The 53066-nt window shown below is 40.1% G+C and overlaps 1 protein-coding gene across 2 annotated transcripts; it reads right to left on the reverse strand.

The window, feature by feature from the left end:
- Positions 1–373: 373 nt before the first annotated feature.
- lcorl (ligand dependent nuclear receptor corepressor-like) lies at positions 374–51702 on the reverse strand. Of its 2 annotated transcripts, none has more exons than XM_007889032.2 (7): positions 51590–51702; positions 30895–30960; positions 26193–26272; positions 24855–24981; positions 20116–20370; positions 13768–13864; positions 374–1895 (listed from the first exon to the last, which is right to left on the reverse strand). In XM_007889032.2, the coding sequence occupies exons 1-7, from the start codon at positions 51684–51686 to the stop codon at positions 845–847; spliced, it is 1773 nt and encodes a 590-aa protein (XP_007887223.1). In that variant the 5' UTR covers positions 51687–51702; the 3' UTR covers positions 374–844. The 2 variants fall into 2 exon arrangements, with proteins under 2 accessions (XP_007887223.1, XP_042196858.1); XM_042340924.1 differs by lacking the exon at positions 374–1895 and adding an exon at positions 10746–11045.
- Positions 51703–53066: the final 1364 nt, after the last annotated feature.

A 53066-nucleotide genomic window follows, 5' to 3' on the forward strand; every position in this document is an offset into this window, starting at 1 on the left:
AGATGACTCCTGATAGGTACTATATGGGTAGAGACTTGGAAACAGGTTGCATGCTATCACAGTACAACTGCTGCATGAGCTGGGGAGAAGAGAGGGAAAATATATCCCCCTTCACATATAAAATAAATAAATAAATAAATAAATATCCTGCTGATGGAAAATGATTAAGTGATTTCATACAGTATCTTTTAAAGCAACACCATGTATGTGTATCAGCCAATCCACTGTTGGCATTCCCTAAAATTTGCATTTTAAACTAGTAAACCAAGTTTACCAAATTATCCACAATTTGAGATGCATGTCAGAAATGTGTAATTAATACACAACAGTCAGAACATAGAAATTGCACATAAAGTGCTCTGAAAGTCTTGTTTTTAAAAAAAATTAACGTGTTTGACTCTAAATTTAGTACTCACTTCTTTATCTTAATATGTCAGAGGTTGATTTTTTTAATAATTAATTTTCCTTACCTACTTTAGGTAGTAACATTTGTCAAGTTCATTTTCATTCCTGACTTGGGCTCTGGGAGCCAATCCTATAAAATAATGGTGTGTGACTATTGTTTGCCTGTCTTACAACCCAATCATTGAAAACATTTATATTATAGTATTCTTCTTGCTAAACATTAACTTTTCTAATTCACAATCGACTCCTTCAATTCTACAAGAGCATTAAGATGAAAACTAACACATGCGACTGCACCAAGTATTTTCCTTTTACGTACAGCCAAATCCCTGCTTGAAACTATGCTTTGCCTGAAGGCCAAAGGGTGGTTTTACAATACTAGTTGAGTTAGCATTTACTGTATGGTTAAGCCCATTTGAGTCACAACCTTTTAAAAGGTCTACATGGACTTGTTGCTGCTTTTGGAGCTGCTCGTCCCTGAATTTGTCATATTGAACAGCCCAGTGTCCGATAATCTGAGCTTCTTCTTCGGTGGTGTCTTCAATGTCCCAGATCGTTCTTTTACTTTGTATTCTAAAGTGCTGTGAGGTACTCCATAAATTCCTTGTGCTTTAGAGACACTCATTTTCCCACTCATTACCATCCCAATAGCCTCTTCCAAAATGTCATGGTCATACTGCCGATAACGCCCACGCTTCTTTCTTGGTTGTTTACTGTCTTTCAGACTAATGCGGTCATGACCATCATTTTCAGATGTTACGTCAATGGTTCCATTATTTACGTTAAGACATAGTGGAGAAATGTCTCCATGCAGGAGGAAAGAATCAACACTAGAATGAGTCAAAGGTAAAGAACATTCAATTTTACTCTGCTTAGGCAGGATAGTTTTGAGTTTCTGTAGCGCTGATCCTTCCAGCAGCGAAGAGGTTTTTGATACCTGGTACATAACATCGAAAAGCCCACAGCTGTCAGGCTGGGGTTTGGGCACAGAGCTTGCTCGTACCTGAGGAATTTTTAACTGAACAGCAGGACTACTGACACTTTCAATATGAAGGTTGACATCTTTCTCTTTCAGCTGTGCAACCATCCTTTGCAGGGTTAACTGGTGGAGGTAACTGGAAGCAGTGGGAAACTTTAGCTCTGAAGGTCCCAACTGACTGAGTTTTCCCTGTTCATTACATTGGTTGGAACTTCGTTCTGCCTGAGCTCTTGCCCACAATGCAACTTTTTGCAGTAGAGCATGAGGTTCCCCAAAAGTCTTAGAAAAACAACTCTCAGTGGCATCTCGCATCTTGTTTTTCAATGGTGCTGCTCCTCCTGATAAGGCTTCCAAATTGAGAAGTAAAGTTTGGTGAGGTATTCCATATAGCATGGCTGCTTTGTTCATGTCCAATGCTCCTGACTGAATGTCTTTCAAGGCTTTTGAAAGCAAACCGTCTGCAAATTCAGCACTTCGTTTCACAAGCTCCTCAGTGTTTTTCTGTGGTCTCCTAGGATGGATGGAATGAAACGATGGTAAGCTGACGCATGAGACTGGCACACAGCTATGGAAGGGAAGGGTCCACTCCTTTATTACAGGCTTTGCTTGGGTAACATCACTGCTTCTCTCACTGCTTTAAGTCTCTGAGTTCTGGCTGTTATTGCTTAAAGTTGCAAAAGGTTACAGTTCTGGTAGGGCAGTGCAAATGTATGATTGCAATTTCGATAGCAGCCTTGATATGACATTTATGTTACAGATCAATATTTGTGTTATTATTTCTTGCAGTTGTTAATCCGTGATAGTTGCTTGTAAAAACAAAAATACAACTTTCACAGTTTTAGTGCTTCAATTATCCTTCCTTTTAATTTACTGCATTATAATGTTGTTCTACATCCTAAAGCAATTTGTTAGTAGAAACGTGACGTTACCGCTAAACAAGTAATAAAAGAGTTACCCCTCTTTTCCCAAATAGTGTACTACAATCACAACAAGCTAAAAGCAAATTCCAAAAACATTGCACAAACATAACAAACAGCCCACATCAATACTGCACAAGAAAATTCACAGTGACAAGCCTAAATATGTGACACATTTATCAATGTACTCAATTTTAAAAACAGCTGAGGTAACTTGAGATATCAGGAATATTTGTGGGGAGGTGGGGATAATCTGTTATTTTATACAGTTAACCTAAAATTACAATTTAAAAACAAAAGGAGCATTTGCAGAGTATACTATCCATTTTGGAATTTAAAAAATGTGCATCCTTTATGAGTCTCTGTTATAGTCCATAAAGAACTTCCAATGAATAAAATGATTATTAAAATGGACTTAATTTAAAAAAAACCTTGAAAGTGCCAGAAGTGTCAAGACAAGTTAAATCAATTTATCGATATTGTACTGGTTAGGGTACATATAACAAGAAACTTGTGAGCAACAAGGCCATATTTGTAAACTTAATTCTTTCAACCCAGAAAGATCCTTGACAATGATGATGGCCACTACTCTGGTATTATCAGCAGCTATTTTGTAAGAAAGTTTTAGTCCACTTTCTGCTGTATTTATTGTACTGATTTAACTCCAATTTTTCTTAATTGAGAACTGTAATTACACACATGTAGTCAAGGTTAGCCACTTTAAAATATTCTAACATCTACGTATAAAATGATGGGGTGGGGGGGGGGTGGGGTTATCTTTAGATTCACTGACCTTTGTCAGTACTAACTTTTGTTTAAATGAACACTTGAAGGTTATACCTACTAAAACTACACTTTTGTATTTATTTTAATTTTGATGATGCAATGCAACTAAAATATACGCTTGATTGGGCTATTTCTGAGGCTGAGTGTTAAGATGCAATGTTTTTGCACAGTGTCTACACCTCCAAGTAATCCCTCTTCTTTTCAATGAAAGTAACTGTGACTCACATATCTCCAAGTCAATGTAGTTCTTAAGAGCTGATATAATACGATAGTACAAACTTTTTTTTGCCACATTCTGGAGACTAGTCAACAAGAAAGCTACTCAAAGTATGTCCTCCATTTATGAGAAGGCTTTGGGTTTCTGCACAAGAAACCCCCAATCACGAGTTCTATACTTGAGGTATATTCAATAGACCAATCAAAATAGTTATCTGTGAGTCCTAAGACTATTGCCAAGGAAAAAAAATTTTCCTTGAATTTTAAGGGGATCACTGAAAGAGGTTCTCCCAGATTTCTGCTCCACCCGTACATCCAGTAAAATGAGCAGGTATGTCCCTACCCATCAATGTCCCAGTGGACAAACGACGTACAAAGTCACCAGGCTAAGAAGTTAGAGGGAACAGTAGGTTTTTTTCACCTCAAGACCCTCCTCTTCAACCGTGCTTTCGACCTCCCTGCTTCCCCCCTGCCCTTCCCCCTCCCCCAGCCCGACCTTCAGCTCGAGTCCGTAACTGTCTGTCCAGTGCTTTGGGACATCCTCCCGATGTGAAAGGCGCTATACAAATGTAATTTTGTTGTTGTTGTTGTTTCCCCCCACTTGTCACCCTGAGCATCTCATTTTATCGGAAAGGCATCAGTAACCATTAACTTGAATACATTTGAACTCTGTGATTACCATCAATGTACTTGTAGTCAAGTACTCCATAGGATGCCGGCGTCCATTGCGTCCATTGGTTTAAAAATGCTTAAGTAGCCATGTGTTGGATTTCTATGAAGATCACTGCAGCTAACAGCGTAATATACATCCAGGCATTGTTGCACTTGGGAGCCTACTTTCAAAGCCAAGCACAATGCATAGATCATTTTGAAGTGATCCACCATTAGAAAAACCACACCCGCTAAGGCGTGGAACTGACTTTCTACAAATCTGTGTGGTTTGAAGCTAGAACTTCTCCCAGTTGCTTAGTTCCAGGAATTTGAATACATACAATACAAATCTAAACTGCTTCTCCTAAGCACTCCATCAAGACACTTGGACAAATTAATTGACCAAGTAGATATTCATAGAGCTGTTCATGCCTTCGAGAGGCTGCTGCTACTTAAGAGCAACTTGTAAATACTGTTGGGCCTGAACATGAAATCATACAGACCTTGCACATTTAGCTCACATTGCCAAAGATGATACAAACGTTACTTCTTGCTGAATTCTGGATCCCTAAAGTGGAATCCCTCAAAATCAAATAAAGTTGGATGACTTGTTGGAGTGACCGTTCTGAGCTGCTTCTTCCACACAAAGGCATTCAGAATAGGTCAACGTAAGCCCCCCATCTCACTGTATGCTGCATTATAAAGCAGTGAAAATAAATCTGTTTTCCTGAGCTATCCAATAACCCCACTCAAAAGTAGTCTGCACACTTCCTTGCAGTCGAGAAGTGGAACCCACTCATCTTTCTTGATGATATTCTTTGTTTTATCCTTGTCCTCTTCTGAAAGATGAGAAAGTGCGAAGTCCATCTTGAAAGGAAAGGCGAAGTCTGATTCTTTGGCCAGAACCCTAATCCAAAGCGCTCCAGGACATTGCCCTGCGTGAAAGGCGCTATATCAAGGCAAACTGTTGTAATCCTCACTTTGAGTGGCCTTCAAGTCTCCCCATCATTGTCTGTTGCTAACATTCCATTGTGGAAGAAAATTGCGTGGGCCGTCAGTGAAGATATACGGATCGAGAAGAATTGCGGGTTCTTAGTGCAGAACATCACTAAATTTGAGAGAATTGAATAAAATAGTGGTGATGCACTTCCTAATTAATTCAAATAGGTCTCCTGTTCTGGGACGATTTAAAGTTGGACACTCTAAAGCCCAACAATTTCAACAGTTTTTATCAGGAGCTAATTTCCAAGCAAGTCTCACAAATACTGATACCATGAGTAGATGCAAGACACTAGAGATGGAAGTTGTGGGTATCTGATATCAGAATGCTTCTGTGGAACTAAAACACAGTTTAGGGCTAGATCCTGTAATAAACTAGCAGCTGAACCTTTGGATCTTCAGGAAACTCAAGCTAAATCTTAATCACAACTTGCATTTTTATAATACTTTTAACATAGGATGATGGATCAGAGTGCTTCAGTGACAGGATCAGATGCCAAGTAAGGGTCAAGGAGAGGTTATAACATAGGTTGAAGAGGTAGGTTTTAAGATGGGATTCAAATATAGATAAGAGGAGTGAGAGGAACTCCTAGAGGTTAGGGGGCATAATGACTGAAGAATCAGCCAACAGTGGTGGCGTGGAGATGGGAAAGGATGCTCAGTTAGCTAAGCGGAGCAGAGGAGGAATAGAAGATAACAGATAGGGAGGTGCTAGAGCATGAAGAGATGCATAGGTATCTTGAACTTGATCAAAAATGATCAACGATTTTAGCCAGTTTAAGTAAAAACAATCATTCCAATTTAATGTAGTGATTCAAATGATCTGTAATTCAAATCATTAAAAAAATCCTACGAAAATGCAACAACAAAAAAAATCACTGAAGCAACTTTGGAAGCTTTCGAAAAGAAGACAAATTAACCAGTATTTGGAATAGAATCCAGAATGTGCTCAGAATGAAGCGACTATTTAGCAGTTCACTTAATTTCAATTCTGAAAAACTGAAAGGAGTTTCCTGTGTGACTTCTCAGGAGAACATGGTATGTTTTGGGCAAATGGGAAGCAAGGTAGTTGTCTAGCTTTGGCTAAGCATTCAGCTCCTGCAAGCACATGAAGATTGCTAGCATTGAAAAAGACTTGATGAAAACCCTGTATTAACACTGCACAACATTGATAAAGTATTGACGACGCCTTGATCTCTAAGAATCAGTAGATGTGTTTGAGACCCACAGAATTGTCTTATTGTATGATTAATCAATGGGGGTGTCACAATCTTGAAGTTAAATAAAATGAATCAAGCTTTAAGGACCAGGATTAACATGAACTCTTCGCCCCAACCCAAAATATTTTGACACAAAGTAAAAGAACAAAAATTACATTTTCTTGGCCTGACAAAATCTTTTCTACACCACCTGCAAACACACACTCTAAACTCTGATAATGATCTTTTACTGACCCTTCCCCAATTACCTTAAGGAAACTACTTCTCTGAGTTGAGGGGCACACATCTATAAAATGAAAGGCACAGTCCTTTCCTATTGTATTATAAACCAAACATCCACACAATTAAAAATGATTCATTGCAAAAATCACTGTATTCAACTCTGCTCACCCCCACCCATAATGTATAATGGAATGTAAACTTTACCCTGGGTGTTTCTGAATAGATGTTATAGCCTCTTTTATTTCAAGAAACTAGTGTTCCCAAAGCAAGTGGAACTGCAGCTATGAATGACAGAAGGCAAAATTAATTGTGAACTGTCAAGTCAAATTGATTAAGTTAATGTACTTCCTGAGGAACGATTAACTATTCCTATAGATTAGCAATATATCTGAGATGACTATTAACACATTCTACTTGTGAAGATAAGAGACATGTTGTTATAGTTCCTCTGTGCTTTGTTAGAACAAAAAATAACTCCTAGAATATGCACTTCAATGCCTACTCTGCAGCTGGCTCAACACAAAACCTGAAAGAATGTGTAGGCATGTTTCGACCTCATTTTAACAGCAAATCGGTACAAATATTGATGTATCTAAATTTTAAACAGTACAGCTAGATTATCACAACAAAGCATATACAGTGAAAGTCGGTTAAGCTGGACACATCGGGACCAGCCATATTGTCCAGCTTAAACGGCATCTGAGTTTAACCAAAACACCATTACCTCTTCCCGCCCAGCAGAGGAGCAGCAATGGAGTCTCCTCCCTCCCATTGCCGTTCCATTGGATGGGAAGTCCTTAGAGGCGGCTGAGAGGTGATTGACAATCTTGAAACCGCTTGTGAATGTTTGAGCTCCACCCATTCACAAGCGACTTCAGCTTGTGAATTGATTCCTCCCATTCCATCCCTTGTTTCATCCCCATTCCTCCACCCCCCCTCACTAATTGAGTCAAAATGTCTTGCGAATGTCTGGAGTCCGCTATCAATCAATCGTAATTTGACTCCTCCCATCTCCACCGTGGCTGAATGCAGTCGCTCGAGACACAGTATGCGCGAATGAGTACATTCAGCGGTGACCAGTACAGCATTTTATCTGGATTAACCGGATTGTTTTACAAATTAAAACCGGTTTGTATACAAATGAACTGGGGCTGGGAGTTTGTCCAATTTACTCAGCGTCCAAGATTAACCAGCATCCAGTTAAAGCGGCTTCCACTGTATTCATAATTTTGAAATGATCAAGTCAAACAGTTCACTCCATTCCACTCATACGTCTTCAACAATGAGCAGTTTGGCGACCTTTAAAGATTTTATGTATACTCCTAGTAGTGAAAGGAAATGAATTGTTATTACCATCAATCGCGGCCCAGATGAAAAGCCTCGCTTCCTTTAAAACACTCACATGCACAGCCAAGCACTTCAAAAGTAACAACGCAGATGTTATTTTTGTTGCATACCATGCAGTGGGACATTTAGCATACAATGCTTGTTAAGCGAAGAATGTCACTAATCTCGCAAGCCTGATGCTCTCACATGAACATTTTGACCATCATCTAAAACAAAGATGAAATTAAAAACCCAGTGACAGAGATAAAGAATGTTGAAAGAGCTGGTGAGGTCTTGGTAAAAGTATAGTCAATACATTCATTGGCACTTTGCTTTTATTCATCCATATTCAACAAACAACCCTATTCCAGATATATTTAGATGAAAATTTAAAAATAGTCACATATTAAGCAGTTTTACAGTGTGCTTTAAATTGTTGACTGGGATATTAATTGCTCGAGATTTGTCAATTAATTTCAATGAAGTTTGGAACAGATTCCTGCCTTCTACTCTATTTTACATTAAAATTAACAAAAGAATACAAAATTAATAAGGGAGGCCAATTTAACAAAGGCTTCTAATTATTATTTCACACCCTAATTCCATCTTTCCAGCAGTCAAATATTAAGGGGCATGCATACACTTCACACTGGCTCTCATCCTGGCAGCACACGTACTCAAGTCACTGGCACCAGCTGCAACTCCAGACTGGAATACAATTATAGTTTTGCCTGTACCACCATCTTCTATTAGCTGAACTTCTCCCCCCTTCATCCGTGCCCCCACCCCCCATGCCCATTGAGATGAGCTATTCAACAAATACAGCCCTAGAATAGCTCCTTGCTAAGTAGTTTACACCCAACTGTTCCCTCATAGGAAACTATTGGTTGAAAATAAAACAACACTAGAATGAAGAAATTAGTGATCCCTAACTTTGGTTCCTTTACAAAAGGTCGGTCGGTCCACTTCCTTCCAGGGAGGTTCAAAAACACATTTTTCCAGTTTATTTTTGAGTCAGAAATGGGGGCAGTTGGTGAGCCCATCTCGGCATAGGTTTGTGGTGTAACAATCAAATGAATATAATTAGATAGTAGATATACCTTACATCTTATATATTTAAATTCTACAAGGATGTTCAAATCCCCGGAAGTCTCTTGCTCTCTTTTCCTCCTCCCAGCTATAGTACCCCATCAGTCTTATATCTAAAAACAACCCAATCTTCTTTCCTATTATACCGCTTTCTGCTCTTTTCCCATTCCTAGTTTACTTTCACTTGGATAAACTTCGTCCCTGTACACTTCATCATAGTTTGAAGGTTTTTAAGTATATTATATTGGGTCTTGTGATAAAATTATCTCAATGGTATGACCACCTGATTGTTAAAGATCTGTACGTATTATTTGTGAACTGGGAAATTGCCCCATCGGAGGTGAAACTCCCACTATAAATTGGATAATCAGTTCACGACTCCAATGCTGTACTCGAGGAAAGAGTTCCATTTTCAGATGCCTTATTTTGAATAAGATGTTACCCTTAGGCCCTGTTTGTCTGATCAAGTGAACATTCATTTATCGTATTCAAAATAAATTCTCAGTGTCCCTATCAACTCTCTTCTAAATTAAGTGGTCATTCATCTAATGCTTGTTGGACCTTACTGGTGTAAATTGATGTCATATTTGCCTATAAAACAGAAACTGTTCTTATATAATAATCCTTGCATTTGATATATCTTCTAGATGTCTCAAAGTGCTTCACAGATTATACTGTAAAGAGAATTGATTGTATATTTGTGGGTGAAACGCGGCAGCCAATTGTGTCCCACAAACGGTCTTGGATTGAGTGACCAAAGTATTATTTTTTTTCTTGAGGTATTATTTTTAGGCATGTGGAGTAAGGAAACTCGCCCAAGGTTTCGCCCTGGCAGGAAACAAACCCAGGCCTCTCGCTTGTGAGGCGAGCACTCTAACCACTGAGGTACAGGACTCCACAATTGACAGTTTAGTGTGAAATCCTTCAAGATGTTTTGATGAGGCAAGACACTATAAAAATGAAAGTTCATACTATGAATAGGAGCCATACCACAACACCAAACCCTCTTTTGTCCTAGTTCCCCTCATGACTATCCTTCGTTTTCTTCTTTTTAGCTAATCTAAATCTACACCTTTACTCTCAGTACCCAGTGGCATCAACCTGTGAAGGAGTCCCTCTTCCAGTACTTTGACAAAGGCCTTTTGGAAGTGTCAGTGCACTATTTCTTAAGACTTCTCTGTCAAATTGGGATGTTACATATTCAAAAGTCCATGAGGTTGGTCAAGCAAGATCTACCTCTCTGAAGCAGTGTTAATTTTCATTTTAGGTTATTTTCATGAAGGCAATTTTCTGTTTTGCTTTTCTAATTATTGATGCTAGCCTACTGGGTCTTTAGTTGCTGGGTATGGCCTGGTCACCTTAATTACAGGAGCACATTTGCTTATTTTCAGTCAATTGGAACTTCCCCATTGTTTTAAGACATCTTTAAAATGTCTGTCACTGTATCCAGTGGTACAATTTATCTATTCTAATATCAGAGTTAATTTTCTCTGACTGGAAAAAATATAGCACGGTTGCCAATTTGTTGAAAAGAGGCCTGAAAATTCTCAGGAATTTAGCCTCAAGTCTACATCCTTAAAATTTAAAACAGTGCAGAACAAAATTTTGGAAAATTCAATTTGAACGACAGTTCCTCAAATGAAGATCTTTCCAAAATTTTGCATGATCTTACATTTTAAGGCAAAGGTCTTGAGACTAAGAATTTGAGTATTTTCAGGCCTCAGGGTTCCAGCAGTATAGAAATGTCTATAACAAATTAAATAAAAAGTGATATTCTACTTAGCAGTTTCAGTGGCTGCACACCAACAAAAACATTTTAAACATTTGGAAGCCAAATAAGTTAGGTAAAATTCTGTTTTCTGAAGTATCTGTTTTTCCAGACAAGGGGATATTTAGTCTTGCTAAGAATAGGTAGTAAACTTTAGATCTGTGCGCAAAATGGTGCAGCTCTTGGCAGGGTCCTTTGAGAATTTAATGGCAGCAGCTAATCATTCCAAATCTTAGCTGCTTGAGAAGAATTCAATGGTTGTTACTGTGTTACTGTATGCAATTTTTGAGAACACCAAAATAAAAGCAAAGGCATTGTATTAATGACCTTTATTTGTTGAGATACGGTGCATACAACAGAACCATCTATATCAGCAATAATATGTTTTAAAAATCATGCTATGACAATTTTGATGAGCAACTCACTATACCCACCCTTCTATTGTTTATCATGTTCAGTATCTCCATCTGTAGATTACACCGATTAAAATAATTAGCATTTATTATAGTGCAATAATAATTCAATAAATAATTCAAGTTTAACAATTATTTTAGTGATGATGTTGTCCATGAGAGATGGTGATACATATGACGGCAGAGATATACATATTGCAGGTATGGGCAAACAAAGAAACACTGCCATACAGATCAGATTGCCTCACAAAGTGCATCTGTGGTGTAATGGGGAAATAGAGTTATTGTGATTAGACTATATTCATGAAAAACATCTTCTGCTTCAAATGGTTTCTTTATTTTGAAAGTCCCTATTTTCAGATGAATTCTGCTGGAGAAACAATAATCTATTCCTGGAGATGATTGGGATTTTGTCTATTATGAATGCATTCATTTACTTTATGTCCCCATTTGTCAAGTTATAAGTGTTATAAAAACAATTCTCTCTACAATAATTTTGCGCTGAAAGAAACACATGCAGCCCAGCCCAATTTCAGTGAATAAAATTCAACGTAAACAACTTTAAAATAATCAAATCACAGGCTATATTCAAACACAAAGCTTATAGTGCACAGTACAATATTAACTGGACAGTTATTGGATGCCAAACAAGCAGTAACCTCTCATCATGAGGAGCCTTGAACTTCTTAAAACATTACTACAGAATCTCTAGCATTTCACTATAAAAAACATCTGTTATGTGTTCCTTTCCTTTCATCATTCCTGTTTGGCAGTAAGAAGGGATGTGTGTGTTTGGGGCGGTGGGAGAAGGTTAGAGAGGGGTACCTGACAAACTAGGATGGGTATATAGAGTTATCACGGATAATGTGCCTGACATCCCACACCCCCTATATTCTCTATATGTATGAATTACTTTGTTTGCTTGCTCATCACAAGCCTCAACTTTATCCTGTAAAAAAACAAGGACAGCCATGGCAGTATTAGGCTATCAGGGAGGAAAAAAGCATTTTGTTTGTCAATTGAAATAATTTACCTCCAGGTTTAATTCAATTTAAGTGATGGGGGTAGAAGTGGAGACAAACATTTTCTCCACAAAAATCATAGATGGGTTTCACTGTTGCTAAAGAGTACAGCTATACTATCTTCAATAGCATTAAACAGTCGCTCATATTGTACAGGCAGTAGGGATGAGACAGACTGGTTGAAACAGAATTAATTCTGAACACACAAAAAAAACTAGAACTAGACAAAAACAAACTGGAATGAATAACAAACCTAGAAGATGAAGAGAAACAATATAAATAAATCAAACGTATAAGACATGAGTAGAGCAAGAAAGTTTTAAAAAAGTGAAAGATTGACAAAGAAAGTACTTCACACATTAGGTTGCAATGCTCAACAATGTACCTAAATCCTAGCAAAAACCTATAACCAGAAGATTTAACTCAAAACACTGTCTACAATCTCTGGAGCAAAGTTTTACAAAGTAATTTGATATGACACTTCTGGCACTTTAAATGAAAGAAATAGGAATTGCACAGCAAAATACATATTGGGAGTTCATTCATAAATATGAAAAAGCATAATACGACTTTTTTTTGCAAGTGAAAGCACCCACGTCTGGTGGAGTATTAATTGGAGCCAACATTTCACTGCCCTAGAACACTTATACAACAAATTAAAGATATGGGAGCATTTAAGTTTACTTGTCAGATAGAAACCTGCAGTGAAATAGACTGATCATAAAATAAAGTTAAAATAATCTTTTAAGTTATTAGCGGAGGTTTTCCCTTCAGCAATAATGAAGAAAATAGCTTTGATGCTAAATTGGATAATTAGCTTTTGAAAGGCTATGAGAACGAATGCAACTAATACCAATAAAATACAACCAAGAAGGAATGCTAAGGCAGGAAAATGAAGTGTGCCCACACGCTTTTAAAATTCATAGCACTCAGCATTACTAATCATTTGTCAGGATAGAAATTGCTCACAATCTAACATTTTAGGAAGCCTCAACCATGAAGCTGAAATATTCCACAAGACAAAGAAAGTTACAATGGCTAATGGGCATATTGCTTTTCTTGTTTAATTTAAATTCATTTCATGATTTATAATGAAATTCACATGTGTAAATACGTAAGATATGCATCACTATGCATATGCAGTAATTTAGAACAGTATTGGCTGTATGCTAATACTGACAGGCTACAAGCAATGCTTGGTTGTCCTGAATCACGACATTTCTTACTGACAAGTATACCCATAAACATTTAACTAGATGCAAGAACTTTCAGAAACCTAGATTAGCCAAGGCACAATTGAACAACTGCCACACACATTATTAGAACTGTTCCATTCTTTAGGAATACATCCTTCTTTCATAGGTGTAAAATATTATGTGAACTTTACAAGCTTTTATACAATTTGCTTCCTTAATGCACACTGTCCCAGACAGAATATACTGATAAGTTAACACCTTGCTACTTGACATTCTTACTTTCTGCAAATTGTTTAAAATATGCATACAATCCAGAGCTTTGTAAAATATAAGTACAGTAATGACAGTTTACCAAACTCATCCTGTATTAAGCCTTAACAGTTTTGTCAAGGTGCTTGAAAACTGAGGCTAATTAACGATCACAGAGTTAACAGTAATACAATTGTGAGACAGCGGTGTCAATCTACACATAAATGTCTGATGCATCCTTGGTAAACATGTTTGTTTAAAATATGTAAGAATGTAAAGAACCACATTACTGTCTTCAGTTATACTTACCCTGATAATTTTACAGTGGTTGGTGTAGGACTAGGTCCGGTTGATATTGTGGAAATTACACTATTCTTCTTTGTAGATAGATCAAGCACTCCATCTGCTAATACATAAAAATCTTGGGATTAATGATTTTGAAAATTTTTAAAGCAATTAAAATTCATGTAGATTAAATTGGCAAATTTATACCAGAGATACATTTTCACGTCAATAAATTATCAATAACTCAAATTTTGCCCACAAAATACACAAACCACTTTACAATACATCCTATGAAGTACTTTGAGGCATCTCAAAGATGTGATAAGGCATTATGTCAAATCCAAGGATTATTTAATATTCTTCAAAAGTTTTGTAAGTTATTTTCTCTCTACTGAGGTCTGTTTTTCACTTTAACTTTCTGTATTCTCTCCCCACCACCACCAATCCACTGCTCTCTCTTATGTATGTGGGTTGTGTAAGAACTCGACCATTGGTTAGATATTATACCAGAGTGAAGTTCCTGGGTCAGCTCTATACCTGTAGGGACTACAAATAGGCCTCTATGAACCTGCTTCTAGAAGTTTACCCATCATTAAATCTGGTGTGGGCAACTGTATCAGATGTTCCAGTTGTTAATATCTGCAATAAATCCATGCTTTTGTAACATGCTGGTTCCTGATCCTTCCTCTAATTCACTACTTGAGGTTGCCAGATCTCCAGAACGTTGCACTCCTACTCCTTCATTTCACCATCAATTTATCCACACTTTCACCACCTCAAGACTGGACTTCAATTCTCTCCTCACAAACTTTCCTATCTTGTAGGGAAATCCCTAGCTAAGTTGTAGCTCATACAACTTATGAGTCTGCAGCATATCCCTTTTCCAACTTCAGTCTCTGCGTCCATTATGATCACCCCCGCCAAACTCCACATGTTCTAGAGCAGGGTGGTCCAACTGATCGTTTACAAAGCTTAGAATACAGATGTTCTTAACCTGCATCTGCGATATAATCTTATTGCGCTCCAGGTGCAGATGTCCTGACTTTTTCTTTCACACCAGTCTTGGACACTGAGGTCAATTGGCTGTGCCCTGATTCACCATCAAACTACCGTAACTAATGCAGCACAAAGTATTAAAAATGTATCTTTCTGTGTCTCACTATCATAAGACACATTACATTTGCCCATGATTCTTAATTTTCATTATTTCTCTAGCATTATAAACTGTTCAAGTAAAATTTTCTAGCTTGCCTTGTTCTGCCTCAAATAAATTATGCTGTTGCAAACCAACAGACACAGAATTGTCACTAATGCTAAATCAAAAAAATGTGAACTATTTGTGGCTCCGATGGCTAATTAAAATCTCTAATTTCAGTTGCAAGATAATCTGGCATTCCTGAATTTAGGTTTAGGGCACAATATCTCAAGATCACAGGCCTGTTACAGCAGGATATAGTTACAACAGACTTGCATTTTATTTCTAGATTTAAAATTACTTGGTCTGTTCAAAATGTAAATTTGGTTGAATTGACCAAAACCCATTTCAGATCTATCTTCTAATCGACCAATAAAGAGATGAGGAATAACAGGAAATCATATGCTAACAGAACAAAGTTTACAATTTAAGCATTCTGTGTTAGTTTACAATTACAGGGCAACAGAATAACTTCCCAGCAAGCAGACCTATGCAATCTTTGACATTACTGTAGCAAAACAAGTCCACTGAACAGGAAGGGGTGTAGTGCTACTTTATGTCAACAAACTAAAAGGAAGTTTTAACTGAAAATATTAAACAATTTAATTAAATTGTGAAAGAGCACATTGTTATTATGTTCAACATTTTCTCTCATTCTGTTGTATGTAATTCTTAAGATAGTAATCGGTTTGATTGAACACAAGGTGGCAGTACATGCTTTTGCTAACTGCAGTATATAAGTGAACATACACCCCGAAGCCCTCACACCAGCTCCGATTTCTGCAACCTCCCTGGACTATCAAACTTACCAAACCTGTGTACAACCTGAGTCTGATTTGATCACCACTTTTCCTTTCTACCACACATTTAGTTCCTGACCAGGACTACTTTTCTCCACCTCTGCTGGACTGCCTCCAACACTCTCACCCCAAAGTCACTGAAACCCTCACCTTTGTCACCTCCTGCCTTGATTCCTCAAAAGCTGCTCTCGCCAGATCCACCTACTAAATTCCTTCGAAACTCCAAACTTGCCATTGTATACTTTTTTTTCTTTTGTTCAATAGTTTAATTTATTTGACCATAGATCACCAAAGTAAAACTTTTGCCTTTCTCGAGTACATACTAATCAAGTTTGAATAGATTTCACTCTTCTTACATCTTAGATAGATATTGTATTTTTGACCATCGCATGACAGGAAAAATATAAAAAGCAATAGGGAAAAAGACAAAAGTACATATGAAAGAAAGCAAAAAATTGAGAATAACATGCAAAAGGACAACAATTTACTTAATGTAAAATCTCCACCTGCTGTTCATAAAGAGTGACTTGCTGCTGTTATAGTTACTTGCCAGACTAATTCAGGACTATTTCAAGAACTGTAAAAGATTAGGAAGGACATGCATTAAGATTCTATATAAACCTAAAATGTTAATCAAAGGAATTCAAAAGAAAATTGGAGAGGTTCTTTTCATCAATGGTCATGGGATGGTTTTCATGTCATGCTTTTTTCCATTAAATTTAAATATTCCCCACTATATAGTCATATGCTAGAAATAGGTTTGCCATGCTTACAAAAGACTAATTCAAATTATTTACCAGTCATTTTCCTCAACTGTAGGTAAGGGAGGTAAATACAACCAGAGTATCACCATGCATTGCATAAGATACTTTCCTCAATCACATCCATCAAGCTGGAATGCAAATCATGTAGTGCATACTACATTTTAAAATCTGTTGAACCAAAGGAATCCTGCAGGACAATAAAAATCCTTATTCTTAAACTTATGACTGAAAATCATAATTTCTCCAAAAATTGAAACAGATTTTACTGATCTGTGGCTGCCAAACATAGGTGAAGATTTTTAAAGTATAGAAAATACAGAACCCTTAAGAGAAACCACAAGAAAGCTCAACCAAGTGGCTAGTGCCTTTCATGGATTATGATGTCTTGATAAAGGTTTTATAGAAGTTTTAATTTTAAAAGGCAATCTATCATATTAAATTTTTGAATAGGCTCTGTATAAATACAGCCTATAGATTTCTCCAGACTGAATATCTCATTTATGACGAGACCTGGTGGTGTAATGTGGATCATCATTCAAATCAGTTGTCCATACATCAATGAGAGAATTACACCACTTGGGTTAGGAAATTGCACATTATGTATAAAGACTGAAGAAGAACATTAAGAGTAATACCAAATAGTACAATAATGATTAGAGGATGGTTAAGGAAGAAGTGGGACTGCTGGGAGCTCAGGAAGGTAATGCGATAGCTGAGCATCAACAGCAGATAATTAAATATTTCGCCTTAGTGCTTATAGGAGGGTGGAAATAAATCAACCTCATTTGATGTCAAGATTTTTTTTGAATGAGATGTATCCAAGAAATCTGAGGGATGTCAATAAGTAAGAGATTGACAACATTTTTCAAATGTGTATACATATGGGAGCTGTCCTAGAGGATTGTCGTTTAAGGCAATAAACAATTGTTTAAGGAAAGGCGATGAGACTCTTGTTATTTATAAGGAAGCTAATTGCAGTCATAAGACTTCTTCGTGGAATAATTAGAAAAAATAGATCTGATAAGGAATACCAGTATGGATTTATAAAAGGAAGATCATGTTGGACTAATTTGAATTCTCTGAAAAAGTAAAGAATGTGGATAAGGGAGATTTGGATTTTAGGCAGGAGTTAGCTGAAGAAATGCAAGAGAAATTTCTGGAAAAATAAATCATATGAAATAGATGGAAAGGTGGCAAAGAAGATATCCATATAGTTGAATAACAGCTGGCAGTAAGTAGGAACGAAGGACCACCCCCCACCCCCAATTGGCAGAGAATCATTAGTGGTGTGCCACATTGGTGTTAGGACTCCTCAATATGAAGGGACCTTCTCCCGGTATCTGGCCAACTATTCCCCAAACAAAATGGGTCATTGCTCATCTTTATTGTGGAGTCCTGTAGCTCAGTGGTTAGAGCATTCGCCTCGCAAGCGAGAGACCTGGGTTCGATTCTCGGCAGGGCGAAATTTTGGGCACGTTTCCTTACTCCACATTCCTCTGTTTACCTAGCAGTAAGTAGGAACCCAGTTGTTAGTCGATCGGCGGATCGCTTTTCCGGGGATAATAATTTCTCCAAAAGAATAATAATAATAAATTGGTCATTTCAATCCATGACTGTTTGTGGGACATTACTGTGCACAATTCGCTGCCGTGTTTGGCCCAGTATATTCTGTGAAGCACTTTGAGACGTCTCGAAGACATGATAAAGTGCTATATCAAATGCAATTTTTATCTAATACAAGAACTACCACACATTTTACAGTAGGCTTGGGAAGGCACGGGAGTTTCAAAATATTAAGAATATCAATACTAGTGAAGCAAACTTAATTCCACTATGGTAACATGCGAAAAAGTTCAGAATTCCATGCAGCACAATTGTCAATGTCAATCTCTATAACTGGATTTCCCCGGTATAAATTGGGTACTGCATAGGTCACAAAAAGGCAGATTTCTTGGTCATTGGCTGGTCAAATAGAAAAGTGCGGCCGCAATATTCCCTCAGAATCAGCTAGAAACACCCCTCTCCGCTACAAACCTGTAGAAACGCAGTATGCTCGGTGCCCCAGGCCTCTGCACTCTACCGCTGTCTGTTTACACAATAACGCTACTGCGGGCAGGGCGGCTCTGGGCGAGCACGCACGGTGCAAGCGGGAAATGGGCTTTGCTCAGCCCGAGGCCCCACTGTTCAGATCATCTGTGTGTCTGCGAGTGTGTGCGTCTCTCCCCGTGTCTGTGAGTGTGTGCATCTCTCTCTCTCTGAGTGTGTGTGCATCCCTCTGTGTCGCTGTGCGGTTGCCGGCTCAGAGTAGGAGGTGGTGACCTCCTGGAGCCCTATAGTAGGTTGGCTGTAAAATGTACCTCTCAACAGCACAAACAAATTCCCTGCAATTTCCCACAAAATTTGTCAAATATTTCTGCAATTTTCTATTGGCCCTGGTCATTGGCATACAGTCGTCACCAACTGCATAATGCCCATAGACTGGTTTATACTCCACACAAGCCTCCATCCTTTCTATTCCACTCTACTATGTCCCTTTACAACAATAACAACAAATGTTCCTATCAGTAGGACATCCCAAGGTGCTGGACAGTCAGGGATTTGGACCGGAGCTAGGAGTTGGGATCAGGAGGGGTGGAGGGCAAGTAGGGTAGGGGTAGGAGGGTGACCAAAGGCGTGGTCGAAGAGGAGGGTCTTGAGATGGCCCTTCTCCTTCATGTATGCCCCTCTCCTATACCCCTCTATTCCCTTTTCCCTCGAGTATGCATCAAGTTTCAATGCATTGATCTTCTTTTGCTTCAAAACACAGCTTGCAGCATTAAGTTCTACATTCTCATCATCCTCTGTGTGAAGAAATTACTCCTAAACTTCCAGTAAATCTAGTATTAACCATCTTATTTATGTTCTCTTGTTTTGGACTCGACACCAAGTGGAAACAGCCCATCAACATCCAACTTATCGAATCCCTTGAAATCTTAAAACATCTCCATCAGGTTTCTTCTAATCGTCCCAGCTTTAGAGAGAAAAGCTCCAACTTTCCAATCTTTCTTGATAGTTGTATACTCTCATCACTGGTTACAACCTTGTACTATCTTCAATGCTGCAATATCAATCCTGTAATTTGGTGCCACAACTGTACACTGTTTTCCAAATATGTTATAACCAAAGTTTCAAATATAAATATTTATATAATTTATTAATTCCATACTTTTATATTCTATTCCTCTGGACATAAAGCCAAGGACTCTATGTTCATTATTTATGGCCTTGTCCACCTATGCTGCTACTTTGAGAGTCCTGTGAATTTGAATCTATAGATCCTTTTGTTCCTGTGCCCCTTAGGTTTATGCACATGCCAAACAATGGCTGACTTCCAAGTCATCAAATCCCAGTCAATATTTCTTACTGTATATTATGTACAGGATTCTTCCCATCCAAGTCAGCGATTTTTTTAAAACTCTTGGAAAGTTGACCAATTTATAAATAGGGCCTATTATGTGTTGTGTGTGAATGTTATTTTACCCAAACACCACAGAAGAGAACCCCATCATAAGGCACCCCATATATATTAAAAATACACAAATATGCGATAAAACAAGCAAATTTTAAAAGTTACCTTGTTGAACATTTTTCTGTTGATTTTTATTCACAGTGAGGTCTAATGGTCCATCCTGTTCCTGCTGAAAGGAGTTCTGGGTTTGGTTTGGAGGAGGATCATTCGGAACCAAAACTGGTGCAATGGATAATTCAGTCTGGTTTTCTTGAATGCGACTATTTCTTGATACATATTCAATTGCAAACTGGCGAATCATTCTTTTCATTATTTCCTGAGCAACTAGAGGAATGTTGCGATCACAGTTCTGAGGAAGGTCTGAAAATGGTTTTAAATTCAGAAATGTTTACAATTAAATTCGTAACACCAACTAATCCTGAATAAATTCTATTTTTACAGTTATAAGCCATGCAAATACATTAGTTTCATCTTTGCTTACATATCTATATTGAATTATGAGCCCATCATGCACCAATTACAAAAACAATAATACATTTGATTTAATCTAGCTATCCAATTTAATAATGAATTGCAAGCATGCTATAATATTGCTCAGCTTGTCCAGATGCTACAAAGACCAATGGTAGAGCACCAGCAATGATCAACTTCACGCAAATTTCAATAAGCTTAAATAACTTTTAAAGTCCAACAGTGTACAAATACAGCTGTGGAGTACAAGCATAAGAGAAAGGGTGGTTCAGAATAAATTCAGGAATTGTATGAGAAAATTGGAGGAGAGCAAAAGTAACCTCACCATTCAATAGAGGAAGTGTAGGCCTGTACTTGTAGTGAGTACAGTAGTCAGCCTGGCTAAGATAGTAGCACTCTCGTCTCAGAAGATTGTGGGTTCAAGTCCCATGTTGGGATATTGAACTCAATCCAGAATGGGAGCACACTGCATTGTTGGAAGGGCCGTCCTTCAAATGAGGCATTAAACCAAGATCTTATCTGTCCGTTCAGGTGGACATTATAGATCCAAGGCACTATTCAAAAAAAGAAGTCAGTCCTAGTGTCCTGACCAACAATTCCCCAAACAATAAATGGTCAATCGCTTTATGACTGCTTGTGGGGCACTGCTGTGCACAAATTGGCTGTTTCTGGCTATAAAAATAGTCACTGTACTTCACAGTGAAAAGCTTTGTGAAAAGAGCTATGCCAAAGGCGAGAATTATTATTAATAGTAAACATCAGTGGTGGACAAATTGCTGGAATCTATCATCAAGCACAGAAACACTGAACGTTTTTTGACAGCTGAGCGCCAGTCACATCTAGAACATCACCATGCTTAAGAATATAGGAACCAGACAGTTCTACGTGTACTCGCAACCTACATATGGACATTTCCTTGTATTTGGAGTGGAATGTGAACGTAGGAAGGACACACCCTGCTGACCTAATTCCGGAAAGTACGTCACAGGTTGTTGAGAGGAAACGCTTGTGGAACCGCAAAATATATAAGAACATAAGAATAAGAAGCAGGAATAGGCCATTCGGCCCCTCGAGCCTGTGCCCCGCCATTCGATAAGATCATGGCTGATCTTCAGACCTAACTCTAATTACCTGCCCTATCCCCATATCCCCTAATCCCTGTTTTTTAAAAATCTATCAGTCTCAGCCTTGAAGATGTTCAAGGACTGAGCATCTACAGCCTTCTGGGGTCGTGAATTCCATAAATTCACTACCCTCTGAGTGAAGAAATGTTTCCTCAACTCTGTTCTAAAAGACTGACCCTTAATTTTAAGACTGTGACCCCTGGTTATAGATTCTCCTACCAGGGGAAACAGACCCTCAGTGGCTGCTTTATCAGCCCTTTAAGAATCTTACATGTTTCAATAAGATCTCCCCTAATTCTTCTGTACTCTAGAGAATACAGCCCTAGTTTATTCAGCCTATCCTCATAGGTCAGTCCCCTCATCCCAGGAACTAACCGAGTGAATCTACGCTGCACCCCCTCTAGGGCAAGTATGTCCTTTTTTAAATAAGGACACCAAAACTGCACACAATACTCCAGGTGCGGTCTCACCAAAGCCCTATACAGTTGCAGTAAGACTTCCCTACTCTTGTACTCTAAACCTTTTGCAATGAACGCTAACATGCCGTTCGCCTTCTTAGTTGCTTGCTGCACCTGCAAACTAACTTTTTGAGACTGGTGTACAAGGACACCCAAATCCCTCTGAACACTAATACTATCTAATCTCTCCCCCTCTAGAAAATAACCTTTTTTTCTATTTTTTCTACCTAGGTGAATAACTTCACACTTCCCCACATTAAATTCCATCTGCCACCTACTCGCTTACTCCCCTAGCGTATCTATATCCCATTGCAATCTTTTTGCATCATCCTCAGAGCTTACTCTCCCACCTAGTTTAGTGTCATCTGCGAATTTAGATATGTTACATTCAATGTCCTCATCTAGATCATTGATATAAATTGTAAATAGCTGAGGCCCAAGCACTGATCTTTATGGCAATCCACTAGTCACATCCTGCCAATTCGAGAATGACCTGTTTATCCCTACTCTCTATTTTCTACCCGTTAGCCACTCTTCAATCCACGCTATGTTGGGGTACTACAACAATTTAATCAGCTAAAGCAGGATAGCTTGCCATTGTAAGCACTGTCTGGTCAATTGCCTATTGCTTATCTAGCTAGGACATTTTACTGAACATCTAGCTGGATAAAGATGCACAAATCGGGCAAAGTCAAGTACATGATGTCTCACAAATCCAGGTTCTTTGACAGACCAAACATAGTGGTTAAAAGCAGATTGGTGGATGTCTTTTATATTGATTACATTAGAAGATTAGCAGCTAAATTTTAGGCCCAAGGAGTTAAAGGCAATAGGTGGGAGGTTGGTGGTAGAACATTGGTGTAAAAGGGATGTTTTCTGATGCCAGTGATAAGTGGTGTCCCTCAGGGAATGGTTTTGCGGGTCTTAGTTTTTATCCTATTATTATATTATAATGACCTGGATACAAAAAAGAGGGGAATATTTCTAAGTTTGCAGATAATACTGAGGTATAAGTTTGTGAAGAGACTAGGCGAAAAATACAGAGACCTATTAAGCCACTGCATTCATTTTGGTTGTATTGGGAATGAGAAAGGGCTACAGCTCAAAAATGTTTTGGAGATGGAGGATGGCAGACTTGATCAGAGACGATATCAAAAATGTAAAGGAGCTGTAATAGGCAAGGGGCAAACAAAGAGCCAAAATTTAGTATTGGCCCTGTAAATTGAAGTAAGCAATGGGGGAGGTCAATATAGTAGGTGAAAATAGGTTCAGGTTTGTCAAAATTTAGTCAAAGAAAATTAAGGTTCATCCAGAACTTGATGTCTGCAAGGAGTCTGTCAGAACAACAATGGTCCTGGATTCAAGGATGGAAGCAGAAAGGTAGTTTGGCATTATCCACATACACCATATCTGCGGATGATGTACCTGAGTACATGGAGGAAAAGAAGGGCCAAATACAAAGCTGAGGACACCGACAGGGCAGAGAGAGGAGTCGTTTGTAAAATAATGCTAGGTAGGAGTGGAATCAACTCAGCAACATACCACATTGCACTCAGAAAGTAAACCAGTAACCCCCACCCCATTAAAGCCACTGCCCAATCATAAAACAAAGCCACATTAATGAAAAAAGGTGCTCATTATTCTTGTATAATCTTTCTTCTTGGCTGAAAATCAGAGCCTGCTAAAAGCCTGCTTCTGGCTCTTATGCTCCACCTTCACCGGCTTCTAGTATTACAGTTCCTCATCCTCATGCCCCATGAATTGCTTTGTTTTGCAAACCAGTGCACTATTATTTGTGCTGCCTTTATGAGGGTAGAGCAAGGCATCCCAAGAGGATTCTAAACATTGAAATCTTTGCTTAAATACATCAAACATTTTTTAATTTAAAAACTATGTGCTGATTGTAATAGATTTTAGAGCATATTCTGGGATGATTTAAGGAAAGGGAAGCTGGCATGAGCCAAGGAGCACTGCACACCTCATATCATCTATTACACATCCTTTCATCCCAATTCCCCATGATGGGCGAATCTTAATGTTAATATAATCATAGGACTGGGAAAGGCCTAACATAAACAAAGGGATTAAGTAATCCAAGTACATAAATTGCTAAAAAGCAAATTGTCAAATGCAAAAAGTATAGAAAACAATGAAAACTGCCCTATGCAGCTATCAAAAATGTGAAAACATAAGAAAGTGAAATCATTCTGCACTTGACCACTAGATGGAGATTTTGCACTGAACTTATTTTTAGAACTATAAATGAAAAATCACATTGAAGAGTATAAAGATTACTGAAATATGGCTAACAGTTTATGGAGTATACAAACAACCTTATAATTCACTTGCGCATTAAAAACCTCAGGTATTATCAGGCACATAATCCAACTTTACATTTTTTGTAATCCACTATTACTCAGTATATATCTTCTATATATAAAATATGCAATGCCAAAAATATTACTAAAACAATTAAAAGTAGTGGAACCATGTTATAATGTACTTCATTATAACCCAAGTTCGCTTATAGTGCGATTGGAATGTAGATCATGTACTTCACACAAGGAAGCAACATTGTCAGCAATGATGACCTGAACGCTGGCCATTTTGACTTCCCATGCACTGGCCAGTGTTATGAAGTGCCAATAGAGCCAGAGCTATATCATCATTGCACCACTTGTGATTTTCTGAACCCTAATTATCTTTGGATTTAAAATCTTAAAAGTATCTCAGTGAACACAAAAGATTCAAAAAGCTCTGATGAACAGAACATATAAGCATACAATCATACCTTTTTTGTGAAAGATAGCATTAAGAAACTTGTCTGCTTGGCATTCAAGTTGTTCAGTGTTGGACTGCCCCTGAGATGGAGATTCCTCAGTAGATGTCTGTGTTGCACTCATAGAAGAGACATGCTCCTAGTAATAGTACAATAGAGTATGTATATTAAAATGCTTTCAATAAAGCATTACAAAATAAGATCAAACTCACTTTGAAATAACAAGAGTACATATAAACATACAATCACTCCCCTCCTGATTAAAAGAATAGACCAACCCAGATCTTCTTTGCCTAGCTCTATCGTATTTTTAGCTCACACATTCTTTCAGGTTCATAATGTATATAAAAGTCTGCTCAAAACATGCTAACTGTTCCAATTCAGATATCATAAGTAGAAATATATTACACCTTTATATGCTATAAAAGTTCTATGATTCCACAGCTTTTCAAAGGAAATTTTTCAAATGTTTGATAAACCAGGGCAGTGGGACTAACATAGATAGCTCCTTCAGAAAGGTAGCACCGGCACAATGGCTTTCTGTGCTACATGTAAGCAGAAGCTCAAAAAAGGATTACCTACCTTGTAAGATCTTTATTTTTAGAATGCAAAGATCATCCACACTACTGTTAAGCACAGATCACTAACAGGAAGAATATTTTTGACATTGCCCATCAAGCCCCACCCCGCTAGGTATTTGCAGCTCCACATGTTCAGCACCTTTGGACATCCTCCTGAAGTGAAAGGCGCTATACAAATGTAATTTTTTTGTTGTTCGTAAAAATATTCAGCATCAGCAGAGATGCCATCCTTCACATTAGATGTTAAACAGAGCCCCATCTGGTTGTTTTGGTGGATGTTAATGATAAATTAGAAGGGATGAGAGAACATTTTTTTCCAGTGTTCTGGCCAAGACAAATTGGATATTCACTGCATGGCTGTTTGTGTGACCTTGCTTATGAGTAAATTGGTTGCCATGTTTGGCTACAAATAGTTACTTCACAATAACGATTAACTGAAACACTGAAATGTTTCGAAACAACTCCTATATCAATTACAAGGATTATTAAGAAATAATTTATAAAACAATAGCAAATGTCTGCATGAGGAAATACATGAACTGATCTTTCTGAATAAGTTGTACATATCTGTTTTTGCTGGTATTGCACTTCTGGTATGGAAAAGCGACATGCTGCTAGTTGGTATGCAGCACACAAGATTCTACTGTACATAAAATTTGGGTAGTGACCTGAAATCCGCAGTGTTTTCATTACCCAGAGGACACACCATTAGTGCTCATGTCAATCCCTACTGTAAGAACGTGTGCTAGTTAAACAGTTTTGGCCTTACCTTGACTTTTTCTCTTCGTAAGTAACAAAATGAACAGTTTTCATTCATAGACCAGTCAGTCACTTCTTCAGGTTCACAGTCTTAAAATAAAATGATAACAAAAGTTTATATACAAAAATATATGGATCATAAAAATCCTGTATCTAGAAATATAGCACAAAACTATTTTCAAGTACTGAAAAGGTATTCTGCAACTCCACATTCATATCAATTGTCACATAGATAATATGTATTCTCAGCTATTTTGTTGTCTATTGTTTCTCTCCTACAAACTATTCTCCATTACGCACTGGAGAATTTTCACTCTTTTATCTTTCCTACTATATGATTCCACAAGAACCAACTGCCCTCAGGTACAATGCAGCTCTGCTATATTGTGTTTCATTAGAGGGTGGTATCAGATACTATGTGGTTGAGGTATGGCCCCCAAAATTTTCTTATCTGAAAATCACGACACTGCATCGTCCAAATCGGTCCTCTATATCAAAATGCCAGCTGAAAGCACTTTTGGTGCAATTCAATACGAGTCAGCACACTGCAACATGTTCAGCCATTGGTGCTGAAAGCTTAATGACTGTTTGAGTGGATATCAAATACAGTCATCGCTTGCGTGTCAAAGGAATCAGCTGGCTATCTGTGCGCATGTGCAGTGAAGTCACCAGGCATGTGATCAGTGACTTCAATTGCATGTCTCCAGGTCAGTTTAAGATTTGATGGATCTCACGTTCTGCATTATAACGGGGTTCCATTGTACATCTGCCAACAGCTTCTCCTCCTGCTGCCTGACTGTCACGTGCAGCATTCCTCAGGGGTCTAACCTCGGTTCTCTCCTGTTTAACATCTACATGCTCCCACTCACTATGTCACCCGTAGGCATGAGGTTAACTTCCACATGCATGCGGACGACGCTCTCTCCCTCCACCTCGATTCCAGAACCTCTCCGCTGTTCTGACTGATTATTTGCCAGACATCTAGTCCCGGATGAGAGTTAACTTTCTCTCGTTGATTGTCGACTTGACTCCCATCAGCATCTTGTCACCTCAGGTGCAGAGAGCCTCAATAATAATAATAATAATAATCCTTGCATTTGATATAGCGCTTTTCACGTCAGGAGGACGTCCCAAAGCGCTTCACAGAACACACTGTAAAGTGAATTGACTGTATATTTGTGGGCGAACGCGGCAGCCAATTGCGCACAGCAATGTCCCACAAACAGTCGTAGATTGAAAATGACCAATTTAATTATTGTTTTTTTTTTGGAGGGATTATTATTAGGCTCTGTGTGGAGTAAGGAAACTTGCCCAAGGTTTCGCCCTCTGCCTGGAATTGAACTCAGGTCTCTCTTTTTGGATGCGCTTCCACCTCGTGAAACTAGTGCGGAACCTGCAGACCTCTCATCGACAAAAAAAATCAAAATTTGTAGTTAGCTATAAATGGCCTAAATTTGTTTTTAAACAGAAAGCACAGTGCATGACTGCTTTAAGTTAATGTTGCAATTTCAGTCTGATACACTGGTCACTGAAATTTGACAGCTTTGCTACTCATTTTAAGGGAAGACACAAAGCTGGGAAATGAAAAATATACCACAATGATGTTCAATTGGACTTGGAACTAATGCAACCACTTACCTAACCATGTACAATGTTACACAGGGAGATTTTGGGCATTATATGAAGTTTGTGAACTATAAAGAACATACAGGATTAAGCTAAAGTACAAGAGGAGCAAACCAAGCGAAAGTGCTTTGAAATAATTTGTCAGCAACATTAAACATTAGCATTGATAAGCTATCACATAAGCTTATTGCACAGAATTAAGGCAAATCTGGCCATATGGAAAGAGATGATTCAAGGGCAAAAAGCAAGTACAGGCCTGACTCTCTTGCTATAGCAGTTGTACTGTGGATCCATACTATATTAGAAATGCACCATACATCTGGTGCTGACTGACCTACATCCTGCATAGGAAGCGACATTAGCTGCCCGACTGGCAGCTGTTTGCACATCTAATTACAACGCAAGTTTGAGCTTATGGACACAAAGCACCATGTTATAACCGAGTCAACCTAAACCAACGCACTGTAACGGGTGTAGGAGTTGCTGTAAGGCGGATTTTGAAGGTAGGGAGAAAGGGGACAAGTTGAATGGAGTTCCAGAGAGAAGGGACAGGATGGTTGAAAGCTCACCTACAAGTTCAGGGAGTAGGCCAATACAATAGTTGATCCTGGGATCATGAGGGTCCCAGCAGCCTGGGAGGAGAGGTAGTGGAGGTGGGCAATATTATGGAGTTCGGGAAAGGGAGAGCGAGAGGGAGCCTTGGATGTAGGGTTTGAAGGATAGTTGGGTGTTGAACAAGGCACTGTGGTTCTGAACTGGCTCTCTGAAGTGGAGTGAGCATCTGTGAAGGTGAATGGGGTCAGTGCTGAAGTGAATAGGAGAACATTAAGCTGTAGAAAAGTTAGAACTCATCCAGGACTTGATGCCTGACAGGCAATCAATCAGAACAGCAGTGGTCTTGGAATTGAAGGTAGAGACAGAGAGACAGTTGAGCATGGACTCGATGCTTATGGATGATGCCAATAAAGGGAGCATACAGACGGTATATTCTCTCTGTATAAAACAATCTGAACTTAAACTGAGGGAACAGTAACAAAATGTGTTGACAAATTGTTGTCATGGCAAATAGTGACAAGCAAAAAGACAAATAGGTTAACAAAAAGACCAGATAGCTGGTAAATGAGTTTGGTAAAAGGAATGAGAGAACATACATTAAATAATGAGATTTTAACTAAGTAGAGAAGCAAATGGACCTTTCTTCACATGAATTGGCAAGATGCAAGTAAGATTGATCTGGGCACCAAAAAGAGAACAATCCTTGATTTTGTATCAAGATGAATAATACAAAAGCAAAAAGGCAACATTAAACTTGTACAAAATCTTAGTTAGGCCAGAGTATTGCATAGTTTGTGGGAATCCCATTATTGGAAAGCTATAAAATAATGAAAAAAATGGGTTGTAGATCCACTAAGATGCTACACATATAAGGTTTCTTTCTTTTGGAACTGGCAGCTGTTGGTGCCCTGTCGATTGACTAACACCGTACAAACATTAACAACTATCATAGTAATCACCTGAATTAGTCTTAATGTGCATTACTTTAATATATTACCAGGGAAGAGGAGTTTATGTTCTGAAGAGAAAGTTGTGCTTTTTTTTACTGCAACTGAGAAGATAAAGGGGAAAACTTGCATTTATATAACAACTTTCAGAAAAAAACATCCATGCACTTTCCAAAATAGAATCGAATAGAATATGATACGGGCCTATGACAACTAATTGGTGCTACAACAACGAAGTAAACAATAGGATGAGTAGCGAATGAAGGTAAATTATGAATTAGGAGGGGGATTACAAGAGAAAAGACTCCATTTAACTTTGAACCATCAGACAAAAACTAACTTTAATACAATCAAAAAATGGGAATGATCATCTTCATCTTCAATTTGGTAAATAGTAATACATTATTTCCCCGATGAAGTACAAGTAGAGTAAAGGAATACAAGTATATGTTTGAAAAAAAATGGGACCATTGTAAAGCATGGGGAGTATACAGGACAGTGTAATTAGAGGAGGCAGCAAATGGAGAAAAATCTCAACACAGAATATGGGCCAAAAAACCCACTTCTGCGATGCACCATTCTAAGAATAAAGGAAGCTTTAGAAACTTGTAGGGAGAAAGTAGAGGGTGATCATTGCACAGACTACAAGACTTATCAGATGCAAGCTTTTTTTAAAAAAAGAGGGAAGCCAAGAGTAAACTCAAGGGGACACAGCAGCAGATTTAAAATAGATTGCTAAAAAAAAACCTCTAGTACTAACGGCAAGAGTGCAGTCAGGAAGGAATTGAAAAATCTCAATGGCAAGCTGTATGGTTTTAGTTGGTTAAACTCCAGCAGTACCGCAATGCACACTCTGGAGTCCCCAAGCCTTGGCTCTTGCTAACTTGCACAGAGTGTGCCCCTCCAGGGAGAGAGTGCACATTCTATTCCTGGTGCAAGGAAATTTCTATGTGCAATATATATGTAGAAGTGTGTCTGGTTTGGATACTCTTACTCTCACGGCAAAATAAGGCACCTAACTGCTGATCGGAAGGCTGAGGGACAGAAAGACACAAAGTTGGATCAAACTTTACAAATGAATGGGGGAGAAAGGGAAATAAGTTGGGACTGTGCAAAAGATGGAGGCACAAAATGGTACGATTGTGATAATACTTGATTGAAGCTTTTAATACTTCCATATTTTGTGTGATAACCAAATGTACACATTGTTTTCATATCCACAATTATCCCAATCAGTGCACATATTTGGGTCCCCATTGTATAACTAAATAACCTCTATTCCGAATGATTGCAAGATAAAATTTAGCTGGAGGAAGTGGGAAACTGGAAACAGAAGAGGGAGTCAAGATTTAATAAAATGTACAACAAAATATGAAGCCTGGGATAATCAATGGCAAATTACGTTCACACAGATGAATGCAAGGTACAGCATATAGAACAAGTACATACACTTGATTTAAAAAAAACTCAGTCTAATACCCAGAATTTCAAGTTTATATCAAATACACACTAACACTTCAATCTTACCATAATCAAGAAAAAAATACCTCCACATATTGATATTCAGAAAAATAAACATATTACCATCAAATAAACTGAGGTCTCTGAGTAGCCTTGGTCCATAAAGCCCTTCTAAGATGCTTTCAAACCCTGCAAAAAAAATACAATGTCAGCAAGGATCATAATGACTGCATCTAAATACATGCACAACAACAAACTTCAGCTGTGAAAGCTAAAGTGCCACTTTTTATCGCTAAATATACAAGTGATTTACATTGAATTTTTGTAAAGACTTCCATGAGTGAAACCTGGAATCAAGCGAGATTGATGTTCAGTTCGATTAAAGTTCACAAGAGAAAAGTCCCACTGGCAACAATTTACGGAGTGAGCAACAATCAAAGAGAAGGAAGTGAGCCGCAATCAAAGAATAAGGAAGTATGCAATTTACTGCTCATCATTTAGCCTCCACATTACAAATTAAATATACTGATACACTGGTATGTGATTAATTGATGACACCCACGTGTACAGCTCAAGATTACAAACATTTTGGCACTACTATTAAAGCAGTAATTTTTTTTAAGTGTACATTATTCTTTGCAACACCTTGAGGAGAATGTTATTGCAAAAATTGGTTGATGTAGTAATAGCACAAGTAAATTGATTTATGTACTCAACTCTTTATTCCTGACCAACTAATTGCACAAAATCAAATACAATTTATTTTGCCAGATAGTGTTTGCAATATCCAATGACAGAGCTCCTTTGTTTAATCTATAAGGCCTCACTTTTGGCACGGGTTCACAACTGCAGTCAGTTTACTGGACGACTTTCTAAAAGCTACATGCACATACAGGAAGCTGGCCTGCTCACACCAAAGGTGATAACCTGGAAGCGGGACCAGCAGCCATTCCCCACCACCCAAACACTTATAATATAAACGCTTTCTTCCACCTCCGCCACATTGGCCGTCTCCGATAATACCTCATCATAAAAGCTGTCGAAACTACTCTAACACCCTCCTCCACTCTTCACAAAATTCAGCTCATTCAAAACTCCACCGCCTGAATTCTCACCAGCATCAAACGTTATACTCTGATTTCTCCAGTTCTTGCCAAACTCCACTGGCTTCCTGTCACAAAGCAGCTGGACTTCAAGATCCTCACTCTAGTGTTTAAATCCCTCCATTCCTTGGTACCCCCCTATCCCTCTAAACTCCTCTCCTCACAGGAGTACCCTCTGCCTCCTCTCTACTGGGTCCAGCCTCCTCCATATCCCCCAAATCCTCCGCTCCACCATGAGCAGCCATGTCTTCAGCCACTACACCCCGAAACTTTAGAACTCCCTCCCTCAACCCCTTCGCGTTGCCCCCTCCTTCCCCATCTTCAGGTCGCACCTGAAGAGCTTCCTCTTCAACCAAGCCTACGGTCACCTTCCACCTCCCCCTGGCTCAGCGTCGGGCTCCGCCAATGTCAAGCGCCCTGAGACACCGCCTAGCATGGAGGGCGCAATATAAATGCAAGTTGTTGTAATGTGGTGTTCACATGGACATGAAACTCAAAGTTACAACAGCGTTGTCCTGTAGATACATTCAGGAATTCTTACACCAAAAAGAAATATGTGGTGGCAGGTAAAAGTCAGGGTAATTTCTGAACAAGCAAACCATAACTTGTGGTGAAATGTAACCAGAGAAGTTTGAAATTTGTGAAAAAAGACAATGTTTATTGGATCGGGATACAGCAAACAATTTTTATATGAAAATATTTTAAAGCTGTTAGAATTAGATCATTATTTGAGCCATTAGTGGCAATGGCTGGTGCTAGACAATATTTCCAGAACAATTTGTAGAAACAACTGCTACAAACTGAGGCCCCATGTGCCTGTTCAGGTGAACGTTAAAGATCGCCCGAAATTATTTGAAAAGAGAATGGAGTTTCTCCCAGATCCCGGCTAAAAATCCACAAAACTGGTTGTTCACTTCATGGCCATTTGTGGGACTTTCCTGTGCAAATTGGTTGTTGTGTTCACCTACAAAACAGTTACTGCATTTTACAGTTTATCCTGTAAAGCACTTTGGGCCATCATCGTGACGTGAAAGGTGCTATACCAAATGTAAGAATTATTTCAATGCACAATGCATGGATTTCAAAATGATTAATATTGCTTTGAAATTAGTTATGCTTGCATTAAAATCCCAAACCTACATCTTTCAAATACTTCTGAGCCTGTGCTTTAGGTACAAAGTTATACTGATGAAGTAAACCAGTACAAAAGGGTTAAACTAATGCCTGACGTAGCTGGTTACGAGTCATATTCAACAACTTTTGGAACAATAAATGCAACAGCATTTCAGCAGGTTTTACTTTCAACCAATGAAAAATCAGGTATTAACATTTATATGAACATTTTATTACATTCTACAAATTATGCAAAGACATTAACTGTCAAGACCAATTATTGCTAAATAAGCCTTAAATATGTCAGTTTATCTGTGTAGGCATGGGACACAATTTTGACAGACTCGCATATTGGTATCATTAACATAGCAATATACATTAATTCAATACAATAGCTGGCAAGCATATAAACTGTAAACACAACAGGATGAATTGTAAATACATTAAAGCACACATTGTGGAGGACACAGGTCAGCTTCCTATGTTCTGCAGCTTAGGCCAAGTCTGGCTTGGTGGTAGGAATCATCAATATGTCAAAAGGGTTTGGATGAAAACCTCACATTGGGGACTTTATTCCTCCCAATCTAGGTTGAGACTGCAATGTAGTGCTTCAAAGAGCTGCATTGTCAGAGGTCCTGATGAAACAAGGTCCCGCCTGTCTGTGCCAGTGAATGTTAAAGATCCAATGGCACGTTTTGAAAAGAGAAGGAAATTTCTCCTGGCCAACAATCCACTAGATAAAATTGGTCATTTACGATTTGGTTGTTTGTGGGACATTGGTGCACACAAACTGGCTGCTGTTTCCACCTAGAAATAGTCACTTTGCAGTAAATGTGATGCACTTTGAATTCTTTTAATGGCACGACAAGGCGAAACATCAAATGCAAGGATTATTAGCAATACAATTCCTTTAAGAAACAATTCCTTGAACAGTACAATAAGAACCTGCATTTTTGTAAAGAAACACAGCATTTTTCAGGTAATTAGCACCAAGCATAATGACTGTTTTGCAGTAAATGCGGCAGCAGGACACGACCAGCAGCCAGGAGGTAAATAACCAATTTATCAGAAGGAGTCTTGGCCAGGGATCCAAGCGTTCGTTTTTTTCCTATAGTTTTGGAATCCAAAGTCCATCTGAACATGGAAATGAGACCAGTTTGACATCTTACATAGGTACCTGAAGTGTTGCTTAGACCTTCAAATAGGATTCCCTTTGAACTGGAAAGGATATTAATTCTAGTTACTTCCTATGCAATTATCTAAGAATTACTACAAGATAACATTACCAAACAACAGAACAGTTGCTGCAAAAGCCAGCTACTCTTGAATGATGTGTACAAATATCAAAGTAACACTCAAATTACAGTAGTTTTACATATCAAGCAAAAGGTTTGATTACCAACTAATTGTTAGACGTCAGTTAACCTGCATTTGAACTCTTTAATTCCAAATGATTGATATGAATAAGCATGGAATCTACAACAACAAATTGCATTTATATGGCGCTCTTCAAATGGGATAGCATCCCAGAGCTCTTCACTGTTGGAGTCCGGCAACGAGCCAGGGGCAGAGGGAGAATCAAGATGTGTACTGCATATAAAGTTAAAACAAAATTTTAACAACCACATGAACATTTTTTGCATGTGATATACAGCACAACCCATTATAACGTGGTGGTCTGGACCCATAACATCAGAACCCCCTCCCATACACGTTAAAGCAAAGCATAAAATACCCGCATTCTGGTTTATCAGTTCGGGTTGACATCACTGTGTGGGCAAAATAAAGTCAACAGGACTTACTGGGTATAACTCAAATATGTAGTGCACAGGAAGTGAGAATAGCGACACTTCCCGTACATAGTGTGCAACATGCATAAGAAGTCAATGGCAACCCAATGACCCAGAGGAGCGGCCTTTTGTTTAAGCAAACAAAACCAGCTAATCAATGTCAGAAGCCCCGTGTTAAGATATAATGCGGGTCCACAGTACACTTGCACTATAAGTAGACCAACCAAAAAAAAGGGGTCATTAATAGGTTTGCCCTGTACTCAAACATTATTTAAAATCAGTTTTCCCTTTATTTTGCTTTATTGAAAATAGAATCACAACTATATTTTTAACTCAAATTTATATTCAAAATTAGAATTAACATTTATATATCACTATGACATTTCACGTCGGAAGCAATGGTTCACATGTCATCAACAACAACACTACATTTGCATAATGCCTTTCGTGTCAGGAGGATGTCTCAAGGCCCTGGGCAATCAGTGTTTCGGACCAAACTGGGGGCCAGGATCGGGGACGATGGAGGGCAGTGGGGAGGATGGTGACCAAAGGCACAGTTGAAGTGGAGGGTCTTGAGAAGGGTCGTGAAGGAGGCAAAGGTGGGGCCGAGGCGGAGTAACTGCAGGATGGAGTTCCAGAGGGTGGGGGCAGAGTGATTGAGGGCCCACCCTTTGTGGGGCAGATAAGGTGGGGGACGTGAAGCAGGCCAGAGACCGCTGTGTGGAGGGGCGAGCAGGTTGGTAGGGGTTAGGAGGTCGCAGAGGTAACAGGGAGCAAGACCATGGAGGGCTTTTAAAGTGAGGACTAGGATTTTGAACTGTGTGATGGGAAGCCAGTGGAGTCGAGCGAGGATGGGGGCGATAGGGGCACAGAGCCTGGTGCGGGAGAGGACACGAGCTGCAGAGTTCTGGATCATCTGCAGTCTATGGAGGGAGGAGTCGGGCAGGCCGACAAGCACGGAGTTTGCGTAGAAATATTAAGTGTGAAGCATTGCTCCGACCCAAACATTTTGAACATGGTTGTTTTGAGCAGTCTGTAGAAGTTCCCAATCGTCAAGTGTCACTCCTCACCTAAATTCCTAGGACATCATATTTTTAATCTGTGCATCACCTAGAAATTTGGGAGCGCTAAGGTATTGAGAGCACTCCACCCCCCCGATCAAGTTTCCAATTACAAATAACTGGTGTACTGAGCACGAAATAGTCGTTATCTATCGTTGGCCTACTTTACTCATCAAATCTTTTTTTAAAAAAATCTGATAAGACATTGAAGGGACGTAACTGATTGGGTTCAGTCAAAGTTCAATTGCAACTTCAAGAGACATGATTAAATTACACTTCAAAATATGTGCAGCTCCTATATACTGGTAAATTGCAAAGCAAAGAGTCCAGATCTCCGTATTTCGTTAAAGCTTCCGGGTCCATAAAACATCAGTTTCTGCAGCCATACAATGACAAAGATAATTAGGTCTGAAGTAATTTCAAACAATTGCATTATATGACTGTATCGGAATTGTCTTCATTAACAATTTGAAAACAGTCAAATATTATGAGTGGAGCCTAATGAGAATGACACTAATGGGTATGTGCCAACTAGGGTGGCAGTTGGTGCTTGGAAGGCCTGAATTGGGAGATTATTCTCCAAGTAATGAAGATATAGATGAGGGTTTCAGTGGCAAAAGTGACGAGATGGGGACACAAGCAAGCAATATTCCACAAATCTTTTGGTGCTGGGGTTGTGTTGCATTGTCAGAGTTTAGTCTTTCGAATGAGACATTACAACTGAGGTCCCATCTGCTTGTTCAGGTGGATGGTAAAGATCCCATGGTGCTATTTGAAAAAGAGAAGGGAGGTACTCCTGATGTTCGGCCAACAAATCCAAATAAAAATAGTCACTTACTCTATGGCTGTTTGTAAGACTTTGCAGTGTGCAAATTGGCTACTGTGTTTCACTCATAAAATACAAACTCCATTAATTTTATAGTACATCTTGTGAAGTGCTTTGAGAAGTCTCAACAATATGATTAGATGCTAAATCAAATGCAAGGATAATTATTTTATTTGGTCATGGACCAAATGTAAAGATGTGAGATCTCAGGTCAAGCAGAATGCCAAAATTAAGTACTTGGGCAAGCTATCCTGAGACTAATGAGTTGGAATAGCATCAAGAAGGTGCAGCCAAGGATAAACAAGATGGCACACATTCCCAAGCTTGTTTCTACTACATTTTTGGCACCCAGCTACAAGCTTTCAATACTATAATTCCTTAAACATTTTCTTGTACAAATAGTTAATCCCTGAGGAGAGTTTAGGGATTTATTTTAAAAAACAAGTATTACATTTTAAAAAGAATGTAGATTACACATAGAAATAAATATTTTGAATTCCTAATTCCAAGCAAGCAGTTTGCAAATGATGAATGAAGTCAACCAGACATTCACATATTAGAAAATGACCAAGCACGTGGTACAGATGTGAAAATTAAATTTTGAACACTGAAATAAAATTGGGATTGTTTGAGTTATGTATAAATGGATAAGAAGAGTCCTGAAATTAGTACAAGAGAAATCACATTGATTATGATGAGAAAAATGACACATTGCAGTACAAAGTAGGGAAATTTTAGAGGAATGAAATTCAAGTAACTCAATTCTGAAAAGGGGACTGGGAATGAACTACCATTTTTAAAGTGTTTGAAATAATGACATATAAGATTGTGGAGTCCTGTAGCTCAGTGGTTAGAACACTCGCCTTGCAAGCGAGACATCTGGGTTCAATTCCAGGCAGAACCTTGGGCAAGTTTCCTTACTCCACATGTCTAATAATAATCCCTCCAAAAAACAAAACAATAATAAATTGGTCATTTTCAATCCACGACTGTTTGTGGGACATTGCTGTGCGCAATTGGCTGCCGCGTTTGCCCACAAATATACAGTCAATTCACTTTACAGTCTATTCCGTGAATCGTTTTGAGACGTCGAGAAGACGTGAAAAACGCTATATCAAATGCAAGGATTATTTATTATTATAAGATCACCTTGAGGCATACAACTCAATCAGAGGCAATTAGCATACCTTTAGAATAGTAAGGTTGTGCTTCTAAATTTAATGAAATTCTTTAAAGTTCTAGACCTAGTGCAAAAATGTGAGATTGAAGATTTATTAAAAAATATTTTACAAGACATTGTTCCCACTTAATTTGTTGGCTAATTATTAGGCCCATGGGATAGATGGCAGTGTGGGGGTAAAGTGGATTAGCGAAGTAACTATTTAGGAGGAAAAAAAAGTAGTGTGTATGGGAAGATATCCAGCTGGGAGCCCGTTATTGATGTACCACAGGGAATTAGTACTAGGACCAATATCTATATTTTTAGAAATGATTTGCCAAATGATGTCCTGTATGCAGTAAGTTGGTGAAAAGGTTGCAATACACGTTAATGAGAAATTAAGTTATGATATTCAACAGAAGAAAAATAGTTTAGAATATGTGATCACTTTGATATCAGAAGAGAAACAAAATACACTGGAAGCCGCTTAAGCCGGACAAATCGAGGCTGTTTTGTTCAGGTTAATTGACGTCCGATGTTAACCGAAGTTCCCTTATCGTTTCCCGCCCAGCAGAGAGGCAGCGGTGCCTAGTGCCTTCCATTGCAGTTTACATTAGACGGGAAGGGGACCAATTATTGGTGACTCCGAGGACAACCGGGAGCACTCCACTTATTCACAAGTGGCTCCATTTGTCCATCAACAGCTATTTGACTCCTCCCCTTATGTCGTCCCCTTTCCAGCCACCTTCTCACTGATTGACAGTCTGGAGCCACTTGTGAATGGCTGGAGTCCGCTGTCAATCGAATGCAATTTGACTCCTCCCCCCCCATCCATCCCGGAGCCGCTAGAAGCAGAGTGAGTATCTGCTGCAATGACCAGTGCAGCATTTTGTCTCGGTTAACCAGATTTCTGTCTGAATTAACCGGCATATTTAAAAATAGTTATGATACAAATGAATCGGGACCAGGTATTTTGTTAGATTCATTCGGTGTCCAGCCAAAACGGCTTCCACTGTATTGGCAGAATGTTCCCAGGTAGTTAAAAAAAAATGTTGGCATGTATAATTGAGATGGTAATGAATAAATCAGAAGATTTTAAATTGATCTCTCACCTTAGTGAAATCACATTTGGAATTTTGGATGCAATTGTGGTTTCTTTTTCTTTCTCTCAAGGGAGGTCTATAAACGTACCTCTTTTGATCATTTTTCCCCTCACCACCCCTCTCAGCTTGGGTGACATGAAAGACACTATATAAATGCAACTTGCATATTCTTTCAAAAATACATTTGGTTGTTCAAAGGAGTTCAGCGGAGGACTATTAGATTAATTCCAAATCTGAAGGACAGAGCTATAAACAACAAAGGCCAACATAGGACCTTCGAAAAGATAGAAAGGAACTTAAAAATATTTAAAATTATGAAAGGTTTACAAAAATTAAATACAGATAAGATAATACTAATAATAATCCTTGCATTTGATATAGCGCTTTTCATGTCGGGAGGACGTCCCAAAGTGCTTCACAGAACACACTGTAAAGTGAATTGACTGTATATTTGTGGGCGAATGCGGCAGCCAATTGCGCACAGCAATGTCCCAAACAGTAGTAGATTAAAAATGAACAATTTATCATTGTTTTTGTTTTGGAGGGATTATTATTAGGCTCTGTGTGGAGTAAGGAAACTTGCCCAAGGTTTCGCCCTCTGCCTGGAATTGAACCCAGGTCTCTCGCTTGCAAAGCGAGTGCTCTAACCACTGAGCTACAGGACTCCACAGATACTCCAAAGATACTCTGCGTGCTAGAAACTCAACAAGGGAGCTTTGCAGCTTCAAATTAAACAGCATACTAGTGTAGCAGGAGCATTTTTGTAAATGGATTAAGAGCACAGTACAAGCACAGATAGCAAAACAACAAAAGGAACTACACAAATTCCCTTAAATTAGGATTCGGGGTCATTAGGGAATGAGACTGATGTGTCAAAGCAATCTTTCAGACCATTTGTTGAAAAGGCTAAATAAACTAACGGTCTGCTCTGAACTGAAACTGCCAGAGCATTCATTGAGCAAGATCCATATTAGCTATAAAGAGGGAACTGGAGAGCCATCTAAAAATGAGCAATTTGAAGGGGTATAAGAAAAGCAACAATTTACATTTATACAAGCTCCCAACTCAGAATAACATGCGAGCACTGGAGGTAAACAAGACTGAATGAATTGTTCTTCCAAAGAGTAAACAGACACGATAGGCCATAGGGTCTCCTTCAATGCTGCAAAGTTCTATGGAAAGTTATAGGTGCCACACACAACTCCAAAGCTCTGTGGAGATGAGATAAGAGAACCTTCAAAATAGCAAAATCTCCAGTTGTCATGACTGACCTACCAAACTCACCGTGATGTACAGTAAGCTCTCGATAATTCATCACTCCAAGAAAAAGGGCTCAGTGTCAAGTTATCCAGCGTGTTGAGTTTGGCATATGTATTAAATACATAAATGCGGTTGGGATACTGACAGCATGCTGACTTCAGCAGTAGTGACAAGTTAAAGTAAAGTTATCAGGAGTTTACTATATATACAAGGATTGTATATTCAGGAGTTCAAGTTTACTGTATATGCAAATCATCTTTAAAACATGGGACTACCCAGGGCAGTTATACAGCATTTGAAATTATCTTATTAATGAAGCTTGATTTGTGCCTGTAATTACATAGCAACCAAGAATTCCAACCAACTTTTGTGCTTTTGGATCAAATGAAACATACATCTAAACCACGATTATTTTGTACTATCAACATTTTAATTTGTCAGCTATGTGCCTTGATGCACACAGAAGCCTGCTACCATGCCGGGGGGGGGGGGGGGGGGGGGGGGAGAGAGGGAGAGATTTATTTTAAGTAAGTTCTTTTAACTACAGAAAATTGACTTTAAAGTTCAGACTGAATTCAACAGTTTGCTAAATTCTGTTTTCTGAAATAGTACGCAAGAGTAAATCTAGGCCCAGGTGAAATTTGCTGGCCCAAAATGGTTGCTGCACTTGCCTACAAATAGAGTAACTACAATTTACAGTAAATTATGTGAAGCACTTCATTTAAAACATTTAAAAATTACAACTTTAAAGAAATATATTAGCACCGTAGCACATAATCAGTAATTGATGCTCTGCTCTTAGTTATCAGAGCAATCAAAGTTACGTTTTCATTTCTCAGCAAAGGTGGTGAGGCAAAGACTTTCCACCTAAATCTTCCCATGAAAACATTTTATAAATGCAATAGAATATTTATGCTAAATCGATAATAATCCTTGCATTTGATAGTCTTTCATGTCTTTGACTTCTCAAAGTGCTTCACAGAATATACTGTAAAGTGAATTGACTGTATATTTGTGGGCAAAACACAGCAGCCAATTGCGCACAGCAGTGTCCCACAAACAGTTGTGGATTGAAGTGACCAATTTATTATTGTTTTTTTTCTTGAGGGATTTTTATCAGGCGTGTGGAGTAAGGAAACTTGCCCAAGGTTTCACACTGCTGGGAATCAAACCCAGGTCTCTCACTTGTGAGGCGATTGCTCTAACCACTGAGCTACAGGACTCCAAAGTTGATGTCAAAGTTCTTACTAGGATACCTTTACAGAATAGTGAAAGTGTTAGTTTCTGATGGCAAAGAAACCAAATCTGGAGCACTGAAATACCTACTGTGCAATTGAGCACAAGAGGAACTGTCAAAATAATTCCCACTAAGTAAATAAATCTAACAATGAATGCGTGGAAAATAACCTTAGTTTGGCCAAGTATTGAAGTACATTCAACAAAAAAATATTTTTTCTGCTTATTTTGGATAATTTATTTGTATAAATCAGTCGAATTAAGCAAAATTTAATTAAAATTGAATGATATACACTAATTATGTACAATTCTATCAGCCTAGAATTTTAAAACCAGTTATAATCCTTGCAACTTGTATTTCACAATTAACAAATTCAAACCAACTTTTAACAAACTTTGGAATTCAATTACCCTTCGTCCAGCACTACTAGCAAGTTGACTCTGCCATTTGTATTGTGTTCTTGGCACATAGACAGAATGGTAAAATGGGCAGACGCATGGCAGATGAGTTTCAATGTAGAGAAATGCGAAGTAATGCATTTTTGTAGAAAGAATGAGGAGAGGCGATATAGTCCAGGTAATACAATCTTAAGGGGGGGTAAAAGAACAGAGAGACCTAGGGGTGCAGGTAAATGAATCCTTGAAGGTGGCAGGACAGGTAGATAAGGCTGTGAAAAGGGCAAATGGGATTCTAGGCTTTATAAATAGGGGCACCACACTATAGGAAGGATGTTAAGGCATTGGAAAGGGTGCAGAGGAGATTTACGAGGATGGTACCAGGAATGAGGGACCTTGATTATGAGGAAAGGCTGGAGAGGTTAGGATTATTCTCATTGGAGCAGAGGTTACAAGGAGACCTAATAGAGGTCTTCAAAATCATGAGGGGATTTGATAGGTTAGAAAGGGATAAAATTGTTTTCACTGGTGGGTGTGTCGGTGACTCAAGGTCAGATTCAAAATAGTATCTAAAAGAAGCAGAGGGGAGGTGAGAAGAAATTTTTTTCACGCAGCGAATTGTTCAAATCTGGAACGCATTGCCTGAAAGGGTGGTCGAGGCCGATTCGATAACTACTTTTAAAAACGCGGTGGACAGGTATTTGAGGAGGACGGGTTTGCAGGGTTATGGGGAAAGGGCTGGGGAGTGAGATTGACTTTAATTGCTCTATTCAAAGAGCCGGCACAAACTCGATGGGCCGAATAACCTCTTTTTGTGCTGTACAATTCTGATTCCTTTTGTTGCCTTCAGTTACCATCCCATTCCTTCGTCTTTCGACCCACCCCTATTCTTACAATACAAGAATTCCTTATTATTATACAACTCCAAACCATTCCTGTTATAGTTGATGCGCCATAAAATCATCTAATCCTCTAACTAGTTTTGAACTATTCTCACTATTCACTTGTTGATTTAATTAACAATTTCTCATCCCCTCAACTGACCTTATTGAAGTGCAAGACCTTGGCTTGCGACTCTCTCTCTCCCCCCCACCACTGCTAATAATGAATTCTACTATAGTTTTGGTCACTATCTCCACAAAAATAATAAAGATCATAATTTCCAAAATAGCTAATGGGCAGAATAATAAGTCAAATCTTACATGCAAATTATATATTTTTTAAAATCCCATTTTAATCATCAGTTGAAACACAGAAGTCAATGATATGATGTATTTGAAACATTTGAAAGTCACCTCAGCACAAACACAACCTTCATTACAGCCACACACTATTCAAAATCATTCTTGCACTTGGATAAACAGGTATGACTAGAATCCTTAAATGAAACTTACCCTGCTTGATTTTAGAATATCTAAATGGCTATGTCAACCCTACAAATCCGAAGTCTTAAGAGTGTTTTCTAAGAAAAGAAAATGATCTGAAAAAAGATGACCACAAAACTTGACAGTGGGAGAAAAAAATATCCAAACAGCTTGTGTTTACCCGACACCTTACAAATAGACAAAACGCCTCAAATTACATCATCCTTGGTTTGATATCGTGCCTATAATATCAAAGCATCGCAGGGTGCTTCTCAGGTAATTACAGTAAACCGTATCAGTTGGGAGCATAACATTCAATATGACTTTCGCAAAGTATGGGCAAACTTGCTCAAGTTGTTCAAAATCTGATTTAACCAATAACCTATATTGCACATGTGTAATAATAATAACCCTTGCATTTGATATAGCGCTTTTCATGTCAGGAGGACGTCCCAAAGCGCTTTACAGAACACACTGTAAAGTGAATTGACCGTATATTTGTGGGCGAACGCGGCAGCCAATTGCGCACAGCAATAATAATAATAATAATCCTTGCATTTGATATAGCGCTTTTCACATCGGGAGGACGTCCCAAAGCGCTTCACAGAACACACTGTAAAGTGAATTGACCGTATATTTGTGGGCGAACGCGGCAGCCAATTGCGCACAGCAATGTCCCACAAACAGTCGTAGATTGAAAATGACCAATTTATTTATTGTTTTTGTTTTTGGGGGGATTATTATTAGGCTCTGTGTGGAGTAAGGAAACTTGCCCAAGGTTTCGCCCTCTGCCTGGAATTGAACTCAGGTCTCTCACTTGCAAAGCGAGTGTTCTAACCACTGAGCTACAGGACTCCAATGCAGCCAGTAAGCGAGCATGCACCCATGAGTTAGAACTTCATTCACTGCAATTCAATGCCGCTAGTAAATGCGCACACAACGATGGACCAACACTTTGTTTCCATCGCTGGTTTCAAACTGAATACTGCACATGCATATATACATCAATGCAGCATTTGAGTGATCATGCATCGACAAGTCAGGACTTCATTTCCTGCTATTCAATGCAGTAGCAGCAGTACAAGATGAATTATTTTATAAAAAACAACTAAGTGTTTTTGGGTAGGAAACTGAATGTGACTCAGGTGCATATACGACTTAGGTGATTATACGATTTATAAATATAAGACTTAGACCATGAAGTGAATGACTAATTTTGTCTGGACAATTTACAAAGAATGTACAGCATAGGCCCAACCAGTCTGTGTCGATGTTTATACTTCACGTGAGTCTCCAACCATTCCTTCCCCTCTTCCTCATATGAAGGTCTAGCTTCCTCTTGACTAATCTGATTCAACCACTTCTTCAATCAGCGTTCGACAACCTCACTACCTCTCTGTGTGAAGTAGTTCCTCCTAAATTCTCTTTTAGATCCTCGTCACTATCTTTTTCTGTTGTCCCCTAGTTACGGACTTCCAGCATTGGTGCAGGTTTGCAAGAGCCAAAGCTCAAGGATCAGAGTGGGCATTGAGGTATTGCTGGAATTCGATCAGCTAAAACCACATGTCTTACATTTGAATGCATGGTCTTCCAAACTTGCAGTTGCTAGCCCAACTATAACCACCCTACCAGTTAGAACTTTGCTTGCTGGATTAGCATGAACAGAGCAGGAAGAGTCCTTTACCCCATTGACCCTTTAAGTCCTGCTGACATACCAGGCTGGTTGGTGTCACCTAGGAGTGTCAGAGTAATCAGTCACACTCACCTTAACTACTGAGACTGCCAAGCACATCACTCCAGAGCCAGCTCACCTGAAGGGCGGAAATAATGCAGTACACCCCCCAAGTAATGTACGAGTGCAAGCCCAAAATTCCAATGTGGGGATTTAACACACATCCTTCTGACTTAAAATGGTGAAAGACTAACTTTACATAGTGGAGGTTGGAGATGGCCAAAGGCACAGTGGAAGAGGTAGGTTTTAAAATGGTACTTGAAGGCAGAAGGGGGCAGAAAAGTGAGTTCCAGAGGTTAGCAGTGTAGTATCTGAAGACTCGGACACCAATGCTGGTGCAAAAAGGGAAGGGTACATGCAATAAGCCTATTAGTCAAGCTGAGGAGTGGAAAGGAGATGGGGAGATACTGGGGTGCGAGGAATTTATTGGGGAGGACATTGAAATCTTTGCTGGGAGACAGTGGCATATGACAAGAATTAGGGTAATGGGTACAGTTAAGGATATGGACACCAAAATTTCAGATAAGCCCGGTCTTCAGGATGGTGGAGCTATGGAGATCAGGGAGTGATGTATTTGAGAAGTCTAGGGATAACAATGGGGTGAACAAGGGTTTTTGCAGCATTTTAGTGAGATAGATGCAGAGACAATAATATTGTGCAAACTGGTTCAGTGATTTTTAATAACCATAATTCTACAATTCAATATAAGCAGAACAATCAAAGTATGACGTGCAGTTTGCAGTTTCACACAAGTTCCTTTTAAACCTCAAGTTCATACTCAAATCAATGGAAGCGTCTTGAGTCCTGGGTTCCTTAGCTGAGATTGATCAGCAGCAGAAACATTAAAGATCTTCCATGAAAGAATCAAACAATATTTAGATCCAATTTAAGCAGAAGCTAATAACTCTTTTGTTAAAAATTATCTAATGTAATCGATTCAAAATCTAGTTCTAAATCGAAGCCATGCAGGGGCCAACTCAACACCCAAATCACATGTCCAAAATACACTCTCTTTACAGTCAAGACACAAAAAAATGTACTGGCCATGCACTTTTTAAACCTTTTTTTAAAAAAACTTTATTTAAAAAAAAATCAGTTGATGCCCTGCAGTGTGGCAATCAATACAACCAATTTATGAATTGATACCTGAATGCACAATGTCCATTAAATACAAAAGGACATTGCAAAATTAGTCAAACTGCAGGTGTCCCAACCCCTTTCCAACGTGTTGCCATGCCGACAACATCAATGCATGGAACGTCCTAGATTTTTACAAAATTAATGCAATGATTTGTCACATGGAGCTTTTGAATCAACAAAAGCAACAGATCTTTTAAAAAAAATGTATCCCTTTAGGCATTAATAGGGCTTTGACACAAGCCTGTACGGGTTTCAACAAATTTTAGTCCCCATCCCTACAGGATGTCAGATATCCTAATGTCCCAGATGGACAATTCAACGTCAAAACGTCATTCAACCAACCATATATATTGGAACACCAGGATAAAAGATATTACGCACTGTTCCCCTAACTCAGCAAAATAAAAGCCATGCATTACCTGTCTATGCCATAACCCCTCCCCTCAGGTCCCCAAGACCTTCATCTATGCCTTCATCGGGTGCAGGCTCGACAACACCAACACTGAACTCCCCAGCTTTCCCCTACACAAGCTGTAGACTATCCAGAATTCTGCAGCCTGTGACCTCTACAGCACAAGGCTTTGCAAGCCTATCACCCACATCCTTAGCCATCCTATTCCCAATTGATTTAACTCAAGATCCTAGTTCTCACCTTTAAACTTCTCCATGGTCTCACCCGACCATAACTCACAACTCTGTATCCTCCTTCAACCCACCAAACCAGCCACTCCCTTAGCTCAGCGAACACCAGGCTGCTTCATGTCACTTACACTATATGCCCCCCTCTATCGGAGGATTGGCTTTCAGCCATTCTGCTCCTGTTCTTTGGAACTCCACCTGGAGTCCCTCCAATTTATTTCCTCCCTCACCTTGTTCAAGGTCTATCTCAAGAGGTATGTCTTTGACAACACTTTAGATCATATTTTGCCTCCCCACCCCTCAGTGTCAAACACTTTGGAATATCCTTCCAACATGAAAAGCACTAGATCAATGTAAGATTGTATTTCCTTTACGAGAAGAAATAAAGCACAGGAAAGTCACCGTAGGCTTGTCTGATATTTTGTTGCCATAGAGGCCAATATATTGGGCAATGCCCAAGATGATCTGAAGAACAAATGATATTGAATGGCTTCCATAAAATTAAAAATTGACTCTGATGACCAAGTACTATTCAACTACAGCACTCTGGGCAGTTAAGAATCTAAAGTTTTGTGTACACCACTACAACAGGAGGGCTGACTTTCATAGTAGGATTTTACCCTCTGCGGAAGCAGTGATCTTTATGGCCTAAAATAAATATTCGCACTCTAGTCAGTATAACCAATGTAAACAGTTTTGAAATATTCTACATTAACACTTATATTTCATATTAAGTTATTTTCATAAAGTATATAATTTCACCTGATGTGCAATTGATTGTGCAACTTTCAGAAACAAAATGACATTTGTATAGCGCCTTTCACGTCAGAATGTCCCAACTCACTGGATAATCAGTGTATCGGATCCGAGCTGGGGTCAGGATCGGGGTGGGCAGGAAGGGAAGGAGGGCGACCGAAGGCACAGTCGAAGAGGAGGGTCTTGAGACGGGTCTTGAAGGAAGCGAGGGAGTGGCTGAAGGCCCACCTGCCAATGGTGTGGCGGGCAAGGCAGGGGACTTGGAAGCAGGCCAGAGCCCACTGAATGGAGGGAGCGGGCATGTTGTTCGGGTGTTAGTAGGTCGCAGAGGTAGGGGGAGCAAGGTCACAGAGGGCTTTGAAAACGAGGACCAGGATCTTGAACTGTATCCTCTGTGTGATAGGAAACCAGTGTAGTTGGGCGAGGCTGGGGGTGATAGGGTCGCGGAACCTGGTATGGGAGAAGACACGGGCTGCAGAGATCTAGATGACCTGCAGCCAATGGAGGGAGGAGGTGGGGAGGCCGACAAGCAAGGAGTTTGTGTAGTCGAGCCTGGATGTTATGAATGAGTGTATGAGGGGCTCAGCGGCCTGCGGTTTGAGACAGTTGCGGAGCCAAGCAATGTTGCGGAGGTGGGGAAAGGCGGAGCTGATCATGGCGCAATGGGGTAAGAAAGGCAGTTGAGGATCGAACAGGATGCCGAGGTTCCATTTTGGCTCCGTGAGATGTAGAGTGCATCCATGGAGGGAGATGCTGTCAGCGCCCGAGGTATGGAGGCGCTAACGGGAGCCAAGCAGGAGGGCCACGGTCTTGTTGACATTCAACTCCAGGAAGTTAGCTCTCATCCAGAACTGGATGTCCGACAGGCAGTCTGTCCGACAGCAGTGGTCCTGGAATCGACTGTGGAGGCAGAGAGGTAGAGTTGGGGGCCATCCACATACATGTGGAAGTTGACTGCGGATGATGTCATCAAGGACAGAGCCCTGAGCGACACCACACATGATGGTGTGGGGCTGGAGAAACCATTAGTGATGACAAAATGGAGACGGTGGGAGAGGTAGGATTCAAACCAGGCAAAGGCAAATCCGCAAAGATTGAGCTGAGAGGAGGAGCGGTGTGTAGGAGGAGAGGGGTCGACAGTGTAGAAGGTAGCAGAGATGTCGTGGAAGACAAGCTGGTGGAGAGCCTTGGTCGCAGATGTTCAGAATGTCGTTGGGCTGTTTCCGTGCTATTGGCAGCATGGAAACCCAAGGGGAGGAGTTGAGAGAAGGAATGGCGGGAGAGGAAAGAACAAAGCTGGGACACGGCGACTTGTTCCACGGCCTTGGAGAGAAATGGGGAGGTTGGAGATGTGGTGATGACTGGAAAATAGGGATGAGTCCAGGGGAGGGGTTTTTTTGAGGGTGGGGGTGATGGCACCTATTTTTTTGGGGGGTGGGAACAGTGCCAGTGGATACGGAAAGGTTGATAATGTCGGTTAAGAGGGGCAGGAGGTGAAGCTGGGAAGAGGGTTCGGGCATGGAGTCGAGGTGGGCTTCATTTCTGAAACAATGGAAGTGAGGAAAGAGGGGGAGACAGGGTCAAAGGTGTGTTGGGAGGGAGGTGGCGAGAAAGCTTGATCTCCCCCCACCCGCCCAATTAAACTGTGTTCCATTTGGCAAAGATACATAGATGCAGTGCTATTTTGCCATGGTATTGTACCACTGAATTTCCTCAGCAACAACAATGTGCATTTATTTAGTACCCTTCACCAGGGGTAGCATCTTGGAGCATTTAAAAGAAATAGTAGATAAAACTTCATGGCGATCAATAGGTTGCTCCTTAGGTTGGGGGAGGGGGGAGAGATAATTAGGGCTCCTTAGAGCTGATCTGGATCTAAGGAGCCTCAAAGGTGCCATACTTGGTAACACAATGTCATAATAAAATCAACCCTCTTCGGTGGTCTGCTTCCTGAGATAGTCAGGTCCATAGTGCCTCAGAGCACTGTTCATTACAAACCAGCCAGACTGGCTCATCAGTAGCACTTGGAAGAGCAGACCAGTCACTGAGGATAGGGGCCCTAACAACACAGATGGTATTAAGCCTGGGAGCCAAAGCCCTAACAGGTAGGCTGGTCCTAAAAAAGACAATGAAGAGAAAAGTGAAAGATGACGATAGTATTAAAATCCTACACTTTAAAGTATGTTAAACCGTTAAAAGTTACCAACGCTCTAAAAATCCATCAAATAACCCCTATTGACAAAATTCATTTCAAGTACAGGTACTGCAGGAAGCGCATCTCCTTCGGGGGAGGAAGGAGAAAGAGAAGCAATTGTAAAGTTAATCCATGACAGGTGAAAGAATTGCAGGAAAAAAGTTTGGGGGAACGGAAACAGGTGGTCGTCGTCCCCGGCGAAAAGCACTGCAAAAACGAGCGAACACACACACACACACGATAGGATTCTTTCGACAGTGAACTTTCTATGGAATAAAAGACCACGGCCGCCTGCTGCTCTCGCGAACGAAAACCCTGTTTACTTGCAGCGAAGCGGAAGTCAGAAATCGGTCACTTTTCAGGCAGGAGGAGGAGGAGGAGGAGAAGGGGGTTACGGTGAAGAGGCAGCGAGGCAGAGAATTGCCAGAAATTTAAAAGCTCAATGCCCACTGCACAGTCGCCCAATGCCCACTGCACAGTCGCCCAATGCCCACTGCACAGTCGCCCAATGCCCACTGCACAGTCGCCCAATGCCCACTGCACAGTCGCCCAATGCCCACTGCACAGTCGCCCAATGCCCACTGCACAGTCGCCCACTGTACAGTAGCCCAATACCCACTGCACAGTCGCCCGAAGTTACCCTCCTTCGGGTAGCAGAGTGGCCCCATTCAGGCCAGTGCTTTTGAAACTCTTAAGACAAGGTCTTCAAACAGTGAGTGGAGTGGAAGGAAACGTTTCACACGGGGTTTCATTTCTTTTTCGGGGGGGGGGGGGGGGGGGGTGTGTGTGTGTTTTTTTTAAAAAAAATAAAAAAATCAGGCACCCGTCCGAGGACGGTTTTATCCCCACGCACAGCACAGCACACAGCGCGCGAAAAAAAACACACGCACAGAGGAAAAAAAAAACCAGCCCCAATCTGGCAACGATGGGAGGTGGGGCGGGTTGTATTTATAAACTCCGGACACCGTCACGTGACTGCCCCTCGCTCGCTCGCTCGCGCGTCCCCTCCCCTTCCCCTCCGAGCTCGCGCTGGTGTTCGGGCGGGTGACCAGCCAACCGGCCGTTAGCGCTCGCGCTCTCTCTCTTTCTCTCTCTCTCTCGCGCGCGCGCGCGGCCACCACCACCACCACCGCCGCCGGCTCAAGACGGGGACGGATGGAGGGGGGGGGCGGGGTGTCGGGCTTTTCCCGCTGACAAAAGAGGTCGCCATGGCAGCCAAGGCGGCTCGCGGAGTTCGCCGTCAAACTTCGAATTCGAATCCCAACCGCCACGCCACCAACCGTCACTTTTTTTTTAAAAACAAACTCCTTCCTCCTGTCTCGCGCTCGCTCGCCTCGCTCTCTCTCTCTCCGGGGTGGGTGGTGGTGTGTGGGGTAGAGAAAGCCACCGCCGCTCACTCACACACCGACAGAGTCACAGAAATAAAGTATACATAGACATACGTAGGATACACAAATGTGCGTCTGGATCGCCACAGGGAAAACGACTGATTTTTTTTTGCACACACACACACACACACACTGAGCGCGGGGTTTATATGTATTTTGTTGTTCGGTGCTCGGAAGCTTCGAAATCCTCGAGGAGAGAGTGCGCGTGTGTGTGTGTGTGTGTGAGAGAGAGAAAGAAAGAAAAAGAGAGATCAAGAGAGGAGAGAGGGTGAGAATTAGAGCGGTGTATGTATTGCACCGGACATGTACTCACTGGAATGGCGAGGGCTCTCCGGAGTCAAGACAAAAGAAAATGGAGCCAGGTACCCTCTCTCCGGAGGAGCAACTTCAGGGCCAAATTCGCAGGGAAACACTTATTCGCCGGGTAGGGGTGGGGGGAAGAGTGGCGAAACAAGACGAGATGGCGGACGGAGGGAAGAGGAGGAGGGGGGGGGGGGGGGGTAGTGGTGGTGGAAACTGCGGTGCTGACAGCCGAAAGCGCGCGTTGACCGTCCTTACCTACACAGTGTATGAGTTTGTACCGCCAGGAATCTAGTTCCCGCCGAAAACCTCTTCTTTCTGCCGTACATCTGGGGCTACCGCACTGACTCGCCATTCCGTCCTAGCCCTGGTGCTGTGCGTCTGACGTCAGCGCGCCGCTATTTACATAGCACGTCGCGCCCGCCCGGGGGAGGGGGGGGGGGGCGTCTCTGATTGACGTCTGTCACCAGCTCGCGGGAGGGAGGGGGGGGGGTGGAGCCTCGTGTTGCAAGACCCCAGCGCGGTGTCCGAGTGACAGACAGTGACTTGGGTTTGATTTCCTACCCTCCCTCCTCCCTCCCTCCCAATGGAAGAATGAGGGAGAGCGAGAGGCGGTGCAGAGATGGCGGATCGGGTGCCGGGCTGACAGACAAAAGCGGCTTCAAACAAAAACAAGAGCCGCGCGGGATCTGTGCTTTCAGTTGCAATTTGTTTTTTTTCTTGCACATGGCATCCTCACTCCTAAAGTTGGGAGAGAGAGAGAGAGGGAGAGAGAGAAAGAGAAAAAAAAGAGCTATTTGCCAACGTTGGTAGATGTTGCTTTAAGCTGTGCTCCCTTCCCCTTCCCTCCACCCCACGTACACGTTTAATGTGTTTTGATGGGGTATGTTTAGAAATAAAGAGGCCTTTGTAAAAATTAAAGCTCTACGAGGAGGGGCTGTTTCGATCCGCTTCTGGCAATGAATTGTTTTCATTCCCCTCCTTCCTTTAGATTGGTGGATGCACAATAATTTTAACGCTCTGAACGTAAAATTTCCAGTCAGACTTAAAAATAGACCTTGGGCACCTTCAGCGAGATCATCTGTAGATACATTGCAATAAGTTTTAACGTGAGAAACTGCTAGGTGGAAAAAGTCAACTACTTCAATAATTATAATCGTACAAAAAAGCACCTACGTGCGATGATCTATTACATTTCAGATATTTTAATTTTAAAATGCATCGCTCTGGAAAGATGAGGGTTCATAGTAGAAAAATGTAACTGTCATTTCATGGCAGCCATTCAACCAGCCTCCCTGCAATGTGTACACTCAATATGTATATTTACATAATGAAAATGGATTTTCTGTACCTGTAATATACATATTTGAAATTCTAATATAGACTCTTTAGTGCACTTTGAGATGTCGAAAATGTGTGCTGTATCATAGCATGACTGCTCACATGAACATTTGTTTATACTGACCAATAAATATACAGAAAATAATTTGTGCATCTACATTTCCCAATTTTCAACTGCCCATTAAGACTGCAATATGGTCTCTGGCACAAATCATTATCCTATTGACTGCTGTGATATTTTTAAAACTTCTCCTTGAAGCTCACTAATGCAGATCTACACTCACTTTTCAAAGTATCTTCTCCACCTCAGTTTTTGCATGAGTTCTCTTTTCATTGCATTGTTACGAGATCTCAAACGGCAAAATTATATTGTTCATAATTTTCCCCCCTTCTT

Source organism: Callorhinchus milii, unplaced genomic scaffold, assembly GCF_018977255.1.
Source record: "Callorhinchus milii isolate IMCB2004 unplaced genomic scaffold, IMCB_Cmil_1.0 Scaffold1, whole genome shotgun sequence".
Lineage (NCBI taxonomy): Eukaryota > Metazoa > Chordata > Chondrichthyes > Chimaeriformes > Callorhinchidae > Callorhinchus > Callorhinchus milii.

Coding starts and splice junctions, on each gene's coding strand:
- lcorl (XM_007889032.2), bottom strand. CDS start 51,686: ATGGCGAGTCAGTGCGGTAGCCCCAGATGTACGGCAGAAAGAAGAGGT. Junction 30,961..51,589: donor CAAACTCATACACTGTGTAG/GTAAGGACGGTC, acceptor TTTTTTTTGCAG/GGTTTGAAAGCATCTTAGAA. Junction 26,273..30,894: donor AGACCTCAGTTTATTTGATG/GTAATATGTTTA, acceptor TTTTATTTTAAG/ACTGTGAACCTGAAGAAGTG.